At 44.5% G+C, this 72,089-nt stretch overlaps 1 protein-coding gene across 1 annotated transcript; it reads left to right on the top strand.

Moving 5' to 3' along the window:
• Positions 1-18,391: 18,391 nt before the first annotated feature.
• FGR (FGR proto-oncogene, Src family tyrosine kinase) lies at positions 18,392-69,721 on the top strand. Its single transcript, XM_068269257.1, has 11 exons — positions 18,392-18,540; positions 25,671-25,766; positions 29,495-29,593; positions 31,109-31,212; positions 34,250-34,399; positions 37,071-37,226; positions 43,112-43,291; positions 44,869-44,945; positions 46,868-47,021; positions 68,443-68,574; positions 68,823-69,721. Exons 1-11 carry the CDS (start codon positions 18,473-18,475, stop codon positions 69,029-69,031), a joined length of 1,425 nt encoding a protein of 474 aa, XP_068125358.1. The 5' UTR covers positions 18,392-18,472; the 3' UTR covers positions 69,032-69,721.
• The last annotated feature ends 2,368 nt before the right edge of the window (positions 69,722-72,089 follow it).

Below are 72,089 nucleotides of genomic sequence, written 5' to 3'. Positions count from 1 at the left end.
TCTCCTTGGATCGCGCTAGCCACTTTCCGCTAGTGCTGTGGATCCTTCTGTTCTGCTACTCTCTACCTGGATCGCGCTAGCCACTTTCGCTAGTGCTGTGGATCCTATCTCTCGCTTGTCTCTGTTTTCGTGTGTCTGTCTTGTCTGCTACGACCACTTGCTGGAGGCTTGGTGAGGTAACCGTTAACCTCCTGAGCGGTCTGGACGAGCTCAGCTCGTCCATCACCGCCGGAGGCTGCCGCTCAGGCCCTGCTGGGCCGATTTTTATCAAATAAAGTGCAGCACACGCAGCTGGCACTTTGCCAGCCGCGTGTGCTGCCTGATCGCCGCCGCTCTGCGGCGATTCGCCGCGAGCAGCGGCGAAAGAGGGCCCCCCTAGCCGCCTGAGCCCTGCGCAGCCGGAACAAAAAGTTCCGGCCAGCGCTAAGGGCTGGATCGGAGGCGGCTGACGTCAGGACGTCGGCTGACGTCGATGACGTCACTCCGCTCGTCGCTATGGCGACGATATAAGCAAAACAAGGAAGGCCGCTCATTGCGGCCTTCCTTGTTTATTCTGGGCGCCGGAGGCGATCGGAAGATCGCCTCCGGAGCGCCCTCTAGTGGGCTTTCATGCAGCCAACTTTCAGTTGGCTGCATGAAATAGTTTTTTTTTTATTTAAAAAAAACCCTCCCGCAGCCACCCTGGCGATTTAATCAGAACGCCAGGGTGGTTAAGCAAGCGTTCGCGTCCTCTGTTTCGTGTTTGTCTGTCGATGGTTAGTTAGGCGTGATTGTCTCTATTGTGCTTATCACGTGGAGACCGCGCAGAACTGCGTGCACTGTTGCGAATGAGTGCGGTGTTTGCGGTTAGCTAGCGTTTGTTATTTTCCGCATCTCCTCATTGTATGATTTGCTGTGCCTTTGCTATCCTCGTATTCTGTTCTGATCTGCCTTGTGTCACTTCTGGCAATCGCCTTTCTTGCGGTTGCGTTTCTGTTTCATATCTGCTCTTGTGTGTGCGCGGTCGCGGGGTGGCGACTAGATTGGCGCACACACATACAATCTGTCCCTTTGCTCGTTCTCATTCGCAATCGCTTCTCTTGCGATTGCGTTCTGCGCTTCGTACAATTCCTGTCTGGCATTTGTGGAGGTACAGAGGATTGGTTCCTCTGCACTCCCCAGCGCCATCTGCCGACAGGAATTTCCCTCTACGGGTGCGTAGCACCTTTTGCTGGGTGCCTGCAATTATACGCTTGTGGAGGATTTCCGCCGTATCAGTGCACGCGTTGTGCGCTGCTCACGGAGAAAGTTCCACAATCGTTACACAATATGATCTATAGAAAGACAGTCCCAAGGAACTTGAGGTCAGATGACCAAAAAACAAAGTCTGTAATCAGGTGCACTTCTGTTTCAAGAGTGAGTTGTTTCTCCTATTTATACACGTTCAACAGCGAGGACGTCAGGGCGAGCACGCCAATTGGGGTAGAAACTTTGGGATATATCCACACATGCCGCATTATTGCTCCATCCCTTGAATGAGTCATGTGGTGTGACGAAACCGGTAGGGAGGAGCCACATGTGGAAGTTGGATCACGTGTAGGAGAGGGAGGCAAAGCAGTGGTGGAACGAGCTCGGAACCCGATTACCATCTTTACTGTGGTCAGCCCAGGATGCCGCACGGGGGGAGCCCGTTAGAAACTCTGCAAGCCTTGCCAACCCTTGTTAAACGTGAGTGCATTCATCAAAGGTCAGCGCAGGTTTAGAAAGTCATTGTATGTAGGGAATGATAAATTCTTAACCACAATATATCAAATGCTCAGATGTAGGCAGGGGTCGAGTGGGGGGTGGACGCGGGTGAACGGCGTCCACTTACTATTTCTTCAGCGTGGACGCCGTCCACCCTAGCGTGTGGAGGGGAGCAGCGCAGAGAATAGGGAGAGCTGTGTGGACGGTGGAGAAGGGGGCCATCTCCCCCCCCCCTTCCCTCGCCTTAGGGTGCTCTCCCTCCTTCGCTGTCCCCTCCAGAAGTAACGTGCGGGCAGCGGGCGGGACTTACCTCTCCTCGTGCCGGATCTGCGTGCCGCTGCTCTGGTCTGGATCAGACCAGACTTGCGGCAATGGAGTGCTCACGCCGGAATGAGGAGAGGTAAGTCCCGCCGGCTGCCCGCACGTTACTTCTGTAGGGGACAGCGAGGGAGGGAGAGCACCCTAAGGTGAGGGAAGGGGGGGAAGATGGCCCCCTTCTCCACTGCTGCTCACAGCTCTCCCTCTTCTCTGCGCTGATCCCCTCCTGCTGGGGGACACCTGGCTACCTATTCTGGGACATATACCCCTGCCTACATATATACTGGGCACATATACCCCCTGCCTACATATATACTGGGCACATATAACCCCTGCCTACATATATACTGGGCACATATACCCCCTGCCTACATATATACTGGGCACATATACCCCCTGCCTACATATATACTGGGCACATATACCCCCTGCCTACATATACTGGGCACATATACCCCCTGACTACATATACTGGGCACATATACCCCTGGCTATATATACTGGGGCACATATACCCCTGCCTACATATATACTGGGCACATATACCCCCTGATTACATATACTGGGCACATATACCCCTGGCTATATATACTGAGGCACATATACCTCTTGACTACATATACTGGGCACATATACCCTTTGACTACATATACTGGGCACATATACCCTTTGACTACATATACTGGGCACATATACCCCTGGCTATATATACTGGGGCACATATACCCCTTGACTACATATACTGGGCACATATACCCCTTGACTACATATACTGGGCACATATACCTCTTGACTACATATACTGGGCACATATACCCCTTGACTACATATACTGGGCACATATACCCCTTGACTACATATACTGGGCACATATACCCCTTGACTACATATACTGGGCACATATACCCCCTGACTACATATACTGGGCACATATACCCCCTGACTACATATACTGGGCACATATACCCCCTGACTACATATACTGGGCACATCTACCCCTGGCTATATATACTGGGCACATATACCCCCTGACTACATATAATGGGCACATATACCCCCTGACTACATATAATGGGCACATATACCCCCTGACTACATATAATGGGCACATATACCCCCTGACTACATATACTGGGCACATATACCCCTGGCTATATATACTGGGGCACATATACCCCTGGCTATATATACTGGGGCACATATACCCCTGGCTATATATACTGGGGCACATATACCCCTGGCTACATATACTGGGGCACATATACCCCTGGCTACATATACTGGGGCACATATACCCCTGACTACATATACTGGGCACATATACCCCTGACTACATATACTGGGCTCATATACCCCTGACTACATATACTGGGCTCATATACCCCTGACTACATAAACTGAGCACATATATATACCCCTGACTACATATACTGAGCACATATATATACCCCTGGCTACATATACTGGGCACATATACCTCTGGCTACATATACTGGGACATATACCTCTGGCTACATATACTGGGACATATACCCCTGGCTACATATACTGGACACCTATACCTCTGGCTACATATACTTGGGACTACTAAACCCCTGACTACATATACTGGGCACATATACCCCTGGCTACATATACTAGGCAACTATACCTCTGGCTACATATACTGGGGACTACTATACTCATGGCTACTTATACTGGGGACACCTATAGACCTGGCTACCTATGCTGGGTGTACCTATTTTGGGGGAACTGCTGTCAGATTATCTGCATTTTTGTGGACCTGCTGTTATGTATTTTGGGGAACAGCTGCCAGATTATGTGTATGTTAGGGGAACGGCTGCTGCCAGATTACGTGTATTTTGGGGAACTGCTGCCAGATTGTGTATGTTTGGGGGACCACTACTGCCAGATTATATGTCCTTTGGGTGTTACGTGTATTTTGGGTGATCCGCTGCCAGGTTTCGTGTATTTTGGGGAACTGCTTCCAAATTATGTGTATGTTGGGGGAACTGCTGCTGCCATATTGTCTATTTTGGGGGAACCACTTCCATATTATCTGTATTTTGGAGGAACTTCTACCAGATTATGTGTCTTTTTGGTGAAATGCTGTCAGATTACATCTATTTTTGGGGGTTACACTACGGCAGAGCTCAAACTTCCTCGGCAGACCTTTTACATCACTGCTAAGGTCATGTATATTTGGCCCCACCCATGACCACACCCACGTTATGCTTGACCACGCCCATTTTTTTGGGGCGCTGCGCTAAGCTCGGCGCAGGGGTTTTCCACGTGAGTCCGCTCACTTCTTTTCCCAGGACTAGACCCCTGGATGTAGGTATCCGCCAAACATCAAAACAAGAAAAGGCTTACCAGCTCCCAACAAAAAAGTTTTTCTCCACTGATGACACAAGACTGCGAAACCGGTCGGGAAGGTAACAGGCGGCACCATTGTCAGTTGATCTACGATTGACCATTACATGCGCGCTAATCTTCTGGGGTTCCCAGTTTATGGGCCCCGTATGTGAGTTATTGTTTTTATATCTACTGCCTTTTAAATAAATTTTATTTAAATAAACGGGTTACGCTTAGATATTGCCGTTTTTGTTTTCGTATATAAATTCCTGAAACTTTACCTCCATATGGATGTCCACTGGATCTTCACGACATCTGATGTTCCCTGGACGTTATCTGTGACCTGAGCCATTTTACAACCTTATAATGTGGGTTGTTGGCAGCTGGTAAGCCTTTTCTAGTTTTGATGTTTGGCGGATACCTACCTACATACAATGACTTTCTAAACCTGCGCTCACCTTTGATGTATGCCTGACTTCTGAACTTTTGGACATTGTTCTTCTCAGCGGCGGTTCCATTGTTCCTTGGCGCCGATATATTTGCGATTATATAAACGTGAGTGCATTGTTTTAATAAAATACTTTGTTTTTAAACAAGCTGCGCAATGAAGGTTTATTATTATCATTGAGGTATACTGTATGGAGCAGTGTTCTGGTGACCATTACAGAGGAAGTACTGGTATATAAGAGAAGAGGATTGTCCAAGGGCAAGGGTAGCCTGTTAATGCCCCAAAAGCTTATGAAGGCCACTGTAATCCTGGCCCTCCGCTGTTGATGAGTGTGGATCTCACAGGGTGAACCTGGTGGAGGTGTAACAGACTGTTATATACTACTAAGGAAGGGCTTATCAAATGTTGAACGTGTATAAATAGGGAGAGCCACACAGCCCTGCTTCTCACGCTGATTTGAAAGTGAAGGGTTATGGGGAGGGGGGGAGCTTTTAGTGTAGCAAAAGAAAGGAGGGAAATTTTCAAAAGGCATCCCTGCATCCCTTTAGATGTGCTTATTTGTATTGTAGCATACAGGAGAGATCCCCCTGGTGGCTGCAGCACATCTAAAGGGATAAGAGGGTTGCACTGTAGGGAAAACCTCCTACACACAGCTCCCCTGCCTGCCCACTGACCTGCTACATGCTGGTAAGTCACACTTACCGAGCAGGAATCAGTGAATTGAAGCATGTTTGTTCGGTAAATTACCAAACTTCTGCCTCATGAGGGAAAACTTTTGTGAATTTGGAAAAAAAAAGTGTAAAATACCGGATGAGGTATTTTACCGAAGACAAATATTTTACCGACCTGCCCTTTGTGAACAGAGCCCAAAGTATACAGCTTGGAAATAGACTTCTCAAATGCAGTAGCTGAGGACTTTGGTTAATTCAGTTTAAAGCTGCAATTTGCATTATCTTGAAATAATAATAATCTTATTCTTATCTATCTCTACTGATGGTGAAATAACAGCACACAGTGCCCGCAGACACAATACTGAAAACTTTTGGATTGCAGTTGCCTAGCAATGGCAGACAAGTCTGAAGCCAGTCACCACAGATTCAAGAGAAGTGTAGAGCTGTGGCTGTTTCATGCTGTGGCTGTTTCATGCTGTGGCTGTTTCATGCTGTGGCTGTTTCATGCTACTTTGCCTGTTGCAGGGCAATCATTTCCACACTGTACTCTGACAGGCTGAGCAGGCTGAAGCAACTCCTGTTTTTTTCTTTTTTTTTGGAGGGTCCTCTGGTGGCTGCTCTTCAGGTGATACCTGCTGTTGCTAGGTAGTGTCCATCCATCCTTGTGCTTGCTGGCAACGATGAACTTAAAGTGGTCACTGTCATTATAAACATGGCATTACACCTTTTAGGTAAAATCATGAATTTTAGAGAATGAGTTTTTATAGCACACTGCTGCATGCTTTTTTGTACATAATGGAGTGAATACTTTGCAATGCTTACAGAAACACATGACAATGTGTGCATTAAAGCCCATTCACTGTAAACCAGCCCTTTAAGTGACCTCTATGTATCACCATTATGACGGTTCATAGATCTTAACTGATCAAGTCGATACTTTTAATCAATCATTCTGGTTCTCATCTTCTCAGATTGAAAAGCCAAAAATTCTGCCTATGAAAAAGTCTGTAAATCACTACAGATAACAAATGGTTAAAAGCATGACTTTAAAAAGAGAACTTTTGTATCTCAGTTTCAGCCCATAGCGACTTAAATAATTCCTTCCCTATTTACTTAGGAAGTAGGAGTAGAAGATCCCTATAGTAAAAAAAATATTAAACCCCTCCCCCCCAACGTTTATAAGATATAAAGAGTAAACTGAATACATGCCATAATAACATAAAGATTATTAATATAATCATATAACAATATATTCATAAAATACTATAGTGTATACTAGAAAAATGTTTATATGTTTGTTGTATATTTTTGTTCTTTTATGTGAAATACTTATGAATCTTGAATATGAAAATGGGAAGACCTTACATACACTATACACTGTATGGTAGATCAGGTGAAAATCACTATCTTCCAGTTATCACTTATTTACCTGTTGTACGCCTCATACCGAGGGGCAAGATTTTAGCAATCGTGTTCAATTCTAAATCAATTATGTTGATTAGTGTAAATTATAATTATTATTACCTCAATAATCAAACTTTTCAAGTAGAAATACCTTTTTTTTATGTATATTTTTTATTGAAAAGTCAGAATATCCAAGAATATACAGACATTGTGGAATATCATTGACACAGAAACAAATGTATAACATCCAACTTTCCAGGTTTTTAAAACAATTTTATAACTCTAACACACCCCAAAGAGGCACTGAACAGCCTACAAAAACAAAGGTAGTATGTTGGTGAAGTACCCAGAGAGATTAAGCAATCAACATAACTTTCACCTTCAGAGCTGAAAATTAAAATTAGCATACAGTATATCCTCCCCATAGGCAATCGCAGGGGGAGATTACAGCTGCCTAGAATCCCCCCTCAGACCGGGGCCTGTGCAGTGTCTAGGAACAGGCAAAAGTTGAGTCACCAGAATATCTGCAGGTATCCTGCAGCTCACAGCACTGCCACCTTTCTTTCCCTGCTACAGTTGACTTTGGATGGAGAAGCAGCATGTGTACAGAGCATGGAGCAGCAGCATGTGTACAGAGCATGGAACAGCTCTGGGGAACTTAACAGAGTCAGATATGAGCACAGCCGTGTGCCCTGTTGTGTGAATGCTTCATATTCCCCTTCATTAGCAACATGGCTGTCCTCAGCATTATCAATTATCAAGCGTTGTCAATCGCGAGCAGATCGGACATTTAGGAAATCATTGTCAGATCCTCTCAGTCGGACGGGATATTGCATTATGTACCCAGCATAATGTCCTACCATATTATTACACTATATTGTGCGTGACTGAGGGAGACCTTTCAGGAATCCCTCCTACCCTTAAAATTCCTGGGTTTGCCCCTGCTCCCAGGCCAAACGTCTGCAGCTATACATCAGGATACCTCCTAGCAACTTACCCCACCAAAATGACTAGAGGTCGATTCGAACTAACAAAAACAAACCAAAAACGTAAATCAAAACCATGCCACAGCCACCTTGATTACATATAAAAGGGAAAAAAGAAAAAGAAAAGAGCAAGGAAAGGGGGAATAGATCATGGACAGGGGACATTCATGCCCCCATATGCTATGCATCCCATCAAAGATTGTCAAACGAGCAAATTTTAGTTTTCCATGAGGCAACAGCCTTTGTGACTTGACATTTAACAAAATGTTTGGTAAAATCAGTTGATTTTTGCTTTGCAGCATGCGGTTATGCTTTGTGAATTGAGACCAAAGACAAAAACACACAATGATAATAAAAATAACAACAGCCCAATGTGAAGGGGAATAGAAAAAAGTTGTAGAAGTCTTAATACAGAGAAAAAGGTCATAAGCGCAAAGGTTCATGACAATTACAGTATATTAAAAAAAAAAACACAACATTTTTTTGTTACTGTAATGATCAATGTTATTGTAGCGTTACTATTATGGTCAATGTTTTGATATTTTTGAATTTGAGAGACTGCAGCAGAAACTCTGAGCCTGATTTACAAAAGCTTCCTACAAAAATGAAGTTATTAACCTCCATTACAGTGCACTGTTTCAGCAGACATTACTCTGCAGTGTTGACTGGTACACTGGTGCAATGCTATTTGCGCTCGGCAAAATGGCTGCCTCGCCTCACCATATCGCACCATGCCATTATACACTTTAGTATATGCAGCAGAGTGCGTTGACAGGGAAAGTGGAGGCAACCTGCTTTTAAAAAGTCGCACCCTTAGTCACATTTTTATTGCTGGAGGGGAAGCACGTCATCTGAAAATCTGCATCTGCACACGTAGACCTACAGCAATTCCACCAAAAATTCTAAATTTGCACATTTCCATTATTGATTCCGGTGCCGCATGCGGTGCGCGATAATGCACTTCAGCTTTTGCGTCACCTAGAGCACTTGCATCACATCTGCACATACAGCCATTGTGCCAAAAATGTTCACATTACCAATGGCTTTCATTGCTTTCAGTGCTGCACACGGTGCGCAATATTGCACTGCAGCCATAGCTCCCAACTTTCCCTCTTTCCTCCTCATTTGTCCCTCTTTCAGGACTTTTACCCTCTTTCTATGTAAATATATATATTTCTCTACTGAAAAATTAGTTTAATTGACTCTGATCTTTATTCCTATCCTTTAAATTGATATATTACGAATTTTAAAATGTTAATATAAAGGAAAATGCACCAGGATAGAAAGGACCAGTGTGGTTTGATTTATAAAACATATTTTTCTTATGAAATCTTTATGGTGTGCGTGACTAGGGGTGTGACGGGGGGCGTGATTAGGGGTGTGGCAGGGGTGTGGCTTAAGTGTCCCTCTTTCTCATCTCAAAAAGTTGGGAGGTATGCTGCAGCATCTGCTTCAGCTAGCACAATTCCAGCGCATCACAGGAAGTGTAACAGGGTCCATTGACTTTATTGTCCACTGTGATGAGGTGCGTTAGGTGGAAGCAACTCAACACAATGCGGTAAATGCAAAAGGAGCCTCAGTGTGCGCAGAAGTGTTGATTTTATTTTTGCATGATATGAAAGTGATTAGGCCAGCTACTTTTTCTATTAATGTAATCGTTATGATAAGAAAGAAGCTGTTTATGACAGTATTGATGTTATCTACAAGTTAGATTTGTTCATGTCTGTTTCATTTAATTTGTGCTACAATGCTTCCTGCGCTGTGATGGCATACAGTAGCTGCAGGATGACTATACTTTTTTCTCCTCACATTTTCTTTCCTTCCTCTAGTATAGTATAGTAGACCTCTACTGGTTTAAACTGCTTTCCAAATGGGAGAATTTATTTCTCTTTGGATAAGATGTGTAAAAGTTAAATGGGAACAACAACAGAAAACCCCATCAAGATTTGTATTTCAGCACATCATTTCTTTCCTCATAACCACCACACAACATATTAACCCATTCCAACTCATTTTTGTTTTCACTCATGTACCCCCAGCACTTTCTTTTGTGCTGCTGTGGGGGGGGGGGGGGACCTGGGTGATTGCAGGGTGCTAAGCCAAGGGGATCCGGTAGGGTCTCTTCCTCCTTGTGTGACCCAGAATCAGGGGGGGAAGGGGTGGGTGAGTTGGGGGGGCGGGGTCAAGGCCTGAGCCAGCTCACGTGCAGTAGCTCCGCACTCCATTTCACACATGGTGTAATTAATGCTATTACATGGCAAAATAGCATGATGCCGTGCCAGACTAGATGCTGCAATGATGCCCCTAGTGGTGAGCCCAAATGCACCCACATAATATTTATATTACATGGCGCAGCGGTGGAGCATAGGGCTGATGGTGATCAAAGCACTGGACATGTTGATCTAATGGGGCTGATGCTGTGCCAGACTAGATTTGCCCCCTAGTGGAAGCCATGTTTTATTGTGTTGGACTATGTCCACATTGGTGCTGGACTAGAAAATGCCAATGTCGGACATAGTCTGACACAGGATCGGAAAGAGTTAAAAAGCATAGAAATCCCAGACACAGAAAGCAAGGGACACAGACAGCAGAATTTGTAACATCTTTTTACATTATCCAAAACTAAAATACATTTTTATTGTACTTGGGCTTCCTTATAGTATAATATACATGAGAATAGCTGAAATCAGTTATGGGTGTCAGCAGTAAGTGATTTAATACTAGAGGAGTGGGCTAAAGACTAAAGACCAGTTATTAAAAGTGAACACAGAAGCAGCAAAATACAGATTACCACCACTGGGCTTATGCACAGAGGAACTAAATATCCATACCAGCCTAAGCAGGAAGGAAGAGGTTACAATTTACACAACTGTTATGGTTCTCATATGTAAACTTAGCAATGTATACATAGTGAAAGTAAATGATGAAAGGCTATGATAAATTAGCCATTGAAGAAAAAAAGCAAATGTTACCTAGAAAATCATTTTCAATACATTTTTGTGGGCAGGAACATACATTTCAAACATTAGCAATAAATGCTCATGCTGTATAAACCAGATCTGCTAATGAGCACAAGCACCTCAGTAACTGTAGAGTACTGTAACGTGTTAGCCATCAGTTAAAGCAGGAAGTTTTGACTCAGGATGAGACCATTTATTGGCTAATTTGGAAAATAAAAGAATAAGCTTATTAGCAGGAAGCTTAGTCTTTTACCTCCAAGTTAGCCAATAAATGGCATCACCCTGATTCAAAACTTCCTACACAAACCACTCATAACTCATACACACCCATACTATGCATAATGAACAGGGACAAAGGGGCCTCACAGCAAAATTTGGATGTGGATGGAGCCCCTGGCCTTAAGCACACTTTAGCAATAGCATCTTTATTCTGCCCCATGGCAATGTGCAGTGACATACAATATAGAGTACATACAGCACATGGATGCACCGATGTATAGCAACCCTCCCCAACCACATATGTAGAGCCTGCAGGAAAGCAGTGGTACATTTTTTGCCTGTTACAAATGCCAATAGAGTAGAATCATCCAGCACCTACAGTGATTGTTATATGCTGAATAAATGTGGATTCTGGTTGCTTGAGAGATACTGTTAAAATAGGTCTAATTAACTTTGCATTATACCTCTTAAAGAGACTCTGTAACAAAATGTTCAGCCTTATTTCTTCTGTCCTATAAGTTCCTATACCTGTTCTAATGTGGTTTGGATTACTGCAGCCTTTTCTAGTTGCACTGTCTCTGTAATACAGTATATCTAATCTTCTTTTCTTTGTCAAGCCTTGACGACCCAGAGAGGAATGCACTGCCTCTGCTGTGATAGGGAGAAGTTATGCACACCTCCTCCATGCCCCCTCCAGGCTCTGTGTGTGTGCTTTGTTTATTAGTCACAGACAGCTCTCTGCTCTCAATTTCAGCCTGTCTGAGGGGGAGGGGAGCTTCCCATGCTGAGAAACTGAGAATCCCTGACTGGAGTTCACTATGTAATAAAAACTTGTAGTATACAGTAACATGATATATATATATATATATATATACACAAACATCACTTCCTGGTTAGCGGCCATGTTTTTTGTTTGTAAACACTGCCTAAAACTGGCGATTAACCACTTCACCACTGAGGGGTTTTACCCCTTGAACACCAGAGCAATTTTCACCTTTCAGCGCTCCTTCCATTCATTTGTCTATAACTTTATTATTACTTATCGCAATGAAATGAACTATATCTTGTTTTTTTTCGCCACCAATTAGGCTTTCTTTAGGTGGGACATTATGCCAAGAATTATTTTATTCTAAATGTGTTTTAATGGGAAAATAGGAAAAAATGTGGGAAAAATTATTATTTATCAGTTTTCGGCCATTATAGTTTTTAAATAATGCATGCTACTGTAATTAAAACCCATGAAATGTATTTGCCCATTTGTCCCGGTTATATAACCATTTAAATCATGTCCCTATCACAATGTTTGGCACCAATATTTTATTTGGAAATAAAGGTGCATTTTTTCAGTTTTGCATCCATCCCTAATTACAAGCCCGTAGTCCATAAAGTAACAGTGTTATACACTCTTGACATAAATATTTAAAAAGTTCAGTCCCTAAGGTAACTATTTATGTTTTTTTTATTGTATTTTTTTTTTTATTACAAAAAATAAATAAATTGGGGAGTGTGGGAGGTAATGAGTTAATTTATTGTGTAAAACGTATGTGTTTGTATATGTAAAATGCTTTAGGGTGTAGTTTTACTATTTGGCCACAAGATGGCCACAGTGTGTTTGTTTACATGCGACCTGTAAGCGTCTGGAAGGACGCTTGCAGGAAGCAGTACGAGGCTGGGAAGATCACTATGATCGCGCTGTTTCTAATAGAAGCAGCGGATCATTGCGGGGGCTTAGATCAATGGGACGGGAATGGATTTTCCCGTTCATTGATATCCAGGCGAGTGGGGCGGCAGCATGCACGAGCGGCGGGAGCACGGACAGCGGCGGTAGCGCGGAAGGCACGGATTCCTCCGTCCCTGGTTTTTTAGGGGGGAAAAAAGGGACGGAGAAATTCGTACTGCGGGGGGTAAAGTGGTTAAAAGCCAGGATCACGTCAGGAGCGGCGGAAAAGGCAAAGAGGGATTCAGGAGATCACAGTGACTCAACTGGTATGTTTTTTATTGTACAAATCGGACAGTACATATTCTCTTTAATATACTAGCACCATAAACTTTGCATTAATGTTGAAATATAGTAATTAAAAACAAATAAAGACAAATTTAACTCAGTGTAACACAGATTTACTACATTATAAGGTACTGTAAAAAAAGAGCTCTTCCAACCATCCATAGTATTTGAGGCTCCTCAGCATCATTAGGGTTCCCTCCGTTGTGCAGCTGTCCCCTAGAAATCTCTGATCCAGCTTGGTCGTGGGCTATTGTGCATGTGGAGTCCTGTCTGAGTGCCTCTATAAATCGTGCTCCCATAGCTGGAAGCATTCTGTGTATGTGCGCTACAATTTTTTTGAGAACAGTAACATCAATTAACCCTCTGCACATGCACGTGAAAATGCTCATGCAAATACCTTCATGCAAATATGTCACGCAGAAACCAATGCTATCCCTACAGCTATTTTACAAGCAGGGGGCCTTTTTTTTTTTTTTTTATAAATGAATACATTCTCTTGCATAGTCACATACACAGAGCAGAGGTTCCCCAGTGTTCATGTGTGCCTTAACTCTTGACCTATAACACACATAGATTAAACATGCATGCATTCAGTGCATCAAACCTATCTAAGGCCCGGTTCACATTAGCGGTGGCCGTCCGGAATCGCCGTGCCGGAGCCGGACCGCTTGCAGAACGGACGGAACGGACGCACGGCATGGCAATGAAAGCCTATGCGTCCGTTCACATGCGTCCGTTCTGCCGGACCGGATCCGGGCCGGATCCGGACTCCGGCGTCCGTTCCAACATGCGCTATTTTTGGGTCCGGCTCCTCCGGCAGCCGTATCCAGGGCGGAGCCGGACTGCACCATCCGGCCAATACAAAGCAATGAGAACCGGAGAGCGCACAACACACTGGCTAAAAATCCGGATGTTCTACCCCACTTCCTATGCGGATTGTTGCGGCGATTTTGGATGGGGACACATGGGCAAGCATTTTGGAGTGGAGCAGCAGTGACTTTACACGAGCTGGAGATGTTGGCAGCATGTCGGAGGTGGAGGTGAGTGCTAAATAGCAGAGGGCCTGATTCCACAGGTCCCCCTTCTGCTGACCTCCCAGACCCCAACATTTTATTTGGTTTGTACTTAACTTTTGCCAAACGGATCCGGATCGCATCCTGATGAACACCTGATGCAACCTGACCGGATCCGGATCGGATCCGGATCAGAACCGTACGGTTCCGATCCGGATCCGGTCCGGATCCGGTCAGGTCATCCGGTCCGTTTGGCAGACAACCGCAAGTGTGAACCGGGCCTAAGGATTAGGATCACATAGCCTAATGTCTTTTTTGGGGGACAGACAGTACATCAAACTAATCCCACAAGGGAGCTAACAAAATACATCCATATGCACCATACACACACCATCATAAACTGTGTGCATGCTGACAATGGTCTCAGACAGCGGAAGAAGGAGAGCACTGGAATAAATTCTAGCAACAAGGATAAAATACAAGAAAAAACACTGAATCCATGCTCTTCACCTCATGTCAAGACAATTAAATGTGTAATGGGGGTGCTAAGGGGGGTATGGTAAACAAAACAGCAAAATAAATTAACCTTCTGCTCATTCGCATGCAACTGCTCATGCAAATACTTTAAAATTTAGTCACGCGGGAACCAATGCTATCCCTACAGCTATGTTTGGGGTACCGTATAATAAATGTGTTAACTTATATAAAAACAGGACGTCTTGTCTGCTTTTGGGAGGCAAGCCCACCACTTCCTCCAAGCACTTTTAAAGATTTTACAAATTTTTATCCTGCTGGCGCCTCTGTTCCACGTTCAAATACACTGTGTCCACTCCCGGTGGAGGGGAGTACTACCCCCTTTGTTTCATTACTACAGAGAGCGACTTCTTAGCCCTGAGTGAGGACAGGCCTAATCTCCTCACCTGCCTTTATAGTGGTTGCCTGAATGGTAACCCATGTTTGTGAGTATAATTTCTCTCACTTAACCATTTGACCAAATCATCTTAACGTATGATACTACACCATATTGGGCTTTCGGTTTTCTCCTTTATTTTCTCCTACAGCTATGTTAAATCATTGTGGCTGCGATTACTGGGCATGATATGTGACCACATCTTGCCCTAGCTGTGATGCATGTCTGATGTGCAGAGGATCACTAACTCCTGAAGCTCTCTGGACATCCGTATCCACAAGTGGCATCGAAACAAGGATTTGAATTTTCCAATGGGGCATATTGTATTTGAATTTGCTGCTGAGGATTCCCATTGGTTGTTTCAGCCTAAAATTCAAGTGTGCTTGTACTGAAGCTACCAATTAGTAAGTGGTGGAGTTGTATCAAAAATGGGCCGCAGATTGGAAGTTCTTCAGAGAAGCAATACAATTACAGAAAAAGAACAGAAGAGCATAGATGAAGAAGAGAAGAAAATATCATTGGACAATAGACTAGGCATTGCATTTTCTAGGTGAATTTTATTAAAATACTTTAAGAAGCAGTTTTGTCTGCTTTATTTCACACATTTTTCATGGCCTTTATTTATTTGACCTTGCACGGATGTTTTCCAGATCATGGTACATAACTGCTAAAGGACTGGTTCACACTGGCTTCTGCTGAGCTTCTGCTGAGTTTTTTTTTTCAAGAATGCCATTGTTTAACTGCTTAGCTTTTAATGGCTTTTGAAGGCTTTTAATGGCTTTCAGGAGAGCGTTACGTTTTCTGGGCTTTTGGTGGCTTTTGCAGGAAGTATATGGAAAGGCTGGGCTTTTATGGGTTTTCATTGGCTTTTGCTGGCTTTCAAACGCCTTCTAGAAGCTGCATGTTGCTTTTGAGACGAGACGCTGGGGCTTGCATGTGAGGATAGTAGATCCCTAAAAACGTTACTTTTAAAACGCTGCCTTTAATGCCAGCAAAACATGCGTGTGAACCGGCCCTAAGTAACTCATCTTTTATAAATTAGGTCCAAATAGAAAAAGACTGCACAAAAGATGATCATTGTTGATCTTTGTAATCAATATTTATGTCACCTTTGTAAAATTCTGTCTTCCAGGCTTGTCCTATTCTTTTTGGTGATGTGCTTTCTATGACCTTAGACCTTGACCTTACCAGTAAGTAAAGCATTTCAAATAAGTGGGTGATGGCCCAAGTTCATTGCTGCCAAACAGAACTTAAAAGGGAACTGAAGAGAGAGGTATATGGAGGCTGTCATGTTTATTTCCTTTTGGACAATACCAGTTGCCTGGCAGCCCTGCTGATCCTCTGCCTCTAATACTATTAGCCATAGCCCCTGAACAAGCTTGCAGCAGATCAGGTGTTTCAGTGGTTCAGACTTACAAGTCTGATCTGACAAGACTAGCTGCATGCTTGTTTCTGGTTTTAATCAGATACTACTGCAGAGAAATAGACCAGCAGGGCTGCCAGGCAACTGGTATTGATTAAAAGGAAATAAACATGACAGCCTCCATATACCTCTCTCTTCAGTTCCCCTTTAAGAAAAGGCATATTCAACAAAATGAGAATCTGTTGGGCTTACTTACAGAGAGGGATGTAAAGCAAACCAAAGGAAATGTAGAGCTGCTGCCCAGAGCAATTAATCAGGATTAATATGAGTAGTCCAGCCTGGTACACTTGGACAGATCATTTTGAATAATCCATCATTCTCACTGATTTACAGATTTTCAGATCAGAGATTGAACAGTTAAAAGCATCACTATATATTGTGAGGGACCAGCTTCAGATGGTAAGCATCTAGCGGGAACAGAGCCGCTCAAAGCAGGTTTGTATCCAAACAGAATCAAAGTTTATTTGGCAGCAGGTTCACAAACAACAGTTTTCAGTTCAGTCATAAAGTAATTCCACAAAATAAGGGTAAGGCCAATTCCGGCTGGGTGCTTACTTTCAGCATTGAGTAACACAAAAGGACTGTCCAAACAAATGCAGCCCCCTGCAGCAGCTTCTCAGCAGAGCTACTTCCTGGAAACAAACGGATCCCTTTCCATGCAGACTGACAGAACCTGCTGGACACACCTCTCTCTCACCTCTTCCTCTCCAGAGACTTATTAGCTCTGTTGTTAACCCCTTGTAGGCTAGACGGGCAGAAGCCCACAAACACAATGCAAAAATTATCCACCCAGGACCTGGCGGCCAGATGCACCCAACCTGCTCTACATCTGGTCAGCTCCGGATCCATTCTTAAGGCTTTAACTCCTGTCACGCCTGACAGTCAGCAAAAGCCTATCCCCCGGAGCTGCTACAGGACGTAGCGCCTGACCCCGGGTGCAACATACTGTCCATCAGTTGGCTGATGGTGTAATGGTTAAGGGCTCTGCCTCTGACACAGGAGACCAGGGTTCGAATCTCGGCTCTGCCTGTTCAGTAAGCCAGCACTAATTCAGTAGGAGACCTTTGGCAAGTCTCCCTTACACTGCTACTGCCAATAGAGCGCGCCCTAGTGGCTGCTGCTCTGCTCTGGCGCTTTGAGTCCGCAAGGAGAAAAGCGCAATATAAATGTTATTTGTCTTGTCTTGTCCATCGCACACCACTTGTGACAAAGAGAGTGGCACTTTGCCAGCCACTTTGTCACAATATATATATGGGTAGTTTCCAATCAGTCTGCATCCAGATTCACTTCTGATCAACAGACAGTTTAATCAGATTGTATGGATCATCCAAGAGAGTGAATACTGGTTCATGTGTACCAGCATAGAGACATATAGTTGGATTATCTTGAAAAAAATGTTCCAGTTGTTTCTTCAGTGCTTTGCACTTGCTTTTGTAAGCCATCCCATTTGTCTGTCAGTAATGAAACATTACAGTAAAACAGTAAGTGAAATGCTCATTTTCTAAACTGTAGTAAAGGTAAATACCCTCTTTTAATGTTAATAGTCTAAAAGGATTATTTATTTTTGCAAGTAGGCTTGAGTAAGATACAATATCACCGGGTTATCAATTGTTCCCAGGGCCTTGCTAAGGGAGCCCTCTGTCACCTTGCAGTCTGCTTTACATTAAGGAGCAGTGGGGAACATTTTGAAAAACAGAGATGTCACGGGACCAAAAGTGGGACAGCTGCTCAAAATGACCAATCAGCATCCTACATCTGGGCATCTTCTCCACTTTGTACACTTGTGTTGGTCAATCTGCCCCAGTGTCACTTGATTGTGATATGAATATTTCCAATGGATTTATTTGAAGAATCCAGGTACAGGCAGAATAATTTTGCTTTCTCTACAGGCTATGGGCTGTAAACAGTGCAAAAAGACAAATGAAGAAAAAACAGAGGAAGCAGTTGTGGATAACTTCAGCAATCCTCGCTATTACCCAGACCCCACTTCACCTCGCCCAAACCAAGAATTCTGTGTGCCAGCCAACAAGCCAATATGCATCATGGATGGACTTTTCTTGGGTGGAGTACAAAGTGCTTTTGGAGGCGCAGCTTCTTCAGGAGGTAAGAAGCAAAATTGTCAATTGCATAAAACTTTACAGTGCTGCAGAGATATCTACATCTATATTCTCTACAGAAGACAACTAAAGCATATATTAGCGCTCACTATGCGTGGCTACCTTGATGACAGCCTAATAATAATCAACACTGCACGGATAAACCAGATACAGTTATTAAAGTCTAATAGACTATTCAAACACCCAGTTCATTTAGGTGGAGCGCTCCCTGCTCTCTGTGGAAAGCCAAGTATGAAATAGTAGATGGTGTGGGTTCAGCGCTCAAAAGACAGTCTCTGGTGCAAGGTCTTGTGATACAAAACACATATAGGGGGAGTATGCCAAGCAACACTCCCCCTCAAGCTGAATAGACTCACCGGATCCACTGGCCGGATTGGGCCCGCAATCGCTTTAGGGGTATAGGCCACCCCTCAGCCGGTCCTGCCGATCTCAGCTGGGCACTTGTACTCCTAGTCCAGCAGAGGGTCCACCCGATATGGATAGTAATCCAGTGGTTTAAGCCTCAAGGAAAAAAACGCTTGACATAGCGTAAAAGTATAAAGGGATTCCCTTGTTTATTAAAAAACACATAAAAGTGCCGAAGAATCAGCACACGATTCCATAAAAGTATACAATCCAGGTAAAAACGAGTAAGCTGATATATGGGGAGCACGCAGCTTTAGCTAGCGTGATGGCCGGTCACAGTTCCGCCTCAGCCCTTCCCCTACAGCAAGCCGCTCGTTAGTTTGGAAGCGTGTACCCGACTCCGTAGCTCCGCCCAACGCGTTTCGTTACTATAGTAACTCATCAGGGGTGCCCCTGATGAGTTACTATAGTAACGAAACGCGTTGGGCGGAGCTACGGAGCGGCGCTGCGTGTGACGTCATCGGACGCGGTGGACGTCGGGTACACGCTTCCAAACTAACGAGCGGCTTGCTGTAGGGGAAGGGCTGAGGCGGAACTGTGACCGGCGCTGAACCCACACCATCTACTATATTCTCTACAGAGTATGCAATTTAGGGATAAGCAGAACACAAATGTCCTATTTCAGGTAGGGTTCAAGCAACTAAATAAAACTAATATAATAGCATGTCAGCTCTTTTATGCAGAGAAACAGTAGAATATACAGGATCTTCTCAAAAAATTAGCATACTGTGATAAAGTTCATTATTTTCAGTAATGTACTGATAAACATTAGACTTTCATATATTTTAGATTCAAATACACACAACTGAAGTAGTTCAAGATTTTTATTGTTTTAATATTGATGATTTTGGCATACAGCTCATGAAAACCCACATTTCCTATCTCAAAAAATTAGCATATTTCATCCGACCAATAAAAGAAAAGTGTTTTTAAAACAAAAAAAGCCAACCTTCAAATAATTATGTTCAGTTATACACTCAATACTTGGTCGGGAATCCTTTTGCAGAAATGACTGCTTCAATGCGGCGTGGCATGGAGGCAATCAGCCTGTGGCACTGCTCAGGTGTTATGGAGGCCCAGGATGCTTCGATAGCGGCCTTTAGCTCATCCAGAATGTTGGGTCTTGCGTCTCTCAACTTTCTCTTCACAATATCCCACAGATTCTCTATGGGGGTCAGGTCTGGAGAGTTGGCAGGCCAATTGAGCATAGTAATACTATGGTCAGTAAACCATTTACCAGTGATTTGGCACTGCGAGCAGGTGCCAGGTCGTGCTGAAAAATGAAATCTTCATCTCCATAAAGCCTTTTCAGCAAATGGAAGCATGAAGTGCTCCAAAATCTCCTGATAGCTAGCTGCATTGACCCTGCCCTTGATAAAACACAGTGGACCAACACCAGCAGCTGACATGGCACCCCAGACCATCACTGACTGTGGGTACTTGACACTGGACTTCAGGCATTTTGGCATTTTCCTCTCCCCAGTCCTCCTCCAGACTCTGGCACCTTGATTTCCGAATGACATGTAAAAGTTGCTTTCATCCGAAAAAAGTACTTTGGACCACTGAGCAACAGTCCAGTGCTGCTTCTCTGTAGCCCAGGTCAGGCGCTTCTGCTGCTGTTTCTGGTTCAAAAGTGGGTTCATGCTTCCATCTGCTGAAAGACTTTATGGAGATGAAGATTTCATTTTTCAGCACGACGTGGCACCTGCTCACAGTGCCAAAACCACTGGTAAATGGTTTACTGACCATGGTATTACTGTGCTCAATTGGCCTGCCAACTTTCCTGACCTGAACCCCATAGAGAATCTGTGGGATATTGTGAATAGAAAGTTGACAGACGCAAGACCCAACACTCTGGATGAGCTTAAGGCCGCTATCGAAGCATCCTGGGCCTCCATAACACCTGAGCAGTGCCACAAGCTGATTGCCTCCATGCCATGCCGCATTGAAGCAGTAATTTCTGCAAAAGGATTCCCGACCAAGTATTGAGTGCATAACTGAGCATAATTATTTGAAGGTTGACTTTTTTTTGTTTTAAAAACACTTTTCTTTTATTGGTCGGATGAAATATGCTAATTTTTTGAGATAGGAATTTTGGGTTTTCATGAGCTGTATGCCAAAATCATCAATATTAAAACAATAAAAGGCTTAAACTACTTCAGTTGTGTGTATTTGAATCTAAAATATATGAAAGTCTAATGTTTATCAGTACATTACTGAAAAATAATGAACTTTATCACAGTATGCTAATTTTGTGAGAAGATCATGTACAAGACAACAGTTTTGGGCAATCCCTGCCCTTTGTCAAGTCAATGAACAAATTAAGTGGTAATTATTTTAAAGTGTAACTGTCAGGCATAAAATAAAAAAAATCAATTCTTTATTTTTATCTGGTAAACAATTAATAAGGATGCTAACCAGGCAATCCAAAAGTTAAAAATCACTCTTACTTTTATGGAGAACATAAAAGATCATTTCCCAGTTTCCCTGGCTCTTATTTGGTACATCTGCTGCACAAAGGAAGTTGCAGGGCATGCTGGGTTTTCTTGCTTAAAGTCTGAAGCCTCTTTTTCTTTCTTTTCTTTCTTTTTTTCTTCCTGAGATAGTATGGCTGACAGATCCTCTTTAAAGAGTACTTGAGGACAAAATTACAGGGCCTCAGATTTAATACTGACAGATGGGGGGGGGGGGGGGTCATGGGGTTAAATAAATACCTGTCCTGATGTCTTCAAGGCTTTGGTGATGTTTCGTTCCCCTCTTCGGCAGTACAGGGGCAGCCATGTATCCAAACACTGCTGAAGGTGTTCCGAAACCTACACCTGTGTGGTCTGGGCAGCCGCCAGTGAGGAGGTGGCTGCTGAGCTGAGGGTGGGCCAGTTTAGAGAAAAAATCACCAGGACCCAACTCAGAGGGGAGGCAGAGCGATCACCTGCCTGGAGGCATTGTGCCAGGACAGGTACGTTTTTAACTACATGACCCCCCCCCCCCCCATCCTCCATCATTTAGACAGAGCCTGTCATGACAGGCTCTGTCATTTACACCTGAAGTACTCTTTAAATACAACCAGCAGGAAGTGACAACATAATGCATTACCATAGATTAAACATAAATTAAGCCAGAATGTTCATATGTTTATAGTCACATATTCCTGCAGTGATCCCTTGCATGCATATTGACTGTCCATGATAATCTGGAATTATAATATGAATAAGTGAAGAGCAAAATTGTGGTTTAATCCCTTAGGAGTCACGGTATGCAATTTATTAATCCAATAGACTTCCTTTCTCCTTAATGTAAACAATTTATCCCCACCTCTTTGTAACATTGGCACATAATCGATCCCCAAGAACCTGAGATTATTGTAGTCAATGACTGCCATTTCATTTGTTCATTGACTTGAAAAAAGTGCAGGATTGCCTGAAACTGTTGTCTTTTATATCCTACTGTCACGCTGAATAAAAGAGCTGGTATGCAAATAAAGGAACCCATTCACTAAAACGATTTCCCGTCGAAATACAGCAGATTCGATCATTGTGATTGAATCTGCTCTTAAATCCACCCGAAATCAATCGATTCATTCAATCTGTCCAAGCGGAAAATTTAGCTCGATTGCCAGCGGTTCGGAAACGCGGCATTAGCGCCGTTTGATACGGTGACGACCAACGCAGCAATACATCTCCTGTCCACCGGCGCAAGTCCCCGGGTCCCTGGCGTCTCTCACTTCTTTTGGCGTCTTCTCCGTCTTCTCTTCACTTCTTGTCCCGTCCTGTGAGATGGCGAAAGTTCAAACAGTAGAGGGCGCTTGTCACAGGACTGGACAGGAAGTGAAGAGAAGATGGAGGAGGAGACTGGAAGAAGCAGGGAAAGCACGGACCCGGTGACTCGCTGCTGACCGGGGGGGGTCAGGGGCGGCGAGTAGTTGCACAGGTTGTGAATCGATTTCATGCTGAAATTGATTCAAAATCTGTGTACAGTTTGTGGGCAGCCATTAGATCACTCTCTGATAAGATTCGATCAGATAGGGATCTATCTGTTGGTCAATCTGGTGGCAATCGACCAGTGTATGGCAGCCTTAATTCTTGTCACTAACTGAACTTTAAAGGATCTCACATTGGTTTATTCCTAGCACAATGATTTACTAATAACCAAACCACAGTCTAGACTAGGACCAATTAACCTGGTCTATTTTGGGGAGGAAATTTACAATCCCTGGGAGAACATACTGACTTCTTGCAGCTCACATCTTGGAGAGTGCTAACCACTAAACAACCATGCTTCCCAGGCTTCACAGCATGGGATATACCACTATTTCTCTTTCTTGATGAATTAGCAGAACAATTTCTGCTTTTTGATTTGAGTTAAGGAGAGACAAGCATGTGAGTAAGGATACCATTAGGGTAATTTAGCTCTGAGGTAATCTATTTCAGTTTTAGAACATAGTAAAATCTATTTATTTTCCGACTATCAGCTGTCTAACTGAATGGCATACAAACATGCCATCAGCTAGCACTATGTCCTAAAATTTCTTTACCATCTCTTTACCATTAATTTTGTATATAGGATGACATTATATAAAAAATGTATAAATTAGTAAATGTGAAATGTAACTGTTTACATTAACCACAATTCTGATGGGTAGTTGCATCACAACCTCCCTGACTTGGGAGAGTCCCTAATCCTTGATTATAGTTGTAATCCATGGGTGAGATATATCTCATGTTTACATCTGTTGCAGATGTTAGACTAAGGGGAAAATTGTGTCTGTCTTTTCTATGTCATGATTTGCATACCTTCAGTCTTGATGCGCTTTGCGTTCTATGGGAGAAAATGTTATTGTATCGTATTGTATTGTATTGGTCCTGGTCCTTTTGGTTGGTTTAGAGACTATAGTGACCTGGTGCATCAGATGGGTATCAGTGGGATAGGCTTTGGGTTGCGGGACTCCCCACGTTGGTAAGGTCCCTGTTAATTATTGTATTTTACTGTCAAAAATTCTATATCCACAGTGGGTTGCAAAAGTATTCAGCCCCCTTGAAGTTTTCCACATTTTGTCACATTACTGCCACAAACATGCATCAATTTTATTGGAATTCCACGTGAAAGACCAATAACAAAGTGGTGTACATGTAAGAAGTGGAACGAAAATCATACATTATTCTAAACATTTTTTACAAATCAATAACTGCAAAGTTGGGTATGCGTAATTATTCGGCCCCCCTGAGTCAATACTTTGTAGAGCCACCTTTTGCTGCAATTACAGCTGCCAGTCTTTTAGAGTATGTCTCTACCAGCTTTGCACATCTAGAGACTGACATTCTTGCCCATTCTTCTTTGCAAAACAGCTCCAGCTCAGTCAGATTAGATGTACAGCGTTTGTGAACAGCAGTTTTCAGATCTTGCCACAGATTCTCGATTGGATTTAGATCTGGACTTTGACTGGGCCATTCTAACACATATACATTTTTTGTTTTAAACAATTCCATTGTTGCCCTGGCTTTATGTTTAGGGTCATTGTCCTGCTGGAAGGTGAACCTCCATCCCAGTCTCAAGTCTTTTGCTGTCTCCAAGAGGTTTTCTTCCACGTTTGCCCTGTATTTGGCTCCATCCATCTTCCCATCAACTCTGACCAGCTTCCCTGTCTCTGCTGAAGAGATGCACCCCCCGAGCATGATGCTGCCACCTCCATATTTGACAGTGGGGATGGTGTGTTCAGAGTGATGTGCAGTGTTAGTTTTCTGCCACACATAGTGTTTTGCATTTTGGCCAAAAAGTTCCATTTTGGTCTCATCTGACCAGAGCACCTTCTTCCACATGGTTGCTGTGTCCCCCACATGGCTTGTGGCAAACTGCAAACGGGACTTCTTATGCTTTCTGTTAACAATGCCTTTCTTCTTGCCACTCTTCCATAAAGGCCAACTTTGTACAGTGCATGACTAATAGTTGTCCTATGGACAGAGTCTCCCACCTGAGCTGTAGATCTCTGCAGATCGTCCAGAGTCACCATGGGCCTCTTGACTGCATTTCTGATCAGCGCTCTCCTTGTTCGGCCTGTGAGTTTAGGTGGATGGCCTTGTCTTGGTAGGTGTACAGTTGTGCCATACTCCTTCCATTTCTGAATGATCGCTTGAACAGTGCTCCGTGGGATGTTCAAGGCTTTAAAAATCTTTTTGTAGCCTCAGCCTGTTTTAAATTTCTCAATAACTTGATCCTTGACCTGTCTTGTGTGTTCTTTGGACTTCACGGTGTTGTTGCTCCCAATATTCTCTTAGACAACCTCTGAGGCCATCACAGAGCAGCTGTATTTGTACTGACATTAGATTACACACAGGTGCACCTTATTTAGTCATTAGCACTCATCAAGCAATGTCTATAGGCAACTGACTGCACTCAGATGAAAGGGGGCTGAATAATTATGCACACACCACTTTGCAGTTATTTATTTGTAAACAATGTTTGGAATCATGTATGATTTTCATTCCACTTCTCACGTGTACACCACTTTGTGTTGGTCTTTCATGTGGAATTCCAATAAAATTGATTTATGTTTGTGGCAGTAATATGACAAAATGTGGAAAACTTCAAGGGGGCCGAATACTTTTGCAACCCACTGTATCTAATTCAATTAAAAACTTCTATTTAAAAAATGTAACTGTTCAGTTAAAGGAAACACTACTCATGTTCTAAGTGCTTCTTTAATTTCCACTTGTTTAGGAGGAGTGACCACCTTCATTTGTATGATTATGAAGCTCGTACGGAGGATGATCTGAGTTTTATAAAGGGAGAGAAATTCCACATTATCAGCACTTCGTATGTAACTCATTGCTAAGAGATAAAATCCTTCTTTGTGTGATGTCTTTAATATGCTTCAGTCTAAATGTTGCCATGTTTCATATCACCCCACTTCAAATGTATAGTGTTACGCTACACACTCATCAAACGAGGCAGGAAGATGGATCCAGCGTTGAAGTCCCATGACAAGCGATCCCTGATCCATCTTCCTGCCGCCGGGTATTCGCGATGTTGCATGACAGGCTTAAACAAGAGTTCAAACGATCGCGATACTTTGTACGGGAGTCGTCGGGGATCGACCTGAACCGAGCTTCTGTTTTCATTGCTTAACGATGCACGATCGTGGTGGGGGCAACATAATTTAATATGCTTCTGTTAAATAATGTTGCCCGACGTTGGGTAGCATCACCGCAAATATTGCCCGGTGGGTACACAGCATAAGGCTTCTTTTACATGGGAGGCTGAAGGCAGTGAAACCATCACCTCTTATCTGCCCCCATGCACCCCCTCGGAAGCACTTGGTATGGGCAGTTGGGAAGCATCCTTCTCCAGGAGTCACAGCTGCGTGCTGCCTGGTAACTGCACCGTGTGTCAAACACTGACTGGCATGGGGTACAAATGCTGCCTCTCTGGTCCATGCAATTGCAGTCAGAAGTCGTTAAGTGGCAAGCAGATCAGAGCCTGAGCTGTATGCTAAACATGCAGTTTAGCTGGCTGTGTGAAAAGAGCCCTTAGGCCTCTTTCACACAGAGAGGGGGCTAACAGGTCAGCTGCTCCCATGCACTCGCCAGGCACTGGCAAGCTCTCATGAACCGATTCTAAGCTGCCCAACAACAGTATCTTGTGTCAAATGCTGACACGTGGGTTACAGACACTGCATGAAATTGCAGCCACAGGGTCCTAAGTGTTCAGTAGATTGGAGGTTGAGCTGCACAGTAAGCGTGCAGTTCAGCCTTCCATGTGAAAAAGCCCTTAGCAGGTAATCAGAATTCAGTTAATTGTTACCAGAAAGCATTCCAGATGCTGAACTCAGAATGTTACCTGGCCTAACATTCCCTGGTATCCAGCTGCCACCACTTACAGGAATGACATGGGTGTCGATTAGAAGCAGCACCCTACCAATTAGTAGTGGCAATGAAAAAAAATCAGCATTCATATTTGAGCCTTGCTAGGCACTTCCAGAATGACTAGCTAGACTACTTCCACATCTCTCTTTTCCCCGCCTACATTTAGTTCTCATTACATGTGGCGACAGTAATGTTCTCACAGTTCAGCATATTGCTCTGCAGAGCTTAACAACAGCATATTTGTGGTTCACAGTAACATTTCTTATCTAAATTGCCACAAACACAGAACTGAGAATTTTATAAAACATTGCACATTTAACTCCACATACTCACCACTATTGTTTAGTTAGAGTCCCTCACAGCACATATTTTCAAGTAAATTTTGCTGATCTAACATGAAATCTAAAACGATGCAAAGCATTACTAAAATCATAAAAAAAAGTTGCCTAGCTGCTAGCACATAGCAAAGTCATAGAAATAACAAGGATTAAAGCCCTGCTTGTCATATTGACCATTAAAGAGAACCCGAGGTGGCTTTGTATAACGTTAGTGGGGCACAGAGGCTGGTTGGGCACACTAACACCAGCCTCTGTTGCCCCATTGTGTGTGTCAAAGACCCCCCTGCTCACCGCTATCCTCCCCGCAGTGCTGGCGACACGCAGCGCGTCGCCAGCACAATGTTTACCCTAGCGCTGTCTGTCAGCGCCGCTCCCCCGCCTCCTCCGCATCGCCGCTACCCGCCCTCGTCCCTTCCCTCCAATCAGCGTGAGGGAAGGGACGAGGGCGGGTAGCGGCGATGCGGAGGAGGCGGCGGAGCGGCGCTGACAGACAGCGCTAGGGTAAACATTGTGCTGGCGACACGCTGCGTGTCGCCAGCATTGCGGGGGTATAGCGGCGAGCAGGGGGGTCTTTGACACACACAATGGGGCAACAGAGGCTGGTGTTAGTGTGCCCAACCAGCCTCTGTGCCCCACTAACGTTATACAAAGCCACCTCGGGTTCTCTTTAAGTCAGAGGAACAGGGATGCTGCCATATGTTGTTTCCATATAAACAATGCCAATTGCCTGGCTATTCTGCTGATGTTTCATACTAGGTACACACAAAGCAATTTCCTGTCAGATCGACAGGTAATCTGACAGGAAGTTGCATCTTGTGCAAATGTCCAAACTACTCCAGATCAATAAAGGGATCGATTTTCCAATGATAACTTCCCAAAATTGATCCCATTATTGTTTGCGAGCCAATCGGGCATTTCGGAAATAATCGGTGCAATCCTGTCAATTGCATGGGAAGTTGCATTGTGTCAAGTCTACCTAGCTTCAGACTTCATCAGTGCCTGAATCACACATCGCAAAACAAGTAGGTGGCCAGTGTAGTCAGTGCAGTTAAAGCATCTAATCTCATTCTGGGTCCATGGCTAAAACTATTGAAGGCAGAAGGTCAGTAGGATAGTCAGGCAATATGCATTGTTTAAAAAAGGGCTAGCTTTATACCAGGCTGGACCCCAGGCAGAAGAATGGCTTGGGGCATCTGTCCTCCACCAGTTTATCATTTGAAAGGGTGCTCAGGCATATGGTAGTATCTCAGTCAAGCATGTGAGAGAGACTACAAAGTGTTATAATGCAACAGAGTCCGTTTGACTTTTGTCTGTGGGGCACATCCTAGTTGTTAGAAAACTATGGGGCCCCCAGATACCGGAGTTAAGCAGCTGGAATCTTTAGATACAAAAACTAAGTAACCTTGTGCCCCTCTCCCTCCAGATCACAAAACTAAGTAGTCATATGCCTCCAAACACAAGATTTGGGTTGCTCAAATAAAACTCCCACTGCCCAGATAAAAATATTAAGTACTCTTGTGCCCCCAGATACCAGAAATAGGCAAAGGTTAAGAAGGAAAAAAATAGTCAGGTTATCTGAAATACAAACTGTAAGTAGTCTCATGCCTCCAGATACTTAAGTAGCCATATGTGCCCAGGTATCAGTGTTAGGAAATAATATTATTAGGTTACCATGTGTGACCAGAGAAAATAAGCGCTTGTGGACAGGTGAGTTACTTGCCTTTGCCTTTGTAGAGTGTTCTGCTAACCATTCTGTATTTCTGCAACATGCCTCATGGACAACTACACAGTCCCCTAGCGCATGGAGCAGGCCCACTAGGTCCAAGGCAGTTGCCTCAGTGGACACGTAGGTAAACGGACCATGGTTTAAAGTGAAATCAATATGGCAGCCTCCATATTCCTCACATCACTGGATCACTTCACGAGACAATTATTGACAGTTTTATAGTGTGCCTTGCTATGCAAACTGACTGTTGATAACTTTCTGCATGGGCCCTATGGTTTATATTGGATGTCTGACACTCCTGGTTACAAAAGACACCAAAGGACATGGATAGACGCAGCGTACACTGGATTTGCTGTAACCATCCAGACTGAGAAGAACCCCAGCAAATATGAACCTAGCCTTTATCTTTACAGTGTATCCTTCCTGTGTTTAAATGGATAACATTTTGCATTTTTGCTCATATTAAACATGGCTCTTCTTCAAGGTACAAGAACACTCTTTATTCTGCAAACCCCAGCACTGAATTATGAAAGAAAGAAAGCAAATCTAATATCAATGATATAAAACAACATAGGTGCTATTGTTAATAAATAAAATTACTGTTTTTCTTTGCAGTGAGGGTGACTGGTGGGAGGCCAGATCACTGCGCTCTGGATTCACAGGATACATTCCCAGTAACTATGTGGCTCCATTGAATTCAATACAAGCTGAAGAGTAAGTGCAGCGCTTCACATTTCAGAATTCGTGTTTGACTTTAATTTGCTTGTATGCACAAAAATACTCCTTAGTATTTTATAATAGAAAACTAGCAGCTGTCTGACAGCTTGTTTTTGATTGTAAGCCCTGCTGAGGGACAGCTAATTACATGAATTGCTGTTGAAAATGTCAGTGCTGTAAAAAAAAATTCATAATGATAAAAAATAATCTGCAGAGCCACCAGTTGATGTGATACAGTTTAAGACACTACAAGTTTCCCTGTCTTTTTGTTGCTGTACTTCTCTTATTCTACCTCTGACTCATATCTATCTGGTTCCGAAGCAGGAAACTTGGTTGCCCCCTATCGGAAGAAACTTAGGCGCTGCCAATTTGGGTGTCCGATATATAGCGGGCATCCCGGGTGCCAAAATGTGACAGTAACACTATATCTGAACTGTATAATGGCGCCTATGGCGATGTATTGGCAGCGGGGGTCGGTTAAGCGTGGGGGTGGAACTGTTATGGTTAGGCTTGAAGGGGGTGTTGTGGGGAGGGGGGCAGTTAAGGTTAGGCACGTGTGTGCGTGTGTGTGTGTGGCTGCATCCTCAGTAGGCTTTCAAATGTCTCACCTGACCTGAATCAGGTCACATGCACGCATCGGGAGGCGTACAGAGGATGCAGCAGAACAGTTAGCAGCTATAAGAAGTGCAGAAGACAGGTGCCCAGAGATCCGGTAAGTGTCTCCCGACTCCAGCCACAGTTCTGCATTAGTGGGAGAAAGAGCTTTGTGGGAGGCAGGGCAGTCAGTGTTACACTAAAGCTCCCGGTAGCTTGAACTCTCAAGCAATCAGAAATTACACATAACCAGTGTCAGAAAATCCCCATCTGTGCCGAATAATCAAGACCCAACTGTAGCTCATTATTCAGCTCTTGGGGAAGAGGAATCTGATCTAATACCTTGTGGGACAATGTGGCAAGGTGGTAAGTGATCGATATTAGGCAGATATTGATAATCCACCCCATCTAGTTAGTGTTTTCCCAGAAAACTTAGGTGCATACACTAATTACACTAATAGTCCTACTAAGAAATTGCCCCTTTCTGTTTTCCTGCATTGCAGGTGTCATCTATGCAAATGAGCAAGTTGAATATAGCCTGCTGTCCTGAAAAGTAAATAGAATACAAAGCTCTTCTATTTGGATGAGAAAACACTGCTGTTAACATTTCAATTTCAATGCTGAAAAGTTCAAAGGCTTGTTATTTCTGTTTGTTTTGCAGCTGAATGAAGCACATGTTGTATTAGACTACCATTTAAAATTCTGTCTTAAAAATGCAGGCCTTAAATTAAATATAAATATTATGCTTATTTCGAAGTTACTAATGTGCTATCATTAATACTGCACAAACAACAATTAATAATCTCATACGTTTATTTTCTATCAAACTGAAACACATGGCGTGGTGATCGGATAATATTGTCCTAAATGTCTTAAACTACATTTGCACTGGTAATAACAGCATTCTGTTCTTTACAGGTGGTATTTTGGTAAACTTGGCAGGAAGGATGCAGAGAGGCAGCTTATGGCTGAAGGAAACACACCAGGAAGCTACGTGATAAGAGAAAGTGAAGCTACAAAGGGTGAGTCCCATTAATGAGACAAAACCTGTTAAAAGCAGAAGGCAGCTGGCCAGACTAGGGCTATGACCACACTGGTTACAAACACCCAACATTCGATTGGCGTTACATCTGGCAGACGCTGCATGCAACATCTTTCTTGGGCTCAAGCACTGTAACAGACTTGTACGGAAGTACTTTTGTGCACTGTTCATAAGCTGTACCGACATTTGCAAAGCATCATGACCATCTGTTGCCAAAAGGAAAAGGGCCCAGACTGTACCTTGAAGGGTCAGGAATCATCTTCCCTTGACTACAAAGAGAGCGAGTATGCTCCATCTGTAAAGGGGAAAAAGGGCATCCACACAGCTTACCACTCTTTACTAGGGATGCTCATTCGGATTCTGCAGAATTGAAATGTCCACATTTACGATTGGAAATCAGCAAATTTTCCAAAATGGAAATTGGAATTCTACGGAAATCCGATTTACTGCAACTTGGTAATTCCCAATCACAGAACTCGGAAGCATTAGCCCAATCGGAGAATGCATAATTTTTTTGCAAAAATCAGTTTACCGTGGTAATTTTAGACCAATCACAAGATTCCCTTTTTATGATTTTTTTTGCAATTTTTTTGCATTGTCTGATGCAAAAAATTATAAATAAAATACTCCTCAGAAATTGGAAAAACTGTAAATCCGAAATTGGAAAAACGTAAATCAGAAATTGCCATTGGTGGAAATTAGAATTTCTGTGGAATCAGAAATGGGCATCTCTAACCATCCTTACACTTTACTAGAGATGTAGCGAACGGTTCGCCGGCGAACGGTTCCAGGCGAACTTTGGTGGTTCGCGTTCGCCTGGAGCAGGCGAACTTTTGAGGAAATTTGATTCGCCCCATAATGCACTATGAGGGTCAACTTTGACTCTCTGCATCACAGTCAGCAGGCACATTGTAGCCATTCAGGCTACACTAAGCCCTGGAGGCCCCCCCCCCCCCCCCCCCCCTTATATAAGGCAGGCTCGCTGGCCATGATGCTCACTCGTGTGTCTGCTGCAAATAGACAGACTAGGGAGAGCTGCTGCAGATTTTTTCTCCTAGGGAAAGATTAGTTAGGCTCTTGGCTTGCTCCTGGCTGATTGTTATTGTTAAAATAGCACCCCTCAACAGCACTTTTGAGAGCTAATGTTTTCCTGATGTGTTTTTTTTGTGTGTGTTGCTCACTGACACTGACATGATACAGCCCTATCTGTTGCAGCTGGACCTTGGTAATTGTTATTACTGTGCCAGCCAGGCCCTGCCTAACTATCTATACTGGGACACCTACCTATGCCTACCTAACTACTGGGGCACCTACTTACCTATAAGGGGACACCTACCTACCTACCTATACTAGGGGACCTACCTATGCCTACCTACCTATACTGGGACTCCTACCTATGCCTAGCTAACTACTGGGACACCTACCTATGCCTACCTACCTATACTGGGTCTCCTACTTATGCCTAGCTAACTACTGAGGCACCTACCTATGCCTACCTACTTATACTGGGTCTCCTACCTATGCCTAGCTAACTACTGAGGCACCTACCTATGCCTACCTACCTATACTGGGTCTCCTACCTATGCCTAGCTAACTACTGAGGCACCTACCTATGTCTACCTACCTATACTGGGACTCCTACCTGTGCCTAGCTAACTACTGAGGCACCTACCTATGCCTACCTATCTATACTGGGACTCCTACCTATGCCTAGCTAACTACTGAGGCACCTACCTATGCCTACCTACCTATACTGGGACTCCTACCTATGCCTAGCTAACTACTGGGACACCTATCTATGCCTACCTACCTATACTGGGTCTCCTACCTATGCCTAGCTAACTACTGAGGCACCTACATATGCCTACCTACCTATACTGGGACTCCTACCTACGCCTAGCTAACTACTGGGACACCTACCTATGCCTACCTACCTATACTGGGTCTCCTACCTATGCCTAGCTAACTACTGAGGCACCTACCTATGCCTACCTACCTATACTGGAACTCCTACCTATGCCTACCTACATACAAGAAGATAATAAGGTCGTTGCTTTATTGTGGACAGACCAAATTTGATCAGCTGGACAGTCACTGTTGTTCTATCATTGAGCTACCACAGCCCGGCGACCATATGGGCTGGAAAACTGCCACGTCCTGCACTCTGGCCATGTTGCGCATCAGTCCAGCACGGCTGTCACTACGCAAACAGCTGTTTGCGTTGCGTTACTCAGTGAGTTTGGTGTGTCAGTGTGAAGCAGTACTCTAATTACACTCCCTGATTGATGTATACACATGCAAGATGTTTGAAAGCACTTTAGGCCTTCAATTTAGCATTCAATGTGATTTCTGCCCTTAAAACGCTGCTTTGCGTCAAATCCAGATTCTACCCTGGGACTTTGGGCATGTATCCCACTCCGCCATGCCCCCCTCCAGGTGTTAGACCCCTTGAAACATGTTTTCCATCACTTTTGTGGCCAGCATAATTTTTTCTATTTTTCAAAGTTCGCCTCCCCATTGAAGTCTATTGCGGTTCGGAGGTTCGCGACATCACTACACTTTACATCTCTCATCCTTCATATCTACTGCAGCAAGCATGTTGTGGAGATCTTGCCAGTAATCCTTTTTGCTATGCTCCTGCACATAGGGCCAGCTCCACACTCTTCACACACCTACAGCAATCTAAGCTAGCACATGGTTAAAAGAGACCTGGGTCAACATTGTAACCAACCCTCCTACCCATAAGTCCCTGCAACACGATCATTTCCTCTTTATCTGGACTGCACTGGGACACCTCTGGTGCCAAACAAATGCCAGACTCATCTCAGTGTTATCTGTTGAATGTGCAATAAATATTGATACAGCATTACCTACTGTTCATTTTTCAGATGATAATGTGAATCTACCATCTCATCTAAAGTATAATGACAGAGATATTGGCTGATTTCTTTAGAAGGTGCTAATTCCCTGTTTTTTCTGATCGTTCAGCACTTGTCATTGGTTTGCTTCTCTTTTAGGAGCCTTCTCTCTCTCTGTTCGAGACTGGGACAACATCAAAGGAGATCACATCAAACATTATAAAATCCGCAAAATTGATAATGGAGGTTTTTACATTACATCCCGGGTCCAGTTTGACACAGTGCAGGAACTAGTGCAATATTATAAAGGTATGTTTTCATGTATGCATCGATCAATCAATCACAAATAACATTTGTCAAACGTATTTAATTGCCCAATCCAGGCACAGAGATTTTACAAGTCTTGTATAGGCATCCATATGAGAAGCTTGTTTGTATCTACACAGAAACTCATTGACCAGCTGTTGCCAAAGAAACCACTTTTAAAATACCCGGACAAGAGCTGCGTCCCCAGTCACTTCCTGCATCACAGACCTTCATTGCTATAAAGGGAAGTCTTCTCAATTCAGTCTGTACCCCTGTCTCTGCAGTCTGTACCAGGATGATGCAATCTAAGCACTAGCAGCAGGCGCCCCACCTACAAAGTTATCAACTCCTTTAACTCAGCCGCTTTAGGTCATGTAACCAAATTTTTAGCTGCGGAACTAACATTAGGGCACTTTGATTACTTAGGCTGGATTTACACTACACTGTATGAAAAACTGTTCAGTTTTCCATTGAATGGATCAACTTCTTACATTGTGCATCATTTTTTTCATCCAGTTTTCTGATCCCTTACATTCAATACCCATTTGGCGCTTTTCCCATCGCTGCTACCACCATCCAATTGGGTCCATGCACAATGGGAATACCTTTATACCGATCGTAGATCCCCAACAGAGGCATCACAACCTACCATTGGTTTGCAATAGACCAGTGGGAATCACCCCTCCCCACCTCGGCCTCCGTCACCCTGAACTAATCCGCTATGAACACACAGATGTGAAAGGATCCTAATACTTATAAGTATCCTTTCACATTCGTTCTGATTGGGTCCAATGCACTCCACTAAGTGGACCGTTTTCTTCTCGTCGTCTTCTTTGACCTTTGAAAGAAATCACCAGAACCGTCTTTGAGGTGACAAAACACAAACCAGGTATACCAATGTTCAGCCTGGCCAAATAGTTACAAAAAAAGGTGTTAGCTGTAAGTTATGAAATACTGCTAAAGGATTGTGAAGAAGTAATGCTGTGAAGTAGTAATACAATGAAATGTCTGTTTATTTTTGGTACAGAACAGGCAACTCATCCTTAGCCATTAGTGAATCATCATAACCAGGGCTCTGCGCAGTTTTTTAGTTGCTCTATACCAGACAGTACTGATTCAAAATAACATCATGACAGCCCGTCACGTATTTTTAGAAAAAAAAAAAAAGATAAGCAGCAACCACCTCACAGTTTTCTTGGTATATTTTAACAGTAAGGGCCCCAGTTTACATGGACAACTGCCAGTGGCTCGTTTAGCCGATTGCATTCTAATCGTTTTTCTGCTGATGAAAAGTGTTTATTGGAAAAGTGTTTGACAGAAAAGGGTTTGGCATTGGTTCCAAGCATTTCGTCACCGTGTTGTGTCTTGAGCCCCTTGTATGGACATGAAACTGCAAACGCACCCGAAACTAGATGCTACATGCAGCATTATAGAAAATTCGAATTCCTGCATTCACCTGCAATCTACAGTAAATGCATTAAGATGAACGCTGTCATGCATCTCAATGCAGTATACAGTGGATCCTGGCATTAAACACAGTGCACAGCTGCTGGCAGTCACCTGTGCGAAACGGCCCTCAGAACAAAGCAAAGCTGTAAAAGAAAATATTTTTTACATATTTAGTACAATGATACATAAACTTATAAGATGTATGCAGGTCAATGAATGAGAAGGAAATTGTATAAAAAGAAATAAGTAAATAAATAAAGTTAAAAGCATTGCACTGGATTCCACATGACTATGGTGACATCGTGTGGTGAAAAGTGGTATTGCAGTTTCCTGATCATTTGTTCTCAATTTTCATGTAGTTTTTTTCCACAAACTGAAGAAAACCAGAGGGGATATTATTAATAAGTGAAGGAAGCCAGAGGGTACATTTAAAGGGAGCTTTTACTTTTGTTAATGAAAAACACAAGGTGCCATAAACATAGATCAATGTTTTTATTTTTTCATTTTGGTATTTATTTTTATTAAAATAATCTTTTTATTTCAATCTGCCACCTGACAGTAAGCTGAAATCACTCTTCTTTGTAGCCTTAGCAACAGTACTCTCTGTACTCTGTTTGGAGTACCATTGCTATGAGACTTTCCAGATATCCTCACCTTACTCAATGAATGTATGTCTTTTTTCAACCCAAATGACTATGTAACTATATGCTGCAGAAGAAATTAGGCAAGAGAATTTGTTATTCAATTCAACATCTGGACTAATCCAGAAAATGGATTCAGACTTTGATATTTCTAACTGACAGGTTAATTAAAGAGGATTGTGAATTCTTAGGCCTCTTAATCAGTTGCCCTAAGTTATAAGTGGAAGAAAACTGATTTTCAAAGTAATGCCCATATATTCCTATGGCACAGTTCACACTTAACGCGTTTTAAGTGAAATCTTCTTCGCGTTTCAACTGCTATGGAAAAAACGCGTAAAGACACGTACTAACACGTACTAACGCATACCAACTAATTACGTGTAAATGGGGCCTCACTGTATGTTTTATATGCGCATACAAATGTAATCAAGCTGAAAGATGCTTGCCTTTAATCCTAGCTATACATAAAATACAACTGAGAGCTAAAATGGAAAGACTGAGTTTTTCCTCTACAAAAAGTGAAAGTTACCTTCAAATATGTTTTAATTTGAGTAATAAAAACGAAACCATAACTTTTTCTGCAGAATACAATGATGGATTGTGTCAGCTATTAAGAAGGCCTTGTGTGAACCTGAAGCCTCAAACCTTGGGACTGTCAAAAGATGCTTGGGAAATATCAAGGGATTCTATCACTCTTGATAAAAAGTTGGGACAAGGTTGCTTTGGAGATGTCTGGAAAGGTAAGTGCCCTTTAAATACCCTTAAAATGAACCTGAAGTGTGAGACCTTTGGAAGCTGCCATATTTATTTCATTTTAAACAATACCAGTTCCCTGGCAGTACTGCTGATCTTTCTGGTCAGTAGAGTCTAAATCACACACCTGAAACAAGCATGCAGTTAATCTTGTCAGATTTGTCACAGACATCTGATCTGCATGCTTGTTCAGGGTCTATGGCTAAAAAAATTAGAGGCAGAGGATCAGCAGGACAGCCAGGCAATGTGCATTATTTAAAAGGAAACAAACATGTCAGCCTCCATATCCCTCTTGCCTCTGGTTCCCTTTAATATGTTTATAGGCTTCATCAAAGATTATGTTAATAAAATACTAATATATCTATTTACAACATTGATGTTCTTTAAAATGTAACCATTCATAATAAATAATGTATATTTATTTTTTAACAAAAAAAAAAATAATCAACATTTATTGAAATCCCATTCTAGAACAATATAACTCTGCAAACCCTAAATTCCATCATTCATTTCTTGTGGCTCTTCTTCATTTTTCATTCAATTACAACAATCTACATTTACAGAGAGCGCAGCACTTGCCAGTCCTTAGGCCTGATTCCCACTGGCAGTAAAAAAAACATGCCGCTCACAGACCGGAAGGGATCTTAACAGATGCGAATGGATCCAATATTAACCTATGGATCCGTTCACATCTGTCTGTTCAAACGGATCCATTCTGCACGATTCTGCAAGTTTCCTCCTGCAGCAATTTTTCCTGAGCCCAGCGAAACGGAAACGGAAGCTGAAGCGAAAACTGAAAGTTTCTTCACACTACTGAAGAAACGGACCGTTCTAAACAGGAAAATTCTCTTTGGGGGTCTGTGGAGGATGTGGGGAAACGGAACAGAAGCAGCTGGATGGCAATGGAGTGAATATTAAGATCCATTTTCACAGATCCGTTTGCCACTATTTTGCCAGTGTGAACCGTGCCATATTGTTCTGAGTCTCGTGGGGTCTTTTGAGTGCGATTCTTGTGGGGGTATCTGCTTTCCTTAGTGAAGGGTCTATCTCCTGCTGCCTTCTATTGCCAATTGATTTTAGTTTTTTACACGTATTTACATGTATACCGGAGCTGCTTGGACACAATTTTTATAAGGCTGTTTTATGAACTGTTACTAGGGCTTATTTTTGGAGTAGGGCTTATATTTTGAGCATCAAAAAAAATCCAGAATAATCATGCCAGGGCATATTTTTAGGGTAGGTCTTTTCAGGGAAACCAGGTATGGCTGAAATGGGGACACAATGATGTGCATATTTCTATGATCTTTGTAAAAGTATTGAAGTGAACCTGAACTCTTGCACAGGACAGAAGGAAAACATATAGAAATGCACCCTGTATGTATGAGTTTAGCATGTTGAGGCGAGCACCGCTATTGGGTCTCACAAACATCTCATTCACTACCCAATAGAAGCTTAACTGGGGTTGGGAAACAGGTGCCGTAAAGTCCCCAGACTGGATGGAAGAACTTCACCAGTAAAAAAGTCAAACAGTACCCAGCATCTGAGTCACTGTCTCCAAAATGTCTACACTACATCTGTGCAACTGCAGCAAAAATGGCACCTGCCCCGTCCTAACAATCAGCCTCTTAGTTTTCAGGCAAGTTTTGAAGAGTTGTCTGTGAAATTTGAATAAGACATTTCCCATTCAATGAAAGCTGCAGTATCCTTGGCCTTATCTGATCTTAAATGGAAATCAATGGCTTTGTCTCATATACAGCTACCCTGGATGTCCTCCAACTTTACTGGAGAAAAAAACCTAGATTTTGCAAAACAGTCACACCACTACAACTCGCCAGTTGTAGATCAAGAGGCTAGGGAAGGGACTGCTGCCAAAACGTATGGGTGAAGCCTAGTACACATGGGAAACTCTTATGGGCAGTCGATTGTTTTGGTCTATCAACTGATCTGTAATTGGAGAGGATACACATATATATGTACAATTACTTCTCTGGGCTTTTGTTTTCCAAGCAAGTTCCCACTACTGTAATATTATATTGATTTTTCACAGATGCGCTTAGCGCAGTATGTGTAACTGAGCCATATTTTTCAGCAAGTCCACAGCTAATTCATGACCTATGTACCAGTTGTTCTGCAAAATTCCACTCCCAATTTTCAGACAAACTGATCATTTTACTGTATAATTGATTAGACCCAAATGAAGCTTGACCCCTGTGTACAAAGGCTAGGAGGTATTCCATACATTGTTAGGTCACGGGGACGTGGGTCATCAGACTAAGATCAAGAGGTGCAAGTTACTTATGTAGGGCGGGCCTTATCATATGACCCAGGATGTATAGGTTATGTATACATAATATTATGTGTAATATATCCAACTGAAAATAAAATCAACATAGCTTTAAAATATCATCTTAGCACATATACAATTAAATAAATAGTTACAAATGTGCAAATGTACCTTTTTTTTAACAGCAAACCGCATTCACCTCCCAACTGCCATGACCTTATAAATAGTCCACTTCTTTTTAATCCTCCCCCACATATCTCTGTTGCCCTCTGGAATGCCTGTTCAGTCTGTAACTTTATCCATGATCTTCTCACTTCCAATGCCTTCACCTTCTTTGGGGTCACTGAAAGCTGGCTGACTCCTTCTGACACAGCCTCACCTGCCGCCCTCTTATGGGGGATTCCACTTTAGTCATACTCCTAGAAGTGGGAATAAACATGGAGGTTGTGTGGGCATTCTCCTCTGTGATAAATAAAATAACAAAAATTGTATTGTGGCCACCTTTACATTGCATGGATTTCAGTTAAAGGGGCACTATGGCGAAACATTTTAAAATTTAAAATATGTGCAAACAGAATCCTTTTAGGGAATATCTTTATAAAGAATAAAAGCTTTGCTGAGAATCCCCTATGAAGAGATGGACTAGTCCAAAACCTGTCACTTCTGTCAGATTTCTACTACAAACTGTAAGTGACAGCAACATAGGAGAACGTCTTATTTGTTTAAACAATGATGCTGGCCAGCTTCCCTGCTTGCTACACAGTTTTTTGGCAGTTGGACAGAGCAACTGCTATTCACTTAGTGCTTTTGAAAATAAATACATTCCTGAGAATCCCCCCATGAAGAGATGGACTAGTACAAAACCTGTCGCTTCTGTCAGATTTCTACTACCTACTGTAAGTGACAGCAACATAGGAGAAAAGTAATTTATGGCTCATTTTACTCTGAAAAAAACGTACTTCTTATTTGTCTATGTTTGTACATATTTTAAATGTTACAATTTTTTCGCCACAGTGCCCCTTTAAGAATAGGCATGGTAGATGACAGGGGAGGTTAGAGTTAGGGCCTGAGCACATGAGCACACTAGCTCACTTCTGTCTATTTCTGTGATGATTTCAGAACGCATCAAGGCTATTAATCTAGCTTATTTCACTAATTTGCAGGTATTCTTTCCATGAATATTACATTGTTTGATAGGTCAATATTATTTGACTTTTTAATATAAATGGCAGTGGCCCTATTTAAAATACTTAGGGATTTATTTAACCATTGCAAACTCTTCTCCTCTGGGTCATAATTTCCTTCCTTACCTTTAATATCCAGAATACAGAGGTGTCTATGTAAGTTGTCGGAAAACTATTCTTTCTCTTGAGTGTCTGGAAAAACCCTCTGCCATCCCTGTTAGTAGTGTCATAGGCTCAATTTCAGATTGATTACATAAAACTTATTTGCAGATACTGGATCTTTCACTGGAAAGCACCTTATTTGCCACAATCTCCAAATTAATTTGGAGAATAAACACATGGATGGATTTTTGGATTGGGCAAACTCCTTAAAGCTTAAGTACAAACATTTATAAAACACACTAACCAGTCACACTACAACATTAGGGATTACGTTAATAACATTGAATATCTCCTTATAATAACACCAAATGAACAATCAGTTTTTGAAGGTGATGTCTTGGAAGCAATTGAAAGGAACTCAACAACTTTGACAAGAGCCAAATGTTGATGGCTAAACATTTGGATCAGCAAGCAACTAAAATGGAGTATTCTTGGCATGCTGTGGTTAGTACCTGCCAAAAGTGGTCCAAACAAGGACAAGTGATTGGATGACAGGATCTTAGGTGATAAAGGATCATTGATATTTGTGGGGAGTGAAGAATAGTTCATCAGGTCTGATCCTAAATAAGAGATACTGAACCACAAATTGCTGGAAAACCTAATACTGTCCAAGAGAAAAATGTGTCAAAGCTTGCTGCATATGGGTCTGCATAGCTGCAGCAAGTCAACATGTCCACTATTTTAAATGGAAGCAGGAAATGTGGGTGCCTGCAGCTAATGGATGATTTGGGCACCCCATAGGTGCTATTGCAATTATCGGCTATTGGCTTAAGCAGAAATTTGGGCGAATGATAAATAGTGGGTGCCAGGCCCATTTAATTAAAATTTTTCGTTTTTAAAAAAATTAGAATATTATAGTTTTTGAAATTTTTTGTCTTTTGTATTTATAATTTTTCATTTTTGAAAATTATCATTTTGAAATGTATCATTTTGAAAATGAAAAGGTTAGGAAGGGGGGTTTTAAGGTTTGGTATCAGAAGGGGGGGTTAGGGTTAGGGGTCAGGAGGGGGGGTTAAGGTTTGGTGTCAAAAGGGGGGGTTAGGGTTAGGGGTCAGGAGGGGGGGGGGGGTAAGGTTTGGTGTCAGAAGGGGGGGGGGGGTTAGGGTTAGGGGTCAGGAGGGGGGGGGGGGTTAAGGTTTGGTGTCAGAAGGGGGGGTTAGGGTAAGGGGATCAGGAAGGGGGGTTTTAAGGTTAGGTAATGGAGGGGGAGAGTCACACTTATGGTATTTGCTGGCATTTATATAACATCTGTTTGGTCTCTGATTTTTAGGATGCTGGTTGATGTGGTGACATAGTATTTATGAGAATTTCACTTTGTAACCCATTCCAAGCTATTTTTTTGATCACCCAAATCTCTCCCAGCACTTAATTTTTTCCATTGTGTGTGGGGGACATGGGTAATCGCTGAGTGCTGCTGCAGGGGGAGCCAGTATGGTCTCTACCTCCTTACAACAGTCAATCAGTAGGGGGGCAAGCAGCAGCAGCTCCTGCACTGTAGCTTTGCCCCACATTGAAAGCATATCAGTATAATTATGCCATGCATTGTGTGTGGTCCCAGAGGGGATCAAACTGTTAGTCTTTACCCCACACTTCAAACCCAGTAGGCTGACGCCATGCTGGACTAGATTCGGTGGCAGTGCAGGCAGCAGGGAGCACAAATGCATCTATGGTATATACAGTATTTATATTACATGGCGCAGCAGTGGAGAGGACGTCACGCACCGCCACTCATCGTCCCTCCTTTGCCCCCCCCCGCATAGTGACACAGCACATCATCAGCTGCACACCTGACACGCGGGTGTGCAGCCTGACCCAGTGATGCCGCCCATGGTGATCAGGTACTGATCCCCGCCAGGTGACATCCGTCAAAGATGTGTACGAACCTTAACTAACTCATGCTCTTTGAGTGAGTCTGAATGACAGCTAGAGAAACTGAACCAAAATAGATTGTGCTCAGCTTTTACACACATTTTTTTAATTACAAAACAATCTGATAATTTGTCCAGCAATGTTATCTTCCGTGAAGTGTAAATATGTCTTCAAGTGATGTACCACTCTTTTAGTGTTTTCTGTTCATGTTTGTTTTTTTTCTTTTTGAGTTTCATAATACTTTAATCCAGGAGCTTCTGCACAGGAGATAGACATGAAGCCATCTCCTATTCTGTGTTTGACAGTCAATGTATGCAGCAAACAAAGCAAAACAGTCCGAACCTTGAATGACTGTGCATGTTCTGTTTCTAAGGAACATGGAGTGGAACTACAAAGGTCGCTGTCAAGACTCTCAAGCCAGGCACCATGTCCAAAGAAGCCTTTCTAGAGGAGGCTCAGATCATGAAGAAACTCCGCCATGATAAACTGGTTCAGTTATATGCAGTGGTTTCTGAAGAGCCTATTTACATTGTGACCGAGTTTATGGAGCAAGGTACATTTTAGAACAAATACATTTCACTAATTGCCCCTTGTTTAAAAAAAACTCTCATTTTAAAAAAACTTTTTCATTACTCTTCAGCTCTTGATTGTTCAGATGGGCGAGCATCATAATTTCTGCAAATTAGGTTTCTTAACCGATTTTCTGTGTGTATAAAAAAAATAAAAATAAAACAAAACAAACAATTATGTCTATGAATCTTCACAGGCGGCGCCTGTCAGTTGTTGTCAGGAACACTTTATTCCTGACAACAGTTTCATATTATTAATGGTAGTAGTGAAGGGTTCTGCAATATCCACAATACTGTAGTGAGCAGGGCCGTTTCTGGCCATTTTGCCACCCAAGACAAGGCAGCTGTTGCTTGCCCCCACCCTCTAAACTTATAAATAAGACGTCTATTGGCTACATTAATTGGCCTTGCGGACACGCCGGACAGCAATGATCAATTAATAGGTTAGATACAAAAATGCTTTTCAAAACAATTCTATAGGATACATATATTATAACCAGGCCAGAGCCACCGCACTGGCGCAAAATCATTCAAACCACACAATAAATCCTATAAAGGTTAGAAGAGGTGTGTAGCCAAATTATACTGTTTGTGTTAAACCTGGGTATTTACAGGTTGGAACAATCAATAAAGAACAAATCAAAAGCATTACAGCTTAATTAGCTCATGAACAGTACCTACCATGTAATTTTTATGCTACTCAGGCAACCTTTGTTATGTTAATCAGTAGTGTCCATTTAGGTGTTAAAATTAGCATTTATTCATGTCTTATGGCCCATACTCACAGGCTACATTTGTGCCTGTCGCTAGCACACAGGAGCGTGTGCGCGACAGGCCGGCGACAGCTTGTCGCCAGGTCCCTCCGCATACACACGGAGGGACCTGGCAACTGATACGGCGGAAGCTGTCGCTGTTGTTCCTCCCCCTGCCGGAAGCTCAATGTATTCTCCGCTTGTTGCTGTCGCTAGTCCGCATACCCACGCGGACTAGCGACAGTTGCAGCGACGAGCGACGGTTCGGTTTGCGTGCCCATGCAACACCTCATACTCACGGGCGACCTGTCGCCGCAACACGCGCGCGCCGCATGTTGCGGCGACAATTGTAGCCCGTAAATATGGGCCATTACTGTAACTAGCAGTTGTGTATAAGAATTCCATCAAGCACAATGTGCTAAGAATAGCTTCTCAAGTAGCTGTCACCACAGGCATCTGCCTGGTTCGTCTATGCCTAAAACAGCCCAGGTGGTGAGAAATCACACAGGACTTCAGGCGGATACACACACATGGGCCAATGGTTTGGGGTTATCTCTGTGAAGAATCTAGTGTGTGTACAATTACTCTGCCCAAAGATCCTTAGTGCTGGATCAACTCAATCAAGTTCATTGTTACCATTTTGTCCCTCCTCCATAACAGAAAAATGCATTACAAGGCTTTAGGCTATTATGTCTATAAATCTTCTAAAACAGTGCGTCTCTAGGCTTCAAACATAAATAAGTACATAGGTCTATATATTTATTACTGCTGCATTGAATATTGGTTTATCTGTGTTTTCTGTTTTGCAGGAAGTTTACTAGAATATCTGAAAGAAGGGCCTGGACGATACCTGAAGCTGCCACAGTTAGTGGATATGTCAGCACAGGTAAGTAAGTGCTGATTCTATGTTGGGGTACTCACTGGTCCCCACAGAGGCTTTGTTTTGCAGCTAGTGGTTTATTTTATTGTCTATCAATTTCCTCTCTAAATATTAAATAGTATTCCACAGAGTACTATTCCTGGTCTAACTATCTATCACAATAAGTAAATATTCATGACCAGGATATACAGTAATTAAAGAGACATTGAAGCGGAAAAATTATGATATAATGAATTTTGTGTAGTTCGGATAATTACTAGAACATTAGTACCAAAAAAAAATATTCTCATATTTTTAATTTCAGTTATATAGTGTTTTTTTTATAACATTGCATCATTCTCTAATATTTGCAGTTTACACACTACTCAGCATTCTAAATGATTTTACAGAGCAGGCCAGTGAACTAGTGACCTGCCCTCTGTAGAGAAAAATAAGATACAATGACTGACAGTTGACATAACAAGCTTCAGAAGACAGAGCTCTCTGTGATTTTAAAAGTCGTGGAGCTCAATGGCCCTTTTGCATAGATAACAACTAGAGAGTTTCTTAACTCTTCCTGTACTGGAAACATCATAAGACTTATGTTCCTGCTCCTAATGTTTTATTTCTTAGTTGTACTACACATACAAATCATTATATTTTAATTTATTTATTTTTGCTTCAGTGTCTATGTTCTGCAGTAATGTCATTACAGGAATTTTGGTTCTTATACCACCTATAATCACTACAGCAATTTATAGCACCCTACTAGTGATACTGATAACTTAATTAATAAGTAATTTGTATAATTTGCATTTATACATGTATTGGTATATGCAAGAATCATTATACAAAAACAAAAATACTTATTACTTTACACATTTTGAAATTAGCCATATGATTGGAAGCCAGAGCTGCTATCAGAATCCTTAAAAAAGTACCCATACCAAATACACTTTATGCCCTGTCCTGGGCCCCTCCACACTAGGCAAAATTTAGAACTCCCCCCTCCTTGAGCCCAGTGATAGAGTACTATCTGCAATGGATTAGCACTAGGGGATGCAGAGGTTGCGACCGCACTAGAGCCCTTGGAACAGAGGGGCCCACTAGGGGCCCTCTGTCAACTGGTATTGGCTCTTCAATGGTGCTTTGCTGGTAGTGATCACTTCTATATATGCTTTGAATAGTGGTAATCATTATCAAACTGTCCCCATCTTCTGCTTACACCTCTCATATTGTGGATGTCCTTGGCAGGTTTTATTGCACCATATGAATTGTTATGTATACAATACTTGGGGGGTCCAATGTAAAACTTGTGCTGAGGCCCAAAGCTTCTTAGCTATGCCACTGCCTACCTGTACCCCTCTGTTGGCAGCCCTAATAGGAGGGCATTAGGTATATGGTGCATTTCTATGAAGTCAGCCTAAACAATTTTGTCATATTGGTAAATGAGGTTCACAAACACAGTAATATGCAGGTAAAGCCTTCCAGGGAAGAAATCAAAATAATGACTTTGGATACTTCAATATTCACAATCCTCTGTGTAGCTAAATAAGAAAAAGTGTAGCTGTATTCTTTTCAGATCAGAATTGCCAGTTAACTTTCAGATGTTTTACCGTATGCTCTTTAGAGGATCTTTTAGCCACATAGTAAACTTCAGCAGCTGCTGTAGGCTGCTGCTCATTTTTTAAAGAATAATAGTGTACACTCACATAAACATTACAGTTCTCACTGCTCAATACTAGTCACATTTGATGACCCGTTATTATGTGTGTAGCCAGCAGTAGCCATAAGATGCCCTTTCACTCAGTCTCTTTTTGCTGATAACAGTTTTTACTTCTAAACGTCCATAGGACACATGACCACCTAATTCTCAGTTACCAAGGACTCACAGCCCTGCACTGTCAGACTCTACTGTGTGATCAAATCATTTCTGCTTTTTTTTTTAGATATCTTCTGGCATGGCATATATTGAACGAATGAATTATATTCACCGTGATCTCAGAGCGGCCAACATTCTGGTTGGGGACAACCTGATCTGCAAGATTGCAGACTTTGGCCTTGCTCGTCTCATTGAAGACAATGAATACACAGCTCGACAGGGTAATGGCCTTTTATTTATTCTCTGACTCTGAAACGCTTTTCAGTCCTGATAACAATAATTGCTTCTAGTGAATGGGAGTGTTTTGGGGCTGGATTTAGGTAGAAAAGGCAATAGCATTGACCATGGGCATGTTAACAAGTTTATATTTTCAGTTATTTATGATCATCAAACAAAAGAGAGTATTCAGATAAAAGTTAAACTTCTATAGGAGTTATAACAATTATATAAAATAAGTTTACTGTTCATACCAATCAGAATTTCCTCTTGAGTTCTGGATTCAGTTAGCAACTCAACCCAATCCGCCTGGCTACCTGAATACCCTCAAGCATGTGGTTTCACAATTACTCCTGCACTGGTATACTATTCTCCTTCTATACTGGCAGGAAGTGGCATAGGACACTGGTATACCATTTCTCTGAATACGGGAGGGATGAGGCATAGGACACTGGTATCCCACTTCATCTCCAAACTGGCAGAAGGAAGCATAGAACACTGGTATACCACTCTCCCTGCAAACTGGCAGAAGGAGGCATAGGGCACTGGTATTCCACTCTCCCTGCAGACTGGCAGAAGGAGGCATAGGGCACTGGTATACCACTCTCCCTGCAGACTGGCAGAAGGAGGCATAGGGCACTGGTATACCACTCTCCCTGCAGACTGGCAGAAGGAGGCATAGGGCACTGGTATACCACTCTCCGTGCAGACTGGCAGAAGGAGGCATAGGGCACTGGTATAGCACTCTCCCTGCAGACTGGCAGAAGGAGGCATAGGGCACTGGTATACCATTCTCCCTGCAGACTGGCAGAAGGAGGCATAGGGCACTGGTATAGCACTCTCCCTGCAGACTGGCAGAAGGAGGCATAGGGCACTGGTATACCACTCTCCCTGTAGACTAGCAGAAGGAGGCATAGGACACTGGTATATCACTCTTCCTTAAGACTGGCAGAAGGAGCCAAAGGACACTGGTATACCACTCTCCCTGCAGACTGGCAGAAGGAGGCATAGGGCACTGGTATAGCACTCTCCCTGCAGACTGGCAGAAGGAGGCAAAGGACACTGGTATACCACTCTCCCTGCAGACTGGCAGAAGGAGGCATAGGGAACTGGTATAGCACTCTCCCTGCAGACTGGCAGAAGGAGGCAAAGGACACTGGTATACCACTTTCCCTTAAGCCTGGCAGAAGAAGGCATATGACACTGATAGACTACTCTCCCTGCAGACTGGCAGAAGGAGGCAAATGACACTGGTAGACTACTCTCCCTGCAGACTGGCAGATGGAGGCATCAGACACTGGTTATACCACTCTCCCTGCGGACTGGCAGAAGGAGACTTAGGGCACTGGTATACTACTCTCCCTTCAGACTGTCAGAAGGTAAAATAGGACACTGGTATACCACTCTCCCTGCAGACTGGCAGAAGGAGACATAGGGCACTGGTATACCACTCTCCCTGCAGACTGGCAGAAGAAGGCAAAGGACACTGGTATACTACTCTCCCTGTAGACTAGCAGAAGGAGGCATAGGGCACTGGTATACCACTTTCCCTTAAGACTGGCAGAAGGAGGCATAGGACACTGGTAGACTACTCTCCCTGCAAACTGGCAGAAGGAGGCATAGGGTGCTGGTATACTACTCTCCCTGCAGACTGGCAGAAGGAGGCATAGGGCACTGGTATACCACTCTCCCTGCAGACTGGCAGAAGGATGCATATGGCACTGGTATACCACTTTCCCTTAAGACTGGCAGAAGGAAGCATAGAACACTGGTATACCACTCTCCCTGCAAACTGGCGGAAGGAGGCATAGGGCACTGGTATACCACTCTCCCTGCAGACTGGCAGAAGGAGCCAAAGGACACTGGTATACCACTCTCCCTGCAGACTGGCAGAAGGAGGCATAGGGCACTGGTATAGCACTCTCCCTGCAGACTGGCAGAAGGAGGCAAAGGACACTGGTATACCACTATCCCTGCAGACTGGCAGAAGGAGCCAAAGGACACTGGTATACCACTCTCCCTGCAGACTGGCAGAAGGAGGCATAGGGCACTGGTATACCACTCTCCCTGCAGACTGGCAGAAGGAGGCATAGGGCACTGGTAGAGCACTATCCCTGAAGACTGGCAGAAGGAGCCAAAGGACACTGGTATACCACTCTTCCTGCAGACTGGCAGAAGGAGGCATAGGGCACTGGTATACCACTCTCCCTGCAGACTGGCAGAAGGAGCCAAAGGACACTGGTATACTACTCTCCCTGCAGACTGACAGAAGGAGGCCTAGGACACTGGTATACTACTCTCCCCGCAGACTGGCAGAAGGAGGCATAGGGCACTGGTATACCACTTTCCCTTAAGACTGGCAGAAGGAGGAATAGGACACTGATATACTACTCTTCCTGCAGACTGGCAGAAGGAGCCAAAGGACACTGGTATACCACTCTCCCTGCAGACTGGCAGAAGGAGGCATAGGGCACTGGTATACCACTCTCCCTGCAGACTGGCAGAAGGAGGCATAGGGCACTGGTATAGCACTATCCCTGCAGACTGGCAGAAGGAGCCAAAGGACACTGGTATACCACTCTTCCTGCAGACTGGCAGAAGGAGGCATAGGGCACTGGTATACCACTCTCCCTGCAGACTGGCAGAAGGAGCCAAAGGACACTGGTATACCACTCTCCCTGCAGACTGGCAGAAGGAGGCATAGGGCACTGGTATACCATTTCTCTGAATACGGGAGGGATGAGGCATAGGACACTGGTATCCCACTTCATCTCCAAACTGGCAGAAGGAAGCATAGAACACTGGTATACCACTCTCCCTGCAAACTGGCAGAAGGAGGCATAGGGCACTGGTATACCACTCTCCCTGCAGACTGGCAGAAGGAGGCATAGGGCACTGGTATACCACTCTCCCTGCAGACTGGCAGAAGGAGGCATAGGGCACTGGTATACCACTCTCCCTGCAGACTGGCAGAAGGAGGCATAGGGCACTGGTATACCACTCTCCGTGCAGACTGGCAGAAGGAGGCATAGGGCACTGGTATAGCACTCTCCCTGCAGACTGGCAGAAGGAGGCATAGGGCACTGGTATGGCACTCTCCCTGCAGACTGGCAGAAGGAGGCATAGGGCACTGGTATACCATTCTCCCTGCAGACTGGCAGAAGGAGGCATAGGGCACTGGTATAGCACTCTCCCTGCAGACTGGCAGAAGGAGGCATAGGGCACTGGTCATGGCCGTTTCTACCCCCGTGCGGGGCGTGCCGCCGCCCGGGGCGCTGCTGGGAGGGGGGCGCTGTGATGGAGGGGGGAGCCGCAGCCGCGGGGAGGGCAGCCCGACCTCTCCCTCCCTCTCCCTGGGCCGCCCTCCATGCGATCCCCCCTCGGACGAAGTGCAGAGTAATGCGCAGGGAAGCGCTATAGAAAACTACTCACCTCGCTGGCTCCAAGCGCTGCTCTTTCGCCGCCAGTCTCATCTCTGCCTACACGCTGATACACACACGCTGCTAAACAGGAAGCAGCGTGTGTGTGTATCAGCGTGTAGGCAGAGAGAGGAGACTGGCGGCGAGAGAGCAGCGCTTGGAGCCAGCGAGGTGAGTAGCTTTCTATAGCGCTTCCCTGCGCATTACTCTGCACTTCGTCCGAGGGGGGATCGCATGGAGGGCGGCCCAGGGAGAGGGAGGGAGAGGTCGGGCTGCCCTCCCCGCGGCTGCGGCTCCCCCCTCCATCATGGGGGGCACCTACCTAACCTATACTGGGGCAGCTACCTATCTAACCTATCCTGGGGGGCACTTACCTATCTAACCTATCCTGGGGGGCACCTACCTAATCTAACCTATACTGGGGGGCACCTACCTATCTAACCTATACTGGGGGGCAGCTACCTAATCTAACCTATACTGGGGGGCACCTACCTAATCTAACCTATACTGGGGGGGGGGGGCACCTACCTAATCTAACCTATACTGGGGGGCACCTACCTAATCTAACCTATACTGGGGGACACCTACCTAATCTAACCTATACTGGGTGGCAGCTACCTAATCTAACCTATACTGAGGGGGCAGCTACCTAATCTAACATATACTGGGCGGCACCTACCTATCTAACCTATACTGGGGGGCACCTACCTATCTAACCTATACTGGGGAGCAGCTACCTATCTAACCTATACTGGGGAGCAGCTACCTATCTAACCTATACTGGGGGAAGCTACCTATCTAACCTATACTGGGGGGCACCTACCTAAGCTAACCTATACTGGGGGGCACCTACCTAATCTAACCTATACTGGGGGGAAGCTACCTAATCTAACCTATACTGAGGGGGCAGCTACCTAATCTAACCTACACTGGGAGGCACCTACCTATCTAACCTATACTGGGGGGCACCTACCTATCTAACCTATACTGGGGGGCAGCTACCTATCTAACCTATACTGGGGGCAGCTACCTATCTAACCTATACTGGGGCACCTACCTAACCTATACTGGGGGGCAGCTACCTATCTAACCTGGGGGGCAGCTACCTAATCTAACCTATACTGAGGGGGCAGCTACCTAATCTAACCTATACTGGGGGGCAGCTACCTATCTAACCTATACTGGGGGGCACCTACCTATCTAACCTATACTGGGGGGCACCTACCTATCCTATACTGGGGGGCAGCTACCTATCTAACCTATACTGGGGGGCACCTTCCTAACCTATACTGGGGGGCACCTTCCTATCTAACCTATAGTAGGAGCATTAACTTATCTAACCTGTATTGGGGGCACCTACCTACCTAGCTAGTCTATACAGGTGACAACTATACTGGCTACCTATATTGGAGGCACCTACCTAACTAACCTATACTGGGGGCATCTACCTATCTAAGCTATGCGGGGGGCAACTATTCTGGCTACCTATATTAGAGGCACCCACCTAGCTAACCTGTAGTGGGGGCACCTAACTATCTAACTTATACCGGGGACGCCTGCCTATCTAACCTATACTGTGGGCAACTATACTGGCTACCTATACTAGAGGCACCTACCTGGCTAACCTATACCGGAGGCAACTATACTGGCTCACCTATGCCTGGCTACCTATACTGGGGTACCTATAGCTGGCTACCTATACTGGGGTACCTATTCTGGGGGAATCTATACTGAGTGCAACTAGACCTGGCTAACCTACACTGTGGGCACCCATACCTTGCTCCGGGGGGGGCGCAATTTTTACACCCTCGCCCTGGGTGCATTTTAGCCTAGAAACTGCACTGGCACTGGTATACCACTCTCCCTGTAGACTAGCAGAAGGAGGCATAGGACACTGGTATATCACTCTTCCTTAAGACTGGCAGAAGGAGCCAAAGGACACTGGTATACCACTCTCCCTGCAGACTGGCAGAAGGAGGCATAGGGCACTGGTATAGCACTCTCCCTGCAGACTGGCAGAAGGAGGCAAAGGACACTGGTATACCACTCTCCCTGCAGACTGGCAGAAGGAGGCATAGGGAACTGGTATAGCACTCTCCCTGCAGACTGGCAGAAGGAGGCAAAGGACACTGGTATACCACTTTCCCTTAAGCCTGGCAGAAGAAGGCATATGACACTGGTAGACTACTCTCCCTGCAGACTGGCAGAAGGAGGCATATGACACTGGTAGACTACTCTCCCTGCAGACTGGCAGATGGAGGCATCAGACACTGGTTATACCACTCTCCCTGCAGACTGGCAGAAGGAGACTTAGGGCACTGGTATACTACTCTCCCTGCAGACTGTCAGAAGGTAAAATAGGACACTGGTATACCACTCTCCCTGCAGACTGGCAGAAGGAGACATAGGGCACTGGTATACCACTCTCCCTGTAGACTAGCAGAAGGAGGCATAGGGCACTGGTATACCACTTTCCCTTAAGACTGGCAGAAGGAGGCATAGGACACTGGTAGACTACTCTCCCTGCAGACTGGCAGAAGGAGGCATAGGGTGCTGGTATACTACTCTCCCTGCAGACTGGCAGAAGGAGGCATAGGGCACTGGTATACCACTCTCCCTGCAGACTGGCAGAAGGATGCATATGGCACTGGTATACCACTTTCCCTTAAGACTGGCAGAAGGAAGCATAGAACATTGGTATACCACTCTCCCTGCAGACTGGCAGAAGGAGGCAAAGGACACTGGTATACCACTATCCCTGCAGACTGGCAGAAGGAGCCAAAGGACACTGGTATACCACTCTCCCTGCAGACTGGCAGAAGGAGGCATAGGGCACTGGTATACCACTCTCCCTGCAGACTGGCAGAAGGAGGCATAGGGCACTGGTATAGCACTATCCCTGCAGACTGGCAGAAGGAGCCAAAGGACACTGGTATACCACTCTTCCTGCAGACTGGCAGAAGGAGGCATAGGGCACTGGTATACCACTCTCCCTGCAGACTGGCAGAAGGAGCCAAAGGACACTGGTATACTACTCTCCCTGCAGACTGACAGAAGGAGGCATAGGACACTGGTATACTACTCTCCCCACAGACTGGCAGAAGGAGGCATAGGGCACTGGTATACCACTTTCCCTTAAGACTGGCAGAAGGAGGAATAGGACACTGATATACTACTCTTCCTGCAGACTGGCAGAAGGAGCCAAAGGACACTGGTGGTATACCACTCTCCCTGCAGACTGGCAGAAGGAGGCATAGGGCACTGGTATACCACTCTCCCTGCAGACTGGCAGAAGGAGGCATAGGGCACTGGTATAGCACTATCCCTGCAGACTGGCAGAAGGAGCCAAAGGACACTGGTATACCACTCTTCCTGCAGACTGGCAGAAGGAGGCATAGGGCACTGGTATACCACTCTCCCTGCAGACTGGCAGAAGGAGCCAAAGGACACTGGTATACCACTCTCCCTGCAGACTGGCAGAAGGAGGCATAGGGCACTGGTATACCACTCTCCCTGCAGACTGGCAGAAGGAGGCATAGGGCACTGGTATAGCACTATCCCTGCAGACTGGCAGAAGGAGCCAAAGGACACTGGTATACCACTCTTCCTGCAGACTGGCAGAAGGAGGCATAGGGCACTGGTATACCACTCTCCCTGCAGACTGGCAGAAGGAGCCAAAGGACACTGGTATACTACTCTACCTGCAGACTGACAGAAGGAGGCATAGGACACTGGTATACTACTCTCCCCGCAGACTGACAGAAGGAGGCATAGGGCACTGGTATACCACTTTCCCTTAAGACTGGCAGAAGGAGGAATAGGACACTGGTATACTACTCTTCCTGCAGACTGGCAGATGGAGGCATCAGACACTGGTATACCACTCTTTCCCTGCAAACTGGCAGAAGGAGGCATAGGACACTGGTATACTACTCTCCCTGCAGACTGGCAGAAGGAGGCATATGACACTGGTATACCACTTCCCCTTAAGACTGGCAGAAGGAGGCATCAGACACTGGTTATACCACTCTCCCCGCAAACTGGCAGAAGGAGGCATAGGACACTGGTATACTACTCTCCCTGCAGACTGGCAGATGGAGGCATTAGACACTGGTATACCACTCTCCCTGCAGACTGGCAGAAGGATAATACAATAATAATAATAATACAATACAATAACATTTGTAAAGCGCTTTTCTCCCATAGGACTCAAAGCGCATAGCTGTGTCTCAGATTAATACAGGGTTTCAGGCTGGGTTGTGTTACAGAGGAGATAGTCAGATGTTCATGAATGCCAGACTGAAAAGGTAGGTTTTCAGTTTAGACTTAAATGCTTCCAGGGATGGGGCTGTCCTGATTGGGTGTGGCAGGGAGTTCCAAAGTGTAGGGGCAGCATGACAAAAGGCTCTGTCTCCAAAGGTTTTGAGGTGGACTCTGGGGGTGACCAAGGTGTTACGTCCTTTTGATCTAAGATTGTGGGGGGTGTGATGTAGTTGCAACAAGTCCTTCAGGTATCCAGGGCCCAGATTGTGCAAGGATTTGAATGTCAGTAAGCCAATCTTAAACAGAATTCTCCATTTTATCGGTAGCCAGTGGAGTGAGCTCAGGGTTGGTGTTATGTGGCAATGGCGGGGTTGGCTCGTTAACAGCCTTGCGGCGGCATTCTGTACTAATTGCAGGAGGCGTAAGTCTTTCTTATGCAGGCCTGTGTAGAGGACGTTGCAGTAGTCTAACCTTGATGTGACGAAGGCATGAACTAGGGTTGGAAGATCCTCTGAAGGAATTAGGTGTTTAATCCTTGCAATATTCCTTAGGTGAAAGAAGGAATGTTTCACAACAGCTGAGATTTGATTCCTGAAGCTTAATTTCCCATCAATCAGTACTCCCAGGCTGCGCACACAGTCTGAGTTGTTCAGGTCTGAGCTCCTTATCCTTAGCGGTGTTGGTTGAGACTGGAGCTGCTTTGCTGTTGAGCCCTGGCCCTCGATAACAAGAACCTCAGTTTTGTCAGCATTAAGTTTTAGCCAATTATTATTCATCCACTCCTGAAGCTCAGCTAAGCATGCGTTTATTTGTGGAGTAGGGTCTGTGACATCAGGTTTGAATGACAAATATAGCTGGGTGTCATCAGCATAGCAATGATATGTCAGGCCATGTTTTTGTATGATTTCTCCAAGTGGCAGCATGTATATGGTGAACAGTAAAGGGGATAATATTGCGCCCTGAGGTACACCGTATTTTAGTGGTACAGGGTTGGAGAGGAAGGGCCCTAAGGCTACCCTTTGTGTTCTGCCAGCCAGGAAGGAGTTGAACCACCGGAGAACAATGCCATCTATGCCACAGTACTCTTGTAGCCTGTTGAGTAAGATTTCATGATCGACTGTGTCAAAAGCCGCTGAGAGGTCGAGCAAAATCAGGATGGAACATTGACCCTTGTCTCTTGCAATGAGCAGATCATTGCAAATCTGGGTGAGGGCTGTTTCACAACTGTGATATTTCCTGAAACCAGATTGAAGAGGGTCAAGGATGTTGTTTCTGGAGAGCCTGGCTTCAAGTTGGAGGTAGACAGCCTTTTCAATAACTTTTCCCAGAAAGGGGAGGTTTGAGACAGGTCTGTAGCTGTTTAGAGCATCTGGGTCTAAGGATGGTTTCTTGAGTAGAGGCCTGACGATTGCTTCTTTCAGAGTAGAGGGAAACCACTCTTCTTGTAAGGAGCCGTTGACTATTTTGTGGAATGCCGGTGTAAATAGTTCAGGGCATTTCAACATGAACTTAGTGGGGCCAGGGTCCAGATCGCAGGTAGTCTGGCGAAGGTTTGAGAGGATATCCAAGATGTCTTTTTCAGTGATTACCTTAAAATCAGACCATGGTGGTAGGCTATTTTTGCACCTGTTATATGGCTCTGCATGGGTTTCTGGTGCTGTGAATTGAATGGCAGATCGTATGGAGGAGACTTTGTCTGAGAAGAAGTGGGCAAATTTCTCGCACAGTTCCTGTGAAGGTCTGATGCTGGATTTCCTGCAAGATGGATTGCAGAGACTGTCAACCGTGCGGAAGAGTTGGGCAGGTCTGTTGGCTGCATTTGCAATTTCGTGAGACAGGAATTAGGACTTCTTTTTGTTAATCATTGTTTGATATTTTTTCAGGTGAGCAATTAGGGAAAGTTTGTCATCAGGAGACTGATGTTTGCGCCACCTTCGTTCCAGTCTGCGTCCCTGTTTCTTTAGTTCCTTTATAGAGTTGTCAAACCAGCGAGCGTGATGTAATGGTGCGGAACGTTTAATCTTTAAGGGAGCTATGGCGTCAAAAGCGGCTGAGACATTGTGGTTATATTTAAGGACCATGGATTCAAGGCCTAAGTTGTGATCTGTCAGTCCACCTAGATTAAGGCTGTTCTGAAGGTGTTGGGGTGTCAAACCTTTCAAGGAACGATATTTTATTAGTTCTTTCACTTGGTGTTTTGTAGCCGGTGCTGTAAAGGAGAAGTGGACAGTGTGGTGGTCTGACCAAACTACTGGATCAATTTCCACATTGGATATTAGGAGTTCTGAATGGAAAATGAGGTCCAAAGTGTGTCCTTTTTTGTGGGTAGGGAGGTTGACGGCTTGAGAGAAGCCCAGTTCATTCATGGAGAGAAGTAGCTTAGTTCCAAATTGGGAAGAGTGTGTATCGACCCGTGCGCTAAAGTCTCCAAGAATTATCCACCTAGGGTGTTTCAGTGTTATGCAAGATACAAGTTCTGCTATTTCCTTGAGAAAAGCTGAGCCAGCGTCAGGGGGTCGGTAGACAAGCAGTATGTTTATTTTTTTTCCAGCTGAGAGCTGGGCTGCTAGACATTCAAAAGAGTGGGTGGGGGCTACAGCAAGGGGTTTAATATTCAAACTGGATTTGAAGCACAGAGCTAATCCTCCGCCCTTGCGGTTTTGCCTTTCACAGTGTAAAACTGAGTAATTGTCTGGTACCACAGCTGCGAGAGTGGGTCCTGAGTTCTGATCCAACCATGTCTCTGTAATTAAAGCTAGATCTGAAGCCTCTATTAGATCATGAATAACTGCTGTTTTGTTGTTTATGGACCTGGCATTGCAGAGTACTGCTTTAATGTTGTTTCCCTTAACTTTGAGGTCTGTGTTCCTAGCTCCTGGCTGGGGGTTGTAATCAGGAGTGTGGCAGCTGTCTCTGTTATCTGGGTCCTTTACTGATACAGCTGATTTATAGATATGTGATGATTGCTTTGGCTTTGATTTATGGGTGCCTGCACCTCCTCCCCTCTTCCCCCGCCTTGTTTTCTTGAGAATCCCAAAGGATTTTAGAGGGGTAATCAAAGCAGAATCTATTTGTTATGGCCCATACTCACGAGGGACTTTTGTCGCCTCAACATGCGGCGCGCGCGTGTTGCGGCGACAGGTCGCCCGTGAGTATGGGCCGTCGCACGCGCGCGCACCCCGAACTGTCGCCCGCCGCTCTTGTCGCCATGCGATTGAAAGTTTCAATCGCATGGCAACAGTCGCCGCCGCACCTCCGCCGCAACTGTCGCTAGTCCGCGTGAATACGCGGACTAGCGACAGCAACCTCCATGAAGCTGAATGAAGTGAATGAAGCTTCCGGCGGGGGGAGGAGGAACGTCGGCGACAGCTTCCGTCTCGCCGCTGGTCCCTCTTCCGCGTGTGTACGCGGAGGGACCTGGAGAGAAGCTGTCGCCGGCCTGTCGCTAGCACGCTCACGTGTGCTGGCGACAGGCCACTTCTGCAGCCCGTGAGTACGGGCCATAACAGTTTCTTGGGAACAGAGGTTGCAATATAGATAAGCATCTCAGCTGAGTATTTTAATGGTGGCATTTGGACAGCTGATAGACACCCTGCTGAGATCAAAGGGAAGGGGTCTTTTGCAAGCTGTACTTCTCAGAAAAAAAAAAGAAGATGCTCCAGATTAAAACAAATTAAGACAGTTCCTTGTTTCAATTTAAAAAGTTTGGAATAAATGTAGAAATAGGATAGTCATAACATAGAAAGCTCACAAGGTGTTTTTTGCCATTTCCGTTACTTACAGAAGGATCAGGAGCTGAGGGTTGAAGAAAGTTGAAGAATTTCAAAGTTTGAGGTCAGCTCCTAGCAGGCTAGGCATTTTCAGTCCAAGTCCAATTTTAATCCAGTTTAAATCTCAGCCATCCAAAGTGATCCATAATTTCTGATGAGCTGTAGTTGTTGCCAGAGAGGTGATGCATAGGATTCCTCTGTATTTTTGGTCCTGTCCATGCCCAAATGTATTTAAATAGTCAAATTTCTGAGACAAGATGTGGAGCAGCTTGAGAGAGCTGCAGCCCAGCTTGGGCGCGCTCAGTACATATGACACTGGTATACCACTTCCCCTTAAGACTGGCAGAAGGAGGCATAGGACACTGGTTATACCACTCTCCCTGCAGACTGGCAGAAGGAGGCATCAGACACTAGTTATACCACTCTCCCTGCAGACTGGCAGAAGGAGGCATAGGGCACTGGTATACTACTCTCCCTGCAGACTGGTACAAGGAGGCATCAGACACTGGTTATACCACTCTCCCTGCAGACTGGCAGAAGGAGGAATAGGGCACTGGTATACTACTCTCCCTGCAGACTGGTAGAAGGAGGCATCAGACACTGGTTATACCACTCTCCCTGCAGACTGGCAGAAGGAGGCATAGGGCACTGGTATACTACTCTCCCTGCAGACTGACAGAAGGAGGCATATGGCACTGGTATATAATCCTCCCTAATACTGTTGGGAGGAGGCATGGGGCTTTAGTATGCCATACTCCCTGCAGACTGGCAGAAGAATGTATAGTGCACTGGTATACCACTCTCCCTACATACTGCCAGGAGGAGGCATGGGGCTCTAGTAAACCATTCTCCCTGTATACTGGCAGGAAGGAGGCATAGGGCTCTGGTGTACAATTTTCCCTGCATATTGTTCGGCGGAGGAATTATTATACTGGTTTACTGGTGGGAGGAGGCATAGGGCTCTAGTATACCATTCTCCCTGCAGACTGTCAAGAAGAGACATAGGGCACTGTTATACCATTTTTCCATGCAAAGTGGAGGAATGAGGCATAGGACATCAGATTTACATAGCTCCCAAATGTCATTATTTTGGAGGGACAGTCCCTCTTGGGGAGCCCAATCCCTCTGTCCCTCTTCATCAGTCATCCTTCTTTCAGGACTCGTACAGCTCTATGTCAATATATGTATATTTCTACTAAACACGTGTTTTTATTGACTCTAAATGGTATTCCCATCCTTTAAAGTGATATATTTCTTATTTTCATATGTTAATATAAAGGAAAATGAACCGCAATCGAAGGGACCAGTGTGGTTTGAATTATAAAACAACATATTTTTCCCTATTGAAAACTTCATGGTATGCATGACTAGGTGTGTGCAGGAGGCATGGTTAGGGGTGTGGTGTAGTGCCCCTCTTTCTTATGTCCAAACATTGGGAGGTATGGAATACCATTCCCCTTGCATAATACAGGAAGGAAGAAAAATGCATTGGTATACCGATCTCCCGTTATAATGCAGCATAGTCACCTGATATACCACTCTCGCTGTTCAATGCAGATGAGGCATAGTACTGTTCTACATGTGTAATGCAAAGCAGGCACATTGTACTGGTATACCATTCTCCAGTCCACGCATAATCCAGGGAGGAGGGGGGGGGGGGGGGGGGTAATAGTGTGCCTGTATACCATTCTCCATGTATAGTGCAGAGAGGAAGAGTAGTGCAGTGGTATACCAATCCCCTGTACATTATGGAGAGGAGGCATAGTGCACTGATATATCACTCTCCTTCTATAATGCAGAGAGACGGTGCAGGTGAGCACCGAGTGCCTATGCTGGATGGAAATATAGCAGTAATGCTATGGTGCGCACCCTTCACAAGGGTAATTCGGGGTTCTGGCAACCGCCAGACACCAACTTACCGTATATACTCGCAAGCAAGCCGAATTTTTGACCCCCCAAAAGTGGGCCAAAAGTTGGGGGGTCGGCTTGCTTGCGAGTCATGTGTGGGTGGGTGGATAGGTGCTGTCCCTCCCCGCTCCCCCTGCGGCCGCCGCTGCTGCTATTACCTCAGGCGGCGCCGCTGCCTCTATCCCCGTCCTCCTCCGGTAACTCATTCACACAGCAGCGCGCCCCCCGCTGCTGTGATGACGCAGGAAACCATAGAGAGCGGTTCCCATAGTAACGGCATCACGCTACAGGAAGCCGCTCTCTATGGTTTCCTCGTCATCACAGCAGCGAGAGGCGCGCTGCTGTGAATGAGTTACTACCGGAGGAGGACGGGGATAGAGGAAGCGGCGCCGCCTGAGGTAATAGCAGCAGCGGCGGCCGCAGGGGGAGCGGGGAGGGACAGCACCTACCCACCCATACTGGGGCATTATGCTAGCTATAATGGGGCACTATACTAGCTATAATGGGGCACTATACTAGCTATACTGGGGGCACTATACTAGCTATACTGGGGGCACTATACTAGCTATACTGGGGGCACTATACTAGCTATACTGGGGGCACTATACTAGCTATACTGGGGGCACTATACTAGCTATACTGGGGGCACTATACTAGCTATAATGGGGCACTATACTAGCTATAATGGGGCACTATACTAGCTATAATGGGGCACTATACTAGCTATACTGGGGGCACTATACTAGCTATACTGGGGGCACTATACTAGCTATACTGGGGGCACTATACTAGCTATACTGGGGGCACTATACTAACTATACTGAGCACTATACTAGCTAAACTGGGGCACTTCACTAGCTATACTGAGCACTATACTAGCTATACTGAGCACTATACTAGCTATACTGAGCACTATACTAGCTATACTGGGGCATTTTACTAGCTATACTGAGTACTACCTACCTATACTGAGCACTATACTAGCTAAACTGGGGCACTTCACTAGCTATAATGAGCACTATACTAGCTATACTGAGCACTATACTAGCTATAATGAGCACTATACTAGCTATACTGGGGCATTTTACTTGCTATACTGAGCACTACCTACCTATACTGGGCACTATACTAGCTATACTGGGACATACTGGGGGGATCACGCGGCCAGCGTTTCCTACCCCGGCTTACATGAGGGTCAATCATTTTTTCCTGTTTTTTGGGGTAAAAGTGGGGGGGTCGGCTTACATGCGGGTCGGCTTGCTTGCGAGTATATACGGTACTTCTCCCTCTAAGGAGGGGGAATAGTATTTTACGCCACCTATACCGCTATTTGCCTCACCTTGCGCCCAGCTCACCGGCAGCGGAATATTCGTACGCCAGAGAGGAAGCATAGTGTATTTGTGTGTGTCTCTGCAGTTAAGCCTGGGATGCAAGAAATATTATATATTTTGAATGAGGTGAGTCTTTTCCATACCCACTGTACCCAGACTAAATCCATATTTATTTAGTACAAGACTCTACAAACCACCCACCAGCATTTTATTCACTAGTGTGATATTAGGAATTGCTTTAGAGAAAACATTGGGGTTTATGCATAAAAGTGCAGTAATATTGGCGTGCACAGACAGCACATGGCAATATTACCGCTACTACCAGCAGTGTGTATCGCGAGTTACGCTATTAGCGCACCCCATGGTAATCAAGTGGAGTGAATGTTGTTACGGTAACAAGAATTACAAATGGTAACTCATTAGTAATGGACGTTACCATAGCAACATTTGTGCTACTCTAGTACCGTGGGTCACACTAATAATGTAAGGGCCCGTTTCCACTAGTAAGTGATGCAAATGCGGCTACCTAGCCACATCGCATCACTTCCGCCGCCGACCGCATCGCTTCCGCAACTCCATGGAGGAGATGGGACGCGGCTGTGGGTGGCTGCGGGCGTGCGAAAATCTGCAGCATGCTGCAGATTTCTGGATCGCTGCGCACCGCACTGCACATCCGCGGCTATGTAGCTGCATCGCACCGCTCCTAGTGGAAACGGGCCCTAACTCCTGGTACACGGTAATATTGCCATGCGTTGTGCTCACGACACACCAGCTCGCCTCAGCACTCAGTCTCACAACAACTGCACTAAGCAGTGTTTTTTACAAGGACTTTATGAATAACATTTCTTCCAAGCTCTGACTTTGTATCTTCAGGCTACTTTTTTGAGGGAAGCTATGTAGCTTATTAGATCCCTTATAAAGATGGTGGAAGGGAACTGTATTCACACTAGTGTGACTCACATGCCTCTAAGATGTTCTGGTCTGTTTTTGTTTGACTTAGGCCACGTTCAGACTATGCGCGCTGCCGTGTGCATTTTGGCAGCGCGCATAGTGTGCGACACGCAAGAATGGTAGAAGGATATAGACAGCCCTTCTACCATTCCCATCATATGCGCTGAGCAGCAGCACGATGCGCTATCGCGCTGCTGCATGCATTTTCGGGAATCTCAGCGCAGATCCCCTTCACTGTAGTGAATGGGATCTGCAGAGCACAGTGGCGCAGATGGCGTGCAATCGTACGTGTTGCGTTCCGATCGCACAGCCATCTGCGTGGAATGATCTGAATGAGCCCTAAAGAAAAATTCAGCATTTGGTAATAATGAGGAACTCTGGTTATACAGTGGGTTGCAAACGTATTCGGCTCCCTTGAAGTTTTTCACATTTTGTCACATTACTGCCACAAACATGAATCAATTTTATTGGAATTCCACATGAAAGACCAATACAGAGTGGTGTACACGTGAGAAGTGGATCGAAAATCATACATCATTCCAAACATTTTTTACAAATAAATAACGTTAAAGTGGGGTGTGCGTAATTATTCGGCCCCCTCAGTCAATACTTTGTAGAACCACCTTTTACTGCAATTACAGCTGACAGTCTTTTAGGGTATGTCTCTACCAGCTTTGCACATCTAGAGACTGAAATCCTTGCCCATTCTTCTTTGCAAAACAGCTCCAGCTCAGTCAGATTAGATGGAAAGCATTTGTGAACAGCAGTTTTCAGATCTTGCCACAGATTCTCGATTGAATTTAGATCTGGACTTTGACTGGGCCATTCTAACACATAGATATGTTTTGTTTTAAACCATTCCATTGTTGCCCTGGCATTATGTTTAGGGTCATTGTCCTGCTGGAAGGTGAACCTCCGCCCCAGTCTCAAGTCTTTTGCAGTCTCCAAGAGGTTTTCTTCCAAGTTTGCCCTGTATGTGGCTCCATCTATCTTCCCATCAACTCTGACCAGCTTCCCTGTCCCTGCTGAAGAGATGCACCCCCCGAGCATGATGCTGCCACCACCATATTTCACAGTGGGGATGGTGTGTTCAGAGTGATGTGCAGTGTTAGTTTTCTGCCACACATAGCGTTTTGCATTTTTGGCCAAAAAGTTCCATTTTGGTCTCATCTGACCAGAGCACCTTCTTCCACATGGTTGCTGTGTCCCCCACATGGCTTGTGGCAAACTGCAAACGGGACTTCTTATGCTTTCTGTTAACAATTGCTTTCTTCTTTCCACTCTTCCATAAAGGCCAACTTTGTACAGTGCATGACTAATAGTTGTCCTATGGACAGAGTCTCCCACCTGAGCTGTAGATCTCTGCAGCTCGTCCAGAGTCACCATGGGCCTCTTGACTGCATTTCTCATCAGCGCTCTCCTTGTTCGGCCTGTGAGTTTAGGTGGACAGCCTTGTCTTGGTAGGTTTACAGTTGTGCCATACTCCTTCCATTTCTGAATGATCACTTGAACAGTGCGTTAAAAAGGGGCGCTGGGAAAAAAGGGCGCGGGGTTTTAAACGATAAGCATGGATAACGTTTAAAAATGTATTGTACTGTATTTCGTTTAAAATTAATGTTTTGTAAAGTTATAAATCATTAAATAATGTGCATTAAATCGGCAATTGTAAAAACGTTAATCTTCCGTTTAAATAGTGAAACGTATAATAACGTTTAAAAAAAAAATTACTAAGTAACCCTCCCTGTACCTACCCCTAACCTCTAGACCCCCCTGTTGATGCCTAAACCTAAGACCCCCCCCTGTTGGTGCCTAAGTAACCCTCCCTGTACCTACCCCTAACCCCTAGACCCCCCTGTTAGTGCCTAAACCTAAGACCCCCCTGTTGGTGCCTAAACCTAAGACCCCCCTGTTGGTGCCTAAACCTAAGACCCCCCTGTTAGTGCCTAAACCTAAGACCCCCCTGTTAGTGCCTAAACCTAAGACCCCCCTGTTGGTGCCTAAACCTAAGACCCCCCTGTTGGTGCCTAAACCTAAGACCCCCTGTTGGTGCCTAAACCTAAGACCCCCCTGTTGGTGCCTAAACCTAAGACCCCCTGTTGGTGCCTAAACCTAAGACCCCCCTGTTGGTGCCTAAACCTAAGACCCCCCTGTTGGTGCCTAAACCTAAGACCCCCCTGTTGGTGCCTAAACCTAAGACCACCCTGTTGGTGCCTAAACCTAAGACCCTCCTTAGTGCTCACTGTATTGTGTGTAGAATAATGTTTTAAATCCCTTACTTTATAACAGTAAGGGATAAAATATATTACAATTTACATTACGCACTGATCGCTTTGTTTTGTGAATAATAATGTTTTACAAACAGTAAGGGATAACATTTAAAATAATGTTTTATTGAAATAAGAAACGTAAATCATCACAAGCAGTTATAAAACATGAAAAATCTTCGGGCGCTGTTGGAAAACGTTATTATTCTCGGGCGCCCTTTTTTCCTGTTCGGCGCCCATTAAACGATAATTTTTATAGGAGTGAATGGCGGCGCCCGATTTGTCCACTAGCCTCCTGCGCCCTTTTTTACTGTTACCCTCCTTGGCACGTTCAAGGCTTTGGAAATCTTTTTGTAGCCTAAGCCTGCTTTAAATTTCTCAATAACTTGATCCCTGACCTGTCTTGGGCCTGTCTTGTGTGTTCTTTGGACTTCACGGTGTTGTTGCTCCCAATATTCTCTTAGACATCCTCTGAGGACGTCACAGAGCAGCTGTATTTGTACTGACATTAGATTACACACAGGTGCACTCTATTTAGTTATTAACACTCATCAGGCAATGTCTATAGGCAACTGACTGCACTCAGATCAAAGGGGGCTGAATAATTATGCACACACCACTTTGCAGTTATTTATTTGTAAAAAATGTTTGGAATCATGTGTGATTTTCGTTCCACTTCTCATGTGTACACCACTTTGTATTGGTCTTTCATGTGGAATTCCAATAAAATTGATTCATGTTTGTGACAGTAATATGACAAAATGTGGAAAACTTCAAGGGGGCCGAATACTTTTGCAACCCACTGTATGTCTGTAAGGGCAGGTTCACAGTGGTGCATTGGGGTTACCGCACTACAATGCACCACCTATGCAATGTTTGCAGTGTGGTGGGTGCAGTATAACAGGTTGCGGTATGCAGTGCGTTACCACAAAACGTACACATTAACAGTGAACATGAAAATACTTTTCATTGACTGTATGCTTCACTGTACCTGACACAATGCGAGTATAACATGTGTAGCGACGCTTACCTGATCCGACCTGTTGTCACAGGAAATGCAAGGCAATGGCCACTGTGAACGTGGCAAGAGGCTAGGTTCACACTAGGGCCAAAATCAGATTAGTTTCCGCAATGGTCACTAATGGACATGTTGACTGAGCCTGTGTTATGTATAAGATCAGTTTACACAGAGCTTATGGCTATGGGAGGGATTAGATTGTGAGGGGCATTTAGTGATAAGAAGGATACTTCTGTTAAAGGGCTGCAGAAGATGTCAGCATTACATATACTGTAACTAAATAATAATAGTATCTATGACAGGTCCCTTACACTGTACTTCACAATTATATGGATGGACACAGCAGATTGTACATCACATCTGCTTTGATCGTCCATGTTGGGAACCTGGTATAGAGGGATGCTGAACTAAGGGAGGACTCTGCTGTCTGTCTTATATTATGCTTCAGTATCATCATTGCTAGCATAACAGTTCACAACATGGTAACATCACGTTTCAATGTAGTAATATTGAAACCGATTGTACAGTCAAAAGTCTGTGGTGCACTAGGAGCAGCAGAATTTATAAATAGATTCTGGTATAAAAAAAAATGGTCACGTTTCTCGTCTGCAGCTTGCAGAGGTCCAGCTGAGACCAGGCTCATGACCTCCCACTATGTGCACACTTTATGCTAATATACAGAACGGAAAGTCAGAGGAGGAGGAAAGGCTCAGGGAGGAATTATGCCTGCAGACTTGTGTTATATGGGCAACCGGAAACGCTTTCTAGTGGAATAATTGAAAAAAAGCTGATGAGCCTCCACCTTCTGCAATGCCAGAGACTGGAGTACCTTAAATGTGGTAAACCTGAATTGAGACTAGAGCTCAGTGACCCAAGTTTCCCTATTGTTTCATACCTCCATCATATTAAAGCCTCAAAGGAGATGCTTGAAAGACTTCCTTCTGACACTCTGGAAAATCACCCTGACATTCTTAGTAAAATCAGGACATTGCATATTATTCTCCAGGGTATAGCTCTGGAGGAACAAAATCATTTAGTCATGCAGCTATCGCTGTAGGTATTTCCAGTTTATATGGCTCAGGTTTACATCAGGGTCACTTTAAGTCTTAAAGTGATCCTTAAGTCTGGTAAAAAAAAATGAGTTTTACTCACCTGGGGCTTCCCTCAGCCCCCTGCAGCCGATCGGTGCCCTTGCCGCCTCGCTCTGATCCTCCTGGACCCGACGGCGACCACTTCCTGTTTAGTCGTCAGGAGGCCGCAATAGCACCATAGGGGACAATATTTTGGCTGGGAACGCGGAGAATGACTCGCGTTCCCATGCCTGTCGGGTCCTGGCGGCGAAACCGGAAGTGTTCGCCGTCGGGTCCAGGAGGATCAGAGCGAGGCGGCGAGGGCACCGATCGGCTGCAGGGGGCTGAGGGAAGCCCCAGGTGAGTAAAGTAAGTTTTTTTTTTCTTACCAGACTAAAGGATCATTTTAAGCCTCGTACTCACAAGGCAGCGACAGCTCGTCTCCAGGTCCCTCTGTGCAACAGCCGTACACACGGCGCACAAAGGGACAGAGATGCGGCGGAAGCTGTCGCTGAAGGTTCTTCCCCCCCGCCGTTCCCCCGCCGGAAGCTCCATACATTGTGTATGGAGTTGCTGTCGCTAGTCCGCATACACACGACGGACTAGCGACAGTTGCGTCGAAGTTGCGGCGACAGCTGTTGCAGGCGATTGACCAAGTCAATCGCCCGGCAACAGCTCTGAGTAGCGACGGCTCGGGGCGCGCGCATCATACACATGGGCGACCTGTCGCCGCAACACGCGCGTGCCACGTGGTTGCGGCGACAGTTGTAGCCCGTGTGTATGGGCCGTAGGACACTACTACTATTAGAATTCACCAAAATTGAATCTCTAAAATATTACCAAAGCAATGCATGTGTTATCTTGGTAGCGCACGTGGTGCGAATGGAGTAATGGTTAGTGCTCCCCTAGTATTAGGACTGGTAAACCATCCTTTGTGCGACAAACCCAATATTTCTAGTTCTTTGTAACTGAGCTTGCTCCCTTGTAAAGACAACACTACCAGGTCAGGAACTCTTTCACCAGTCATTTCCTGCAGCAGAGACTTTCAGACCTACAGGCTGTGTCCTTCTGGGACAGACTGTCTGAGCCACACCCCCTCATGCTCTGAGCACATGATGATGCTAAACAGCAGCAGGAACATTCCTCCCTCCCAGGAGTCTGTTATTAACTCATTCATCTGGTCTTCTTCAGGTCAGGCTCTGCTTACTGTGTTATCAGATGATAATTAGAACTGCATCGAAAGACTGAATTGAAGAAACTGTGTCGTCTTTCTCTTATCTTCTTTATTTGTTTATTTTTCTTTGAAGGCAATTTATACCGTTATGTGAATGCTTTTCATGATGCACAAAATGCAAGCCAGATCTTTAGCTACAATTCATATTAATAACAGTGTGATCCTTATTCCTAATGATATCACTTTGCTTCCAAATAGGTGCTAAATTCCCTATCAAATGGACAGCTCCTGAAGCCGCTTTGTATGGAAGATTTACCATCAAATCTGATGTGTGGTCATTTGGAATCCTGGTGTCTGAGCTGGTGACGAAGGGAAGAATTCCGTATCCAGGTGCAAAAAAAATCTGCTAGGCAACAGGATCTGGGGAGCTTAGAGTAATGTAACAGATACACAGCTATACTTAGATTTCACATTAGTGTGCATGGAAGTGCAAGTTCATATCGATGTATAGCTGTAAATACCTGGGCACTAGTAAGTCCTTATTTAGGCACTTATAGGTATAATAATCAAGTCTCCTTTTACCTTATTTTGTCTGTACAAGACATGTGTCACTAATACCTTTTTTCCTTCTATACTAGGAATGAATAACAGAGAAGTGCTGGAGCAAGTGGAAAAAGGGTACCGCATGCCCTGCCCTCCGAGCTGCCCCCCGTCTCTCCATGACCTTATGCTGCAGTGCTGGAAGGGTGACCCAGAAGAAAGGCCAACATTTGAATACTTGCAGTCTTTTCTGGAAGATTACTTTACAGCCACTGAGCCCCAGTATCAGGCAGGGGACAACATCTAAACCTAGGATGGACTGTGGGAGACGAATTATAAATAACTTTAAAAGAAGAAATCATCTTTTGAAACTTTGCAACAACTTTGCAAACTCCCCCAAAAACTTTTTAATAAGCTGGAGTTGAAGATTTCTCACCAGGATAAACAGGGTCGGATGAATACTTAAAGCAGACCTGTCACCTCCGTTCTGCCTGTATAAATTGCTTTCATAGCATGTTAAGCTATCTTCTTTTGACAAGAAGTGGCATGTTTCATTAGCAAACATCTTCCCTGGAGCTTTCATCAAGGAGGACTCACAAAAATAAGTCGTTTATTTTGGTGTTTGCAGAACCGATGCGTGTTTTATGGACAGTTATGTTATTAGCTGCATCATTTTTTATTATTTTTTAAATCATTTTTTACAATTGTAAAAATTAAGAATGGCATTGGCACCTAGAGTGGCAGGCATCATCCCACCCCATCTTCAAACATGCCTTTGTCATGTGACATATGGAGCAAACCATACTCCAATTTATTTGACTGTTTTATGAAGCGCTGCACTGACATTTTGCGATCCTTATTGTGCTCACAACAAGCTGAAGGCTGAGGTTCCAGAACAGCTCATGAACAAAATGATTGCCTGACATTCCTTGTATTTCTTGCATGATACGATACTGCCAAATTATGCACAATAAAGTATATAATATTTACATGTCAATCCATGTAAACCTGGAGATTGAAATGCAGGCTGCATTTGTATGCTTGTATTGGGCTGAGATGTGTAATTCATGTATCACAGGTTGTGTGCACTTCGTGAAGGGTCCATGTATGGCATGTCTAGAGGAGGGAGTCACATGTATATCACATTGAAGCAAGTGCCCAGCATGCGTGTCGGAAACACATCAGGGCACAAGTGGAAACAGGCAATTAGGGCTCCTTTCACACATAACAGCATTTGCATTTGTGTTTTTACGAATTCACGTTTACATCAAATGCACGTCACTGGCATTGCATTTGACTTGCATTGTTGTGGGAATTTTCTGCAGGGAAAAAAAGATGGCTGACGTGCTTTTTTTGCTGCACCAGACATGAGATTGGCATACAATGCAATCCCGAGATGGGGCTGGAGAAAAAAATTATACATACCTGGGGCTTCCTCCAGCCCCCTCCGGGCTAATTCTCCCTCACAATCCTCCGCCACCTGCTAGATCTTCTGTAATCGGCCCCAATAAGTTGTCCGGTCTGGGGCAAACTGCACATGCGCGGCCTGTACGCACGCTGCCATCACTGGGAGCGTTAAGACGACTTGCCGGGGCCGATTGCGGAAGATCCCAAAGGCGGCAGAGGACGGCAAGGGAGTATTAGCCTGGAGGGGGCTGGAGGGAGCCCCAGGTATGCATAATTTTTTTTCTCCTGCCCCATCTCAAGTGCACTTTAATTACATACAATTTCATGTAAATTAACTTCATTGATATCCATGGAAACATTTCTATAAAATGCAAAAAAAACAAAACAAAATCAAATGTGAAAAATTGCCCATGAAATCGCAAGTCTGGAAAAACGTGGACGATAGCAGGGATAATTGTGAAGGCTTCCTAAAGGACACACCTTAAAATGAGAGGGAAATGGAGCATACCATATTTATTTACTTTTAGGCTGCTTACACACAGGGACGTTACAGGCGCACGTTAGTGCGCCTGTAACGCTCCCCCAACGCACAGCAATGTAACACAAGTGGGCTGTTCACACAGCCCACATTGCGTTACATGTAACGCTGCACGTTCTCACGAAAGTGCAGCATGCTACGGCATTAGAGTTAGACTGTCTGCTGCACATGCGCAGTCATGTTGGGGAGGAGCGGAGAGCGGCCAGGCACATGGTTAATTAATATTCACTGCACGTTGTGACGTGCAGTGTTTACTTCCTGGAGCGGCCGCTCTGTACGGTGATTGGCCGGCGGGACCACGTGATGCCGCATGCGCACAAGAGTACGCATCACGGCATCACGGACGCCAGAGTGAGCTGCACAATGCGGCTCACTCTGACGTCCACATAGAAGAGCACCAGGCGTTGCGTTAGGTGCACGTTATGCGACCTTAACGTGGCACCTAACGCAACGTCTTAGTGTGCAAGTAGCCTTAAGCAATACCAGTTGCTTGGTGTACTGCTGACTGTTTATGTATTAGTAGTGTCTGGATCACATACCTGAACCAAGCATGTGTCAAATCCAGTCAGACTTCAGTCAAACACCTGGTGCTTGTTCAAAGTCTATGGCTAAGAGTATTAAAGGGAGTGGATCAGCAGGATAGCCAGGCAATTATCATTGTTTAAAAGGAAATAATTTTATCATCCTCCATATCCCTCTCACTTCAGGTGTCCTTTAATGCTGCCTCAGAAACATCATATTACACAGTTATTATAATTCTACGTCATTTGAATGTCATGTTACAGAGCAGGAGTGTACAGTGATGTCATGCTGCTGCTATACTCAGCCTAGCTTTGATCTACTATTGCCATATTAAAGAAGCATTCCATTAAGCATTGAATAAAATTATCTGCCAAATTACTGTATTTATCAGTTCTTGCAATTCATTTTCAAATATGGTCTTCCCCTTATAAACTACTTTGAAGCAAACCTGAAGAGATCATACAATCAGCAAAGCAAATGTGACCTAATGCAGAAGGCTGACTGTAGTTATAGTGAGGATATTCCTCACCCCCTCCCAGGGGCGCCTCTAGCCTTCTTGTCACTCCAGGCAAGAAATCCTGTGCTCCCCCCCCCCATAAAAAATAAAGCAAAAATCATATACATTATAGAACACTTCACACATGATATAAGCCATCAGAGAAGGATAACTATGAAACGAGGCCCTAGGCAAGATAACACTTTGCCCTCCACTGATGGTCACCTGGCTTATTTAGTTAGATTTGGCGGGGGCTAGCAACCACCAGGCCCCTAAACTCTCTCTAGACCCTAGGCAGCTGCCTAAGTTTGCCTTATGGATGATCAGCATTGTATGCCATACAGCACATGCTGCCAGTATGCACCTCAAATACAGCATCCACACTACAAGTTCCAATGGCAG

This window comes from Hyperolius riggenbachi, chromosome 2, assembly GCF_040937935.1.
Source record: "Hyperolius riggenbachi isolate aHypRig1 chromosome 2, aHypRig1.pri, whole genome shotgun sequence".
Taxonomy (NCBI): Eukaryota; Metazoa; Chordata; class Amphibia; order Anura; family Hyperoliidae; genus Hyperolius; species Hyperolius riggenbachi.
This window is presented reverse-complemented; position numbering and strand designations above follow the sequence as displayed.

What these genes read in the sequence shown, in the direction of transcription:
- FGR (XM_068269257.1), top strand. Translation starts at nt 18,473, where the DNA reads ATGCATCATGGATGGACTTTTCTTGGGTGGAGTACAAAGTGCTTTTGG. An exon ending in TTCCACATTATCAGCACTTC is followed by an intron (nt 25,767 to 29,494) that starts GTATGTAACTCA and finishes TTTTCTTTGCAG; the next exon opens with TGAGGGTGACTGGTGGGAGG. An exon ending in GGGAAGAATTCCGTATCCAG is followed by an intron (nt 68,575 to 68,822) that starts GTGCAAAAAAAA and finishes CTTCTATACTAG; the next exon opens with GAATGAATAACAGAGAAGTG.